Source organism: Paramisgurnus dabryanus, chromosome 10, assembly GCF_030506205.2.
Source record: "Paramisgurnus dabryanus chromosome 10, PD_genome_1.1, whole genome shotgun sequence".
In the NCBI taxonomy this organism is placed as follows: domain Eukaryota; kingdom Metazoa; phylum Chordata; class Actinopteri; order Cypriniformes; family Cobitidae; genus Paramisgurnus; species Paramisgurnus dabryanus.
Window position 1 is genome coordinate 5,326,217 of NC_133346.1, and position 63,277 is coordinate 5,389,493.

Genomic DNA, 63,277 nt, shown 5'->3' on the forward strand with positions numbered 1-63,277 from the left:
TCACAATGATTCCTAATGTCAGAGCGGCTTTGCTCTCAGATTTCCTCCTCACTGAACCTTCTGTTAGATGTTTTCCACTCCTCATCAGAGAGTTTATAACTTTCACTTGTTGATGTGCGACATAAAAGATTCTCAAATATAAAGTTATAATTAGGGAACAAGGAAGCAGGAAAAACAGGAACAGGTCAATGATTGTCCAGGCAAAAATAATAATAACTGTACATTCTCCATAACATTTGTATTTACTTTGTGAGGTAGTTATAATAACTGAAATGTTATAAGCTGAAGAGTAGAACCATGAAACACAGATAATAATTATTGTTCTAGTTGTTGTTATTTTCTGTGGGTACAGCAGAGGGTGACACACAGCCACATAACGGTCAACAGCTATTAAAACTAAATTACTCAGAGATGTATTGAGGAGCAATCCTACAATAAATAAAAACAATCTACAGATAGTGTCTCCAAAGTACCAACATGTTTCATTCAACCTAATTGTTTCCAAGGGCATGACAATAAGTCCAATTAGCAGGTCGGCCACAGCCAGAGAGAGAATGAGCATGTTGGTTGGAGTGTGAAGCTTCTTGAAGTGACAGATGGAGATGATCACCAGCAGATTCAGAAACACAGTCCATACTGACAGCAATGAAAAAAACACATACATGATATTGTATTCATGTGTGGAGCGTTTTGTCTTGATGCATGATGAGTTAATGGCAGGAAAGCAGTATTGAGTCTCATGATCTTCTGTCTCATAGGCCATGAGTAAAGTCTCCTCCTGTTAAGAGTTTGATCTGATCTCCTTACTGTTGTTTCATTTATACAGTATCTGAATCAGACTGACTCAACCCATTCACCACCCACTCTGATGTAACATTGTTTTTCAATGGATATTATTTTGACATTTTTTTAATTTCATTTTTACTATTTAGATATTTGTAATGAGCTCAGATGCAAAACCCTCAAAGGGGCAGATTACACAGAACACTTTTCTGCCAGTGACAGGTGTCATTTTTAATTTTTTTCTATGGGCAGTGAGCGTTTTGCTCAATTAACGCCTCACTTTTTTTGCCATTTGCAGAACCACACGTTTTTGCGAGAGCGCCTGATGTTGAAAAAGTAATTCCTGAATGTTAAAGTACCCAATGCCATTCACGTTATTCCATTGTCCAATTGAATGTGGGAAGAGATGGACCTTCCGTTGTTTGGACAGAAGTTTACTGTTGCTTGGAACAGCTGAAGATAGCACTCACTCATAATTTGAGGGTTTCAAGATGGCGCCTGTGTTTGGCTTTGCTGTCACTTATTTGTTTTCTCGCATATTTGTGATTGTACTCGTGCTATTTGTTGTTGTATCATCCCTGTCAGCTAACTATTGTGTGTCGGCTGCTATTAAGTATGATCGGCACACGTTGTTTCATATCAGAGACCTTATGGAGGACAATGGTAATTGGACCTGGTACAAACTTTTTCCAGCCCGTCTTTGAGTGCTCGTTGACGTAGCCAGAGTATTAACTGGTGTCTAAGGGACATGACCGGAGAAAAAGCGAGGATCTAGAGCGGGTGTCCAGATGAGGTTGAGGAGATATCGGGCATCTATGTTTACCCCAAGTGGGTCCGGATCGGAACAGGCAGAACAGTGCCTGCGGCAGGTTCCAATCAGCGTGTCTGGATATGGTCCAGTCGTATTCACACCACCTCTCTACGAAGTAAATTACAGCCAAGTTTTTCCAATTCGACAGACCCAGACACCAGGCTTACGGGAACGGGTTCTGCGCCCCGTGTCTTTATGTGGGAAAAGAAATGGAGCGAATCCTATTGCCCACGTGACCCAGTCAGCTGGATGTAACGTAAACCTGATTCGGGTTGCCTTGCTGAATGCTCGCTCTATAGCGAATAAAGCGTTTATATTGAATGATGTTTTTATCAAGGAACTCCAGGTTTTCGCAAAGCACACTCAACTGAGACAGCTCTTCTTAAAGTGTCAAGTGACATTCTGATGGCAGCAGATGTGGGCCAGTACACAGTGTTGGTTTTACTGGATCTTACCTCAGCGTTTGATACAGTTGACCATAAAATTTTGCTAAAGTGTTTGAAAATTGTTATTGGTTTATCTGGGTCTGTACTTCAGTGGTTTTCGTCTTATCTTACTGATCTAACTTTTTCTGTTGCGATAAACCAGATCATGTCCGACACTGTGCCTTTATCATGTGGAGTACCACAGGGATCAGTTTTAGGTCCTTTATTGTTTTTACTGTACATGACACCACTTGCTCAGAAAATTCAGTGTTTTAAGCATGTGTCTTATCACTTATATGCTGATGATATTCAGTTATACTGTTCTTTTAGGGAGTCTGAGTTTCACTTGCTGTCTAGTCTGTTGGAGTGTCTGTCTTGTATTAAAGAGTGGTTGGGCAGTAACTACCTTCAACTACATCCAAAAAAGACAGAAACTTTGATAATTGCCCCTGATAAGAAAATTCCACAGATCAGGCAACATCTTGGTTCCTTAGGCTCTTCTGTTCAGTCAAGCCTCAGGAACCTCGGTGTTGTATTTGATCAATCCATGTCTTTAGATCAACATTCAGGACAGATGGTTAAAAGCTGTTTTTATCACTTACGGAATGTTTCTAAAATGAGGAAAATGTTGACTAATGTAGATTTAGAGATGATTATACATGCTTTTATCTCTTCGCGTTTGGATTATTGTAATTCGCTTTTTACTTGTTTTAACAAACGTGTTTTAAATCGTCTTCAGATTGTTCAAAATTCAGCAGCGAGGCTTTTAACTGGAACTAGCAGGAGATCCCACATCACACCGGTATTATATTCTCTTCACTGGTTACCAATTAAATATAGAATTGATTTTAAAATTTTGGTCCTCACTTATAGAGCCCCTCATGGGAATGCTCCTGAGTATATTTTGGACCTGTTGACCCCCTATGCCTCTTCAAGAGCATTGAGGTCATCAGGTCAAAATTTGCTCATGGTCCCCAAAACTCATTTTAAAACTCGGGGGATCTTTCTTTTCAGTCAGTGGCCCCTAGACTGTGGAATGCGTTGCCCCTGTCTCTGCGTGTGGCTGATTCTGCTGATTCTTTTAAAGTGCAACTAAAGACACACTTATTTAGACAAGCATTTAGCTGACTGGGCTTTTATGTTGTCATCCCTGTTGTAGTGTGGTGTATTATTTTAGAGTTTAAGTTTTACTGTCTTTGAATTTTTTTCTCTTTTTACTTTGTAAGCAAGTTTTAGTCTACATTTTTAGCATTATTGTTATATTTTGTAAAGCACTTTGTGATTTTATCTGTGAAAGGTGCTATATAAATAAACTTTACTTACTTACTTACTTACTGTCTGCGTCCAAAATCACATACTGTGACAAGAGGTACTGAAGCAGAGAAGCAGAGACCAGCCGGCTTCACCCAACTGCGCGAAGCCCGAGCCCACTGCAGACAGAGAGCCAGAGCCTGCAGCGACTGAGCCTAGCATTGCCCCATAGCCTTACTGAGCGTATGACCAGGTGCGTGAGTCGTAGTAGTCTTGGTGGAGTACGAGGGCTTAGGAGAAAGCCCTACCAACACTCCCACCGCTGAGGGTAAGCTACATCTTGGCTTTGTATTTATTCACTGTGTGAATCAATTGCTCTGCTGTCTTCAACCTCACCTGGTCACACCCAGCTCTCCATTGCCTCCGCTAGTCCCGCCCAGCTTCCCTTTGTCTTAGCTGGTCCCACCCAGCCTCCCACTCAATCTTCCTCTGTTTACTCCAACCAAGTCATCCCGGGGTTTGCTGTCTACAGGAGATTCCTCAGCTCACCCTCAGCACGCCATTGCCGTTGGGTTGGGGGTGACACCAGCTGTCATCTCCCTCAGGGCTTGAACATCCCTTGTCTTCGCCTCCAGCCATCGATAGCACTCACCTGACTTAACCTCGGCCATTCGACCCAATGGCTCCACATTGGCTTTTGGCTCCCTCGTCTCCACCATGGCCCATCATCGCACTAGCTCCACCTGGCTCCCTTGGCTCTCCGGCTCCGTCTTGGTCAGCCTTCATCCTGCCCCTGCCTAGGGACTCCACTCCTCTGGCTGTGCCTCGTCTCTTTGTCCCAACGGCTCTGATTTCCCTACTCTTATGCCTCGCTAAAGCAACTTTAAGGCTGTTTACACTTGGTATTAAGATGTGTTTTCATCTATCGGATCACAAGTGGACGAGAGGAACACATCACGTTTACACCTGGTATTTAAATCCATCTCTTTTGTCCACTTTCGACCACTTCTGCTGCTTGTGTATAAGTAAACATGCTGCACAGTGTTTTGTAACTTTCATTAACACCATCAACTTGTGATCCAATCGATGAATATGCATGTTAATGCCAAGTGTAAACAGCCTCTTAGGGGCTTTTTACACCTGGTCACTTCATGCGTTTTCTTTGAAAGACCAGGTGTAAATGTCCTCTGAAACATTTTGAGACTGATTTAAATCCGATTGCTCAAACCACTTCAGGAGGGGGTCTGTGACGCATTTTAGATGAAACTGGACAAGTGTAAATACATCTGGCTGATGAAACCACATATGTCAGCGCAACTCCTCCTAAACGTAACCACGCCACCTGAAAGTTAGCCGGCAAAGAGGCAAACAAACAAAAACGATGCTCGTTGCTTTATGTAGCGATGACAGTGGGTAAAAAGCTTCGTAGAACCAATAAAAAAGTTCAATGACAAACTCAAATGAAGTTAAACAAAGAAATAAAACTTTGAGACAGAGTTTTGTGAACGCTTTTCCCCATCATGTACCGTACGTTAAATCACTGCGCCGTCACTCTCCTGCTGCTTTTTACTGCGTTCACCAGTTCATGCCGAGCAAGGAGAAGTGCGTCCTTTGCCCAACGTACAGTACAACATACAGTAAGTGCTGCCTTTTGTTGCATAAACATCATCTTAAGTTTTTTAAGGCGGAGTAATGAATAGTGTTTTTGCATTTTGGGCTGGATTAGAAGATCAGATTTATATCCCTTTTTTGCCAAGACGCATATATGTGGCCATATTGTAAATGGAACAGGTTTAAAAATCAGATAGCTATCCAATCAGAGAAAACACATGAAGTGACCAGGTGTAAAAAGGCCCTAACCCTCTCTCTCTCTCTCTTTGTGTTAAATACTTATTTGTTTATTTTGTTAGTTGTGTTTTGTATAATCCCAGTAGAGTAGTCAATAAATATACGTACATATTCATCCATGAATGATTTTGAGCTCTGATTATATGCATAAAGTCATGTAAGCTTTGATCATGCTGCCTTACACTCAGCGTTGTTTAGAATTAATGTACAATTGTGGGTAAACTTTATCCTTAATTGTGTAAAATTGCATCACAGTAACAAATATTTAATTTGCAGACCGTTATTTTGGGAATTATGAGTTTAACCGGGTTTTTTTATGCACATCTCAGTACTAGAATTGTCAGTAACAACTACAGGTAATGCACAGTATAAGAATTGGATTGGTCCTGTTATCAGTCCTGGATCCGATATTCGATCCAGCCAAAAATCCTGGATCGGCCCCGATACCGATCCAGAATATCGGATCAGAACATGCCTACTTTCATTTTTAAACTTAAAACATAAATTCACAAAGAAAGTCTTTTTTATCATTATATTGAACCATCTGTTTATTTTTCCTAAACCTCTGATGATAGAGTCCAGACATCAGAAAAATATCAGTCTATACTCATGTTTTCTATTTTAGATGAGGCATAAACCTGATGCAATAATACCCAGCAAATAAAGAAAGGGTGGCTCTTCAAACAACATGTAATATTTATTTTCTTTTTTTGTGTGTGCATTAATGAAGTTATAAAAAATGCTTTAAAAACTTTAGCAGAGACGTAGCATGTGTAATTAAACAACCAAATATTGACATCTCTGATTTCAATATGATTAAAAACTGTGGGTAAAATCTTTACTTTTCATAAAAAAGTTCACATTTGCATGAAAGTGCCCAACCTATGATTTTGTACATTGCTAATGTAATGCTCTACCACTGATATACATTTATTAGTAATATGGCAAACCACTCTTTTAAGACGTGCCAAATTTAAGCGTAATATCTTGTTTTAAACCGCACTGACCAATTTGAACAATGCTAGTAAATCCAGAAGCTTTATTATTATTATAATGAACAAGACCAAAAGCAGTTATGCTGGTTTAAATATTTTGGATAGATTTAGGATGTGTTTAACTGATGTTCTTAACCAGGGGTAAAATATAGCATAAATGAGAGGATTTAGACCTGAATTAATATACATCATCCATAATATAAAATAGGCTATAATAGAAGTCATGCTTATGTTTGGTGTTAGAGTTAAGCTGTAATAGGGAATCCAGCAAAACAGATAAACCGTCACAATGATTCCTAATGTCAGAGCGGCTTTGCTCTCAGATTTCCTCCTCACTGAACCTTCTGTTAGATGTTTTCCACTCCTCATCAGAGAGTTTATAACTTTCACTTGTTGATGTGCGACATAGAAGATTCTCAAATATAAAGTTATAATGATGGTACAAGGAAACAGAAAAGATAGGAACATGTCAATGATTGTCAAGGCAAAATTAGTCATAATTGTACATTCTCCATAACATGTGTATCTTTTTTGTGAGGTAGTTATAACAATTGAAATGTTATAAACTGTAGAGCAGAACCAGGAAACACAGATAATAATTATTGTTCTAGTTGTTGTTATTTTCTGTGGGTACAGCAGAGGGTGACACACAGCTACATAACGGTCAACAGCTATTAAAACTAAATTACTCAAAGATGTAGAGAGTAGCAATCCCAATATTAATAAAAGCAGTTTACAAATTGTGTTTCCAAAGTACCAACATGTTTCAATCAACTTAATCGCCTCAAATGGCATGACAATAAGTCCTATGAGCAGGTCTGCCACAGCCAGAGAGAGAATGAGCATGTTGGTTGGAGTGTGAAGCTTCTTGAAGTGACAGATGGAGATGATCACCAGCAGATTCAGAAACACAGTCCATACTGACAGCAATGAAAAAAACACATACATGATATTGTATTCATGTGTGGAGCGTTTTGTCTTGATGCATGATGAGTTAATGGCAGGAAAGCAGTATTGAGTCTCATGATCTTCTGTCTCATAGGCCATGAGTAAAGTCTCCTCCTGATAGGAGTTTGATCTGATCTCCTTACTGTTCTGTACTTTTATACAGTATCTTAATCAGACTGACTCAGCTCATTCACCACCCACTCTGATGCAACATTGTTTTTCAATGGATATTATTTTGCCTTTTTTACATTTTCCTTTTTAGATGTTTGTAAATGATGAGCTCAGATAAATTAGCTTTTTTAATATATGAATTCTGCCAACAAACTGGTATTTCTTAATGGCCTGATACCGGGATTACGCAAATTTGAAATGGAAATATAATCCGTGCTGAGAGCATCTGGTTATAAATATAATTTTCTAATTTTTGACCAGCTTGCCCACTGAAGCTAGGCAGGGCTAAGCCTGGTCAGTACTTGGATGGGAGAGGTTGCTGCTGGTAGAGGTGTTAGTGAGAACTGGCTTTACTGATAAGATGTGCATGACAATCACATGTGATTTATCGTGGAGCCCTAGCGTCAGCTTTCAATGTCTCATTCACTCACAAGGCCAAAATCAAGACACGTTTGGACTGTCATGCCAATAGTGCGTCAGTGCCTCATTAAACCCTGCCCTACATGGATCTAACGTCACACAATCCCGCCATTTTAGCGCGTAAACATACTTACACATTATAAGATGTGTGATATTCGATCTTTATTCATGAAAACGTAAATAGTTGAACATAACATGAAATAAAAGGTAATCGTCAAATAGCTATTTAAATAATGTGCTAATCAATAAATACTTTTGTCTATAAAGAAAAACTGCCCGATAGCTGAATAGGCCTGAAAATAACTTAATTTGCATCTGAAAATCAAAATATGTTAGAAATCATTAGAGAATGTGTTCAAGTCTGAATCCAAAAAGTCTTTAAAAAACTGTTACAGTGGTTACTTTAATTATGATTATATTTACCCTTTTGTTGTATTTTAGCATTTCTGTATGTTTCATTAAAGGATGTGATCCTCTGATAAAACTTTAATGATGGGTCATTTTCAATATAGTAAGCTGACAAGCACCCTTAGTCATAATAGTGGGGTACTACTTTATTTACATATGAAGTCTATATCAGTGCACAAACAGGTGTATTTTAAGACATCTTTTCTGTTTAGGTCCAAATCCGTAATTTTTGAAAGGGTAAAGCCCCAGTGACACTGGGCTACATATTTAAAAAAAAAAATTCTGACAGTGTAGTGTCAGCTTTGGTTATACAGCATTGATTGATACTGTATATACAGGTATGGTGAATTTTATTTACTTAAGGCCAATGAAAATATAGGTTCGGTGTATTTTCTGCACATTAATGCATGAATGTTATCGAACTGTTCACAAAAAGGTCGATAGCTCATTCAATTTAAATTTTAGACAGAAACCATAGATTTTAATCTTTTATGCCAGGGATAAAATTTGGCAAACCTTTCTGAGTTTGGAACAAAATGGCTCATATTCTATGTCTTATCTTAATTTTTTACATTTTGTCAATATGATATGATATAAAAAATGTATTTATAAAATCAACGAGGAATAATAAAAATATGCCTAGGTAACATGGGCTGATTCGTCCTTGACACAGTAACAGTATTTTTGCTTATTTTACATCTTGGTTATTTTCTCCTATACTGACAGGATCAAGACAGAAAATAACCATCTGAGAAATCAATTACAGTAAACTCTAAAGGCCAATTATATTTGTTATGCTTTGCTATTCAAAATGTCTGCATGGTCTTGAGGGTCCTGTTAACACCTATATGCTGCATCAAATTCTCCAAAGCTTCATTAAAAGTGTGAAACAAACTCACATGTAAGTAGATTGACAGACTGATGCAATAGTTGCTCTTCAATGCAGGTCAGTGTCATGTCTTTCACGTTCATGTGAGAAATGTTCAGTTAGCCAACAGTAAATTATGCATATAAAACAATCCACTTAGTTACTAATAAAGCCAAATAAGACATTTTTATAGCATGTTTGCTTGTTTCATCTATAACGGCAATGTTGATCCTGATGTATTTAAGACTAAACATGGTATTTTTTTATTAGAATACACCTTTACACATGTAGCCTTTAATTGATATATTTGGCCTGCATTTCCCATAAACATTTACACAGATGGCAGAGGCTTTCATTCAAAGCGACTTACAGTGCATTACAAGGTACATTATTCTCAGTATGTGTGTTCCCTTCATTTGAACCAAGCAATCCCAGCATTATGAATGTGACATTTGTAGTTAAAACTTGAAATTAAAAGCATTTATGCTAGTTTAAATATTTTGGATAGATTTAGGATGTGTTTAACTGACGTTCTAAACCAGGGGTAAAATATAGCATAGATGAGAGGATTCAGAGCTGAATTAATATACAACATCCATACATAAAATAGACTATAACAGAAGTCATGGTTGTGTTTGGTGTTAGAGATAAACTAAAATAGGGAATCCAGCAAAACAGATAAACCGTCACAATGATTCCTAATGTCAGAGCGGCTTTGCTCTCAGATTTCCTCCTCACTGAACCTTCTGTTAGATGTTTTCCGCTCCTCATCAGAGAGTTTATAACTTTTACTTGATGATGTGCAACATAAAATATTCTCAAATATAACATTATAATGATGGTACAGGGAAACACGAAAGACACAAACATATCAGCGATTGACCAGGCAAAAGTAGTGATAACTGTACAGTCTCCATAACATCTGTATTTTGTTTGTGAGGTAGTTATAAGAACTGAAAGGTTATAAGCCGAAGAGTAGAACCAGGAAACAAAGATCATAATTATTGTTCTAGTCATTGTTATTTTCTGTGGGTACAGCAGAGGGTTACACACAGCCACATAACGGTCAACAGCTATTAACACTAAATTACTCAGAGATGTAGTGATGAGCAATCCTACAATTAATAAAAATAGTCTACAGATAGTGTTTCCAAAGTACCAACATGTTTCAATCAACCGAATCGCCTCCAAAGGCATGACAATAAGTCCTACGAGCAGGTCGGTCACAGCCAGAGAGAGAATGAGCATGTTAGTTGGAGTGTGAAGCTTCTTGAAGTGAGAGATGGAGATGATCACAAGCAGATTCAGAAACACAGTCCATACTGACAGCAATGAAAAAAACACATACATGATATTGTATTCATGTGTGGAGCGTTTTGTCTTAATGCATGATGAGTTAATGGCAGAAAAGCAGTATTGAGTCTCATGATCTTCTGTCTCATTGGCCATGTGTAAAGTCTCCTCCTGATAGAAGTTTGATCTGATCTCTTAACTGTTCTGTCATTTATACAGTATCTGAATCAGACTGACTCAACCCATTCACCACCCACTATGATGCAACACTTTTTCAAAGGATATTATTTAGACTTTTTTACATTTTTCTTTTTAGATGTTTTTAAATAATTAGCTTAGATGCACCTCAGTAAGGGACAGATAACAGACAACGCCTTTATTGCAATGGGATGCGCCTTTTGGAACACCTTGTGTTTTTGCTGCCTACTGCACCATGCGTTTTTGTTGTAGCACTTGGAGTGCCTGAAGTTGAAAAAAGTCAACTCTGAGTGGAAAAGCACCTAACATAATTAGCGGTTTTGTCCAATTGAATGCAGGGAGAGACGGGCCTTCCATTGTGGTAATAAGTTTACAGTTGCTTGGAACGAATTGGGAATACCTACCAAACTGCTGCCCTTTCCAGTGGCCTGCATGCAGAGAAGGCTGGCTACTGCTGTACCAAAATAACACACTTAGGGCCCTATCTTGCACCCAACGCATTTGACTTTGTCAGTGACGCAAGTGTCACCAGGTGACTATGGTAGGGCAGGAACAAAAAGTGGCGGAGAAGGGTTCCGCTTGCATATGGTTTCCGCCCGGACCCGATTTTAAAACACCATTTTACTTCCTGGTCTCCCTGGCAACGAAAATTATGAGGAATGAGCAACAGGTGTGCCGAATCAATGGAGCAACTCATGATTGGAAGAGGGAGTGAAGACAAGCCATATAAAAAGGTCCAAAGAAGCACAAAGGAGGAGAGTCGTTCGGGCACGAGCTGTTTCACTGCCTAGGGCAAACCCGATCACACGCTCCGTCCTTGGAGGAGCCGGAGGGCGCCGTTGATCCACGGAAGCGCTTATAGCGCATGGAAAGAGTGCGGCAGCCAAGAAAGGCGAAAAGGACGGAGCGGTGGATGTTAAAGGAGCACTGCACCGGAACGTGCTTTTGGTGTACTTTGTGTGCGCTGTGTTGCTGCTGTGCAGACCCGCTCTATCAACCTACATTGATCCCTTGGGGAAGAAAGAGGTAAAAGACGATCGGGTGAAGAGACTATTGGGCGATCACGTGCATGGACTACTACTGAGTCATCGAGTGCATTGTTAGAGGACGGTGTTGACAACGAAGAGTGAGTAACAGTGGATGTGTGTTTGATGAAGTATTTAAAAGAAGAGCTGCTTGGTGTACTTTCTGAGTGTGTTAAAGGTCTCTGGCCCCACTGAAGAGAGAAGCGTGGGCGAGCCGCTGAACAACTGGAAACACGGGCAGGAAAAACCCAACCGGGGAACCGTGTGCTGTTTGTCATCTGGCCCTGCGGATAAAAGAAGCGTGGGTGAGCCGAAGAGGTAACGATAACTCCGGCCTGTGACACAAGTATCATTCGTATTTTGCGCCGGCGCACAGCGGGTTTTTCCCTCCACCGATGCACGTCGGCAAACTAGGGAATAAACTTGCGCTCCCTGGGCGGTTCAGTGCAAAAAAGGAGGCGTGTTGCGGTGCAAACCATCCCTGGTGCTATTTAGCAGTTTCAAAAAACAACTGCGCCACTGACCAAAAAAAGCTAGTCTAAAGTCAGTGGCGCGTTGCGCGTGGTTCATTATGCTATTTTAAAGGGCGCATGCTTGACAATAATGTATAGCAGGCACAACGCGCACACACTTATCTAATTTACACAGATGCAACAGTTATTTTTGCAAATCATAAATTGTTACAATAGAAAATATTAACACATGAGATAAGGGGAATCATAGTGGTGAGCATTGTGGTGATAGTTTTTATTTATTGTGTGGCTGCGTTAAAAAATTCTCATGCAAATAACGATTAAAATATTTTCATATGAAACCTTAATGTATATGAACTTGATTTGTAAGTGTACTTTGGGGTTGGACCTTGCTTGCGTTTCTTGGGTCCGATTTCAAAGCCCCCAAACCCTTTCAGGAGTGAGGGTGGACGCAGCGATGTCCTCTGCTGGCGTCATGTCCTGAGGCAGATCCACCTCCCGTTACACGGCATGCCGGATTTATGCTGGCAAGTTTGGGATTCCCCCGTCTCCTGACATCATTGTAGCGCTTGGCGCAACGATGGGGATGCCAGCTGATGAGACAATTGTGGCTATTTCCTCTCACGCCTGTTTAACCTACGCTGATTTGGGCGGGTTTCTCTTATCCCCATAGAAAACAACTTCTCTGTCTTTGACTGCTCTTACAAGAACGTCGGTCTTCTCGGCTGTGAACCGCTCCTGGCGTGCGCCTGGTAATTCCGTTCTAATAATAGCAATCCGCCATGGAACTTGCGCCCTTGCGTTGGATAGTGTTCTGATTGGTTTATTTGACGTTACGCCCAAACCACACCTATGAATAATGAACCTACTTCAGACCAACCCCTTATTGATTTGCACCTGGCGCAAGAGTTATTTCTCCCACTGGGAAAATAGCAACAGCGCCCAAGATCCGCCCACAAAGTCACTTGCGCATTGCGCTTCGCACTTGCGTTTCAGATCATTAAAATAGGGCCCTTAGTAACCTTAGACAACACTGGGAAGCGGGGACACTGCAAAGCCACATCCTCTTCTTGCAGGTTCCTGGTGGCAGTAAATGATATGGACTAACCAATGAAATGGAGGGTTTTGCTGCATATTGAGGTCTATGGAGTGGCTTTAATAGGCTACACCGGTATAGAGACCACAGAGTTCTGCTCTGGTGGAGTGGACAACGTAGACTTAGGTAACTCAGCAGACTTTACACATATGGGATCCTGTAGCCGAATGCGTTGGAGGAAGAACCAAATTCTACATTACAAGATTTTTGGCACTAATTTAGTGCCATACTGGCGCTGCAAGCCGACACATGAGCCGGGGCTCTCAGTGCTTCTAACTGTTAGAGGTAAAAACATTGGAGGAAACTGGCTCAACAAGAACATTATAGAACCTAATAAATGTGTTAGGTGTTGCCCAGCCTCCAGCTCTACAAATGTCTGTCAGCAAGGCGCCTCAAGCCAATGCCCAGGAGGTCGCTATACTTCTGGTATAATGTACCCGTAAACTGAGCAGTCACGGCATGCCCTGTAGTTGATATGCCAAGGCAATGGTGTCCAATATCCAGGGTGACATCATCTGCTTGGTGACAGCTTTTGACTTTTGCTTGTGTAACAGACGAAAAGCTGTTCTGAGGTTCTGAAGCTTTGTGTTCGGTCCATGTACAGCCACAGAGCATAAACGGGACACAACAAAGCTTTGGCTGGGTCTGGAAATATAATATAATAATAATTATCCCAAGAGGGTATAGAGAGAGGACGAGGTGAATTTAACCTCCTTTCCCCCTATGGAACCTGATGACCAGGTCGTGCTATCTTCTATAGGGTCATGGTGGGCAGAGATAGCAGCAACATACACTTTAATGGTGGAGGGGGACAGCCAGAGGGACAGCCTTAGTCAGAGGTTCTTCCAGACACAAGAAGCTCTTCTATTCAGCAGACAACTGCTTGGCTCCGAAGTGGAAAAATGGTTGTACAACGCACGTGCTGCTCTTTTATACTCGCATACTCGCCGTCAGCAGGGGTAGTTATTAGCAGGTTTTGCATCTGAGCTTCTCAAATCTACCCAGAGCCGATCCTCCCTATTTGCAGGGTACAGAAGCTGCGTAGGGCCCCGAACCACTAGGGGCGCTGCACAGACTGATTGGGGTATGACATCTTTGTGCTGCAAGTGCCATTGAAAGCATAACAAGCTGTCTGATCTCACGATACCTTAATTTAATTTGTTAGTCAAACACACTGTATGACATGCGTCTTGATACATGGATATGGTTTTCGAACAAAGCTATCTGTCTGGACCAGAAAAGAAAAAAGCACGATAAAGGTGAAGTAAAAAGATTAAGAAAACTTTACTGTTTTAACTAACGACTTCATGCGTGGCTGCATAGACTTATCAGTAAATTAACTGTGCGCATGGTAACATAAAACGATTGAAATGTCATGCAAATAAGTGGTCAAAAATAGGTCATAGATTCTGTTTTTTATCCCATTGATGTTTACATTTAATATATATTACAAAAAGTATTTTAAAAGAATATTGTAATTTTGAATATAAAAGTTGTTTGTATATGCAGACATTTGAAAATAACACATTTTAGTGTTGCAACGGCAATACCGCAACACAGTGAAACCGTGGTATTTTTGCTTGTGGTTATTATACGCCAAAATCTCATACCGGCCCGTGCTTAAGTGTATTTTCTGCACATAAATGCATGCGTCATAACTGTTTACACAAAGGTCGACACTCATTCTAAATGTGACATGTAGACAGAAACTACAGCTTTTTTGGGTCTTTTATACATGTTTAAAGCTTATTTCCTTATGCATGTTGTCAGCCTGATCTAAAATTAATTTCTTAATTTCATGAGAGCAGTGAGGCTGGATTTTGGTCTCAATACTAAAAATTGGCCTCCTAGAAAAAAAGGTAATGTGGACTGATTTGTCTTGTAACTATGTTTGATCATTTAACCTCTTGGTTATTTACTCAAATAAGTAGATTAACAGACTGATGCAATAGTTGCTCTTCATGCAGGTGGTCTTGTTTTGCACGTTTATGTGGGAAATGTTCACTTTGGCCAACAGTCAATTATGTACATAAAATAATGAATCAACTTATTTACTAATCAAGCATGCTTTTTTGCTTGTTTCATATATAACTGTAATGTTGATTCTGATGGATTTAAGACAAAAAAATCTGAGTACTTATGTTTTTTTTTAAGTATACACTTTTACACATGCAGCTTATAATTTATATATTTGGCCTGCAGTTTTAATAAACATTTACACAGTTGGCAGACGCTTTTATCCAAATGACATTATTATCAGTATGTTTGTTCCCTCATTTCAACCTGAGCAATCCCAGCATTATGAATGTGACATTTGTAATTAAAATTTGAAATATACATTTATAGGGAATGTATAAATATTGAAAAATATAAATCTGAGATTTATAGATAACAAATGATAACCAGTATTGGTTATCATATGACGACATTTGCATGAAAGTGTCTAACTGATAATGCAATTTCTTACAATTGAACTATACATTTATTAATAATATGGCAAACAACTCTTTTTAAGCATGAACAAGAACAGTAAAAGTTATGCTTGTATAAATATTTTGGATAGATTTAGGATGTGTTTAACTGATGTTCTAAACCAGGGGTAAAATATAGCATAGATGAGAGGATTCAGACCTGAATTAATATACACCATCCATAATATAAAATAGGCTATAACTGAAGTCATTCTTGTGTTTGGTGTTAGAGTTAAACTATAATAGGGAATCCAGCAAAACAGATAAACCGTCATAATGATTCCTAATGTCAGAGCGGCTTTACTCTCAGATTTCCTTTTCACTGAACCTTCTGTTAGATGTTTTCCACTCCTCATCAGAGAGTTTATAACTTTTACTTGCTGATGTGCCACGTAGAAGATTCTCAAATATAAAGTTATAATGACGGTACAAGGAAACAGGAAAGACATGAACAGGTCATTGATTGTCATGGCAAAAGTAGTCATAATTGTACATTCTCCATAACATGTGTATCTACTTTGTGAGGTAGTAATAACAGCTGAAATGGTATAAACTGAAGAACAGAACCAGGAAACACAGATGGTAAATATTGTTCTAGTTGTTGTTATTTTCTGTGGGTACAGTAAAGGTTGACACACAGCCACATAACGGTCAACAGCTATTAAAATTAAATTACACAGAGAGGCAGAGAGGAGCAATCCCATGATTATTAAAAACAGTCTACAGATAGTGTCTCCAAAGTACCAACATGTTTCAATCAACCTAATCGCCTCCAAGGGCATGATAATAAGTCCTACGAGCAGGTCGGTCACAGCCAGAGAGAGAATGAGCATGTTGGTTGGAGTGTGAAGCTTCTTGAAGTGAGAGATGGAGATGATCACCAGCAGATTCAGAAACACAGTCCATACTGACAGCACTGAAAAAAACACATACATGATATTGTATTCATGTGTGGAGCGTTTTGTCTTGATGCATGATGAGTTAATGGCAGGAAAGCAGTATTGAGTCTCATGATCTTCTGTCTCATAGGCCATGAGTGAAGTCTCATCCTGTTAAGAGTTTGATCTCCTTACTGTTCTCTCATTTATAAAGTATCTGAATCAGACTGACTCAACCCATTCACCACCCACTCTGATGCAACATTGTTTTTAATGGATATTATTTTGCCACTTTCCTTTTTAGACGTTTGTAAATTATGAGCTCAGATGCAAAACCCTCTAAGTGATTTTTTTGCAGACTTTAAAAACATTTTGCCAACAAACTGTTATTTCTGAATGGTCTGAGGCTGGGTTTAAGCAAAATTGCAACAACATTTTTTTGATAAAGGTATAATGCTGAAAGCTGTCTTTTAATTTTATTAATTTGCGTTTAGGAGGTTTTGCATCTAAGCTCCACAATCCACATGTCATGTTAAGTATAATAAACATTATGTTTAAATGGGGTTGTGTGCACCCCGACTGGTATGCAGCATGCCCTAGACTGAACTATGTCTCTATGTAGGAAATATAGCTCCATCTAAAGGCATGTGATGGCAATTTACTACTAATCACAGAACGTCTCTGTTACGAACGTAACCCTCGTTCCCTGAAGGTGGGAATGGAGACGTCACGTTGATGACCAACGAATAGGGGAACTCGCTAGGGAGTCCAATCTGCTTCGAGTGTAACTAGCAAGAGCCAATGTATATTGGCATGCAATATTTGCATCTGCTCCGTTGGAAGAGTATAAAGAGCGAAAACCTGAATATGCAGCGCACCTGCAGAGGAGCCGAGCATAATCGGCCTGGCTGCCTAAGCAGTGGTACAGTACCTCCCTTTCAGTCGGGCACTTTGACGTCACGACAATGAGAGTACACCATAGGGGGCTGTGCCCAGAAAAACGTGGGCTAGAGGCTATACTGCGGAAAAATACACGCATGGGAACCCAAGGGGTTGCTACATATAGACGCTAGGCCTTTCAAAGGGTTTCAAAAATTCCACAATGAAAGGCTGGCAACGGTGCCTAACTCAGGACTCTCCATAGATGCCTGAGGTGGAGGGTAAGTGTGTGTAATGGCACTTACCTAACTCCGTATTTTTACAGATGGAGTTTTTGCCAAGCCACCTTATACACACAGATGAGTAGGGGTGGGACAATATATTGATATGGCAATGTATCGTTCGTCTGTCTCTGGCGATACGTGAATCTATACGCTGGCTTCAGATATCAATAGATTAATTAATAATCAAGAAGCCCTAAATAGATTTCCCAGCGCCATTACTTTATGGCTCCTTGGGGTGGAGGTAAACACATGAATGATTGGAATGAGAGAAAACAAAAGCTGAAAAAGATTAGTATAGGATGCACATAAAATAATATATGCCTCAGCCACGTTTAACTCCAAATGCTTTTGTACCATTAATGGGTGTAAAAATAAATGTTTATACAAAACACATTTATATGTTGTTAAATGTGTCAGTTTACAAAGAAAAGCTATTAAATAGCATAAAATGTTTAATGTACTTGAAATGTTACATATGGCTAATATGTTGTTTATTTACCTCAGGACTTCAGACTGCTTCCAAATGAGACAGCGCAAGCATTTGTACTCAAACATTGGTGACCTGCACATTATTATTTTTTTAGTTGTTAATTCAGTTTGAAAGACGAGTCTATTTTTTGTCACCATGCGCTCAGTAAAATACCGATATTCTGCGCAGCCCGCATGAACTTGAAATTAAACACAAATTCAACCATGAAAAGATTGGGTCATTAGACATTGCATAGATGAGAAATATGGAGAGTGAGATAACTTATTTTGAGAAAGGTATTTGTCTTCCTATTAAAGTTTGATCAATTGTAATGACATATGCAACAAATGCATATAGAGATAAGTCTATTTATTATCAAAATATTTTGTCAGTAATGCAGATATTATGGAGAAAAGTAAATAATTGCATTCATTGATATAAGATGCATAACTTTTCTGCTTGTAAATTTTCAGTCAGGGCCAGAGTACTCCTAGTAAAAAAGGTAGTCTGGATCCCTGAACCTAAAAAACTTTGCACTTACATTTTGGACATTTGTTTTTATAGTTTGGCAGATATCGCTATGTATCGTCATAGGATCAGTAAGAAATACTATGATTATCACAGAATCAGTGCACCGTGGTACAATCGTTACCGTGAGTCATGTATCGTGTATCGAATCATATCATGAGGTACCCTGAGGTTCCCACCCCTACAGATGAGAAAAGAATAATCAAAGTCCCAAAACAGAATTTTTTAGATCAGGTTCTCGTGATCTAAAGGGACCGGGATTGTTAACCATCTATAAATAACATTTCTTTAGGAGGACACACCTCTAGCATGACTGCAGATTATGCCTTAAATTCTAAACTTTGGTAGACTTAGAATAAAAAAAATTATTAGACCATTTAACCCATCGCAACAAGACCTTTAAAATGACACTTTATTGGGCCTTCAATTGGAAGTGAACCAGCTGTTATTATTTGCACTGATGAGGAAATATGATGAGGGTTTTGGCAAACCTTTCGTTTTCTAATCTTAATGTTTAATGCTTATGTCTTATACGTGCAGTCAGTCTGAGAGCAATGAGGCAGTATTTTGATCTCAATAAGAAAAATTGTTCTCATAGAAAGAAAGATAATGTTAAAAATAAGTATATATTTGCTTTTTTGATCTTTTGGTTATTTTCTCCTATACTGACAGGATCGAGACGAACCATCAAAATGTGTGCAGGAACTTCAGAGTCATGTTAACACCTATATGCTGCATCCAAACATAATTCACCAAAGCATCATTAAAAGTGTTAAAAGTAGATTTACAGACTGATGCAATAGTTGCTTTTCATGCAGGTCAATATCATGTCTTGCATGTTTATGTGAGAAATGTTCAGTTAGCCCAACAGTCATTTATGCACATAAAATAATTAATCAACTAAGTTACTAATCAAGCTAAATAAGACATTTATAGAATGGTATCATTATGCCTGAGTAGTATGTGTGCATGTTTGCTTGTTTCATATATAACTGATATGTTGATTCTGATGGATTTGGACTAAAATGGACTAAAAATGTACATCACGTACTTATGTTGTTTGTTTTATTGGTACATGTATACACCTTTACACATGAAGCCTATAATTTATATATTTGGCCTGCAATTTCCATAAATATTTACACAGTTTATCCAAAGTAACTTACAGCGCATTACAATTTACCTTATACATTATTATCAGCATGTGTGTTGCAATCGCAAAATTATGGATATGAGATTTAGAAGACCAGTAGAAGTTATGCTGGTTTAAATATTTTGGATAGATTTAAGATGTGTTTCACTGACATTTTAAACCAGGGGTAAAATATAGCATAGATGAGAGGATTCAGAGCTGAATTAATATACAACATCCATAACATAACATAGGCTATAACAGATGTCATGCTTGTGATTGGTGTTAGAGATAAAATAAAATAGGGAATCCAGCAAAACAGATAAACCGTCACAATGATTCCTAATGTCAGAGCGGCTTTGCTCTCAGATTTCCTCCTCACTGAACCTTCTGTTAGATGTTTTCCACTCCTCATCAGAGAGTTTATAACTTTCACTTGCTGATGTGCGACATAGAAGATTCTCAAATATAAAGTTATAATGACGGTACAAGGAAGCAGGAAAGACAGAAAAAGGTCAGTAATTTTCCAGACAAAAGTAACCATAAATGTACATTCTCCATAACATGTGTATCTACTTTGTGAGGTAGTTAAAGCTGAAATGTTATAAGGTGAAGAGCAGAACCAGGAAACACAGATCATAAATATTGTTCTAGGCTGCGTTCTCCGATAACGTTGTCTCTTAGCGCGCTACGAAGACTCTTACGGTAAACCTTAACTACAGGTATACCTCTCCTACGTATGTTCTCCGAACTATATCTTAGGATGTTGCTTAAGGTAAACCTTCTTAAGTTCGACCTTAGCGGGTGCTGTCCATGGTGGAGGTGCTGAATAGGTTGATATCGATCGCTCGACAATCAATTATTCACTTCATGTAATAGGTTTCGCTGCGTTGTGAGATAGCGGTGTTATTTTTTAAAGAAACATTTTAGAAATAGTTCAAGTTAAATTTATTAGGAATATCTGGTAAAAAATATTTCAAATTGCAAACAACTAAATTCAACCTTCTATATTTTATATCAAACCCGTGCAAAACCCGCAACTTCCAAACGTATCATGTTTAAACTGCTCCAATTGATCCGCTATGCCTTGAAAGGATCATTTATTTTAGGGGTTCCCAATAAGTGCGTTGCACAGGGGAAGGTGGGCCGTGCAAGTACTTTAAAATATAAAGTACAAACTGCTGTTGTTCATTAGTTCACGCGTTTATTGTGTTTGGACACTGGATGCGCAAGCAGCGTGGTTACAATGCGGATAAAGCTTAATGGACGCATTTCTGGAGCTTGTCTGTCTAAATATAACATATAAAATATTATATAATAGCCTATATAAATATATAGTACGATTGCTGTAGATTTTAGCTTTGATTAGTTTTAATGTGGAAATTTTGTTGACCTTAGGAGACTATACAAGCAGTAATCAAGTGCGCAGTTTATTTTGAATGTTTATAAAGAATATGGCATGCAGTTGCCTCAAAGTTATAAAACATTAAAAAACTTTGATGCAAAGTCGAATTAACATTAATAATCATAATTAGTTTTTTTGTAATTTTTCCCGATTTATTTATGCAGCTAAAATACTAGCCGGTAGACTAAGATTTAACGGATATGAAATGCACAAATGAAATAGTATGATTCGCTGTATAGCTGCCAGTATCACCAACTCCATCACCCAAAATATATATTTTAAATAGTTTCTTAATCCTGTAGCATTTAATAGTTCGCAGCTGATGACGTCCCTTTGGAAAACATAATAAAAAATCTAACAACCATCAATGTAATGATGTCTAATTATGTAAATGTTTTATTCTTTAAATATAAAAATATTTGCCTAATTAAACACGGAGTGTATTGCAACTTTTTTTTTTTTTACAAATATTTAGTCGTATTACATAGACTGCAATGTAAGCTTTTATGAAAGTGATGGCCCCTAGTGGAGTCATGTGGGATAAGGTATAGCTAAGAGTGCTCCAGACCAACCTTACGAACGTATGACTTACAGAAGGTATACGTAACTAGGAACGTTTCGGCAAACACGTATTAGCGATAAGGTACAGCTTAAGGTACAACTTAAGAACGACGTAGCGTTAAGGTAGTTTCGGAGAACGCAGCCCTTGTCATTGTTATTTTCTGTGGGTACAGCAGAGGGTGACACACAGCAACATAACAGTCAACAGCTATAAAAACTAAATTACTCAGAGATGTACAGACGAGCAATCCCATGATTATTAAAAACAGTGTACAGATAGTGTCTCCAAAGTACCAACATGTTTCAATAAACCTAATTGCCTCCAATGGCATGACAATAAGTCCTACGAACAGATCGGCCAAAGCCAGAGAGAGAATGAGCATGTTGGTTGGAGTATGAAGCTTCTTGAAGTGAGAGATGGAGATGATCACCAGCACATTCAGAAACACAGTCCATACTGACAGCAATGAAAAAAACACATACATGATATTGTATTCATGTGTGGAGCGTTTTGTCTTGATGCATGATGAGTTAATGGCAGGAAATATCTTATAATCTTCTGTCTCATAGGCCATGAGTAAAGTCTCCTCCTGTTAAGAGTTTGATCTGATCTCCTTACTCGTTCTCTTATTTATACATTGTCAGGAGGATCAGACTGACTCAACCCATTTACCACCCACTCTGATGCAACATTGTTTTTCAGTGGATATTGTTTTGCCTTTTTAGATGTTTGTAAAGGATGCAAAACCCTCTAAGTAGGACTTCATACTGTTATACATATATCATGTACCTAGTCACGTTGGTGCAAATGCATAATTTTGTTGGTGCGAATGTTGTTTTTTTTATTACCTGCCTGGTACATGAGTCCGTTTCTGGGTATACTTTAATGTTTGCAGTGCTTTCAGTATATCCAAGTGTGCATACGCACAGGTGGATGTGTTTGTTACATACCTGTATACTGTACCAGGCAACCAGGGCACCACTCTTTCTGTCATTTACAAGACATTTACAAATTTATAAAATATGAGGAAAAGTTGTGGTTCCGCCATTGCAAACACAGTTTAGCACAAACAACAAGAAAACAATTATCAGATTTGCAAGGGTCTCTGAGAACAAAATCCGAGGGTCTGTGGGAGCTCCTTTTAATAACAGATATTGCCATTTTTGTTTTATACTATAAACAAATGTTTGCAACACTTGCCCAGTCTTTGGGGACTTCTGATTGATCCACCGCTGTAAAATGCCATTGATAAGCCACACGCAAAAGTTAATATTCTTTAATGTTCAGGACACTACAAAAGACGCAGACGTATGGTCAAACACATCTATCTAGAGAGTGTTGCAACCCATTCTCACTCCCCAGGACATCAAAATCTGAAGTATGTTCAAACGCCTTCAGCGGCAGTATGAAGACGCGAAGGGTGCCCCTATGTGTCACTATATTGACGAAATGGGAACTCCGTTGCTTTAATCCCTCAGCGTCGGATATAGACGAAAGGGCATCTCGGAAGGTTATGTGGTCATGTTATGCGACGTCAACGTATACGACGATCGGCAGGATCATACCGCTTCTGGACGTTAACTACTCAGTTTTTTCCTATTTTTAAACCATTGTCGCTTGGGGTTGGGGTTAGAATTCGGGTTTTATATGTCAGTTTAAGTATTGGTTTAAACTTTTTGTCTTTTGATTTTTAAACCATTGTCGATTAGGGTTAGAGTTGGGTTTTGGTTAGGATGTACATTTATGTAACAGAAAGTCATTCTAACCCCAACCCTAGCGACAATTGATTAGTTAACGTCCAGAAGCGGCATGATCCTGTCGATCGTCGCGTAACGTGACGTCGCATAACGTGACGTCATCGCCTTCCGGGATGCCCTTTCATCTATATCCGACGCTAAGGGATTAGAATGAAAGCAACGGAGTTCCCATTTCGTCGATATAGTGACGCATAGGGGCACCCTTCGCATCTTCATACTGACACTAAAAGCGTTTGAACATGCTTTAGATTTTGACGCCTGGGGAGTGAGAATGGGTTGAGTGTTTACATAGAAAATGATTTTTTATAATATTTTCATATATATCAAGCTTTAAATCATTGTCAATTCCAGTCAAGAATTTGATCTCTTAGTGTAGTCACTATGAACTCACAAGTGGCTGAAATGTCAGCATTTAATTGCAAATAATATCCAGCTAATAAAAGAAAAACTGCAAGAGACGTGATTGTTTCTGCGTTTAACCATCTACTGAGTAGAAAACTCATCCACTGCAAGTCATGAACACACACAAACTACACACACCCACGCAGGGCAACTATCACCAACAACACTTTAATCACTTCAGTCCAGCTGTGGGAATCAAACCAACAACCTCTGGGTTACACATAAGTCTGACTCTCTAACCACTAGGCCATGATGCTTAAACAACACAAATCGGTGAATCTCAGTTTACCTCCGGTCAGTGTGAGCTTTCAATAGCCTTTATTTAGGCTTCTTGATGTCATAACCTTGTCTTGACATTTTATATTGTATATATTGTATAGGGCTGAAAAAAATGCTCTGTAGAAAGTCTCCTAAATTTGATCCTATGATCATTCTTATAATATTTCTTAGACATAAGTAAGAAGGGTGACATTCTTGGGCCAACGTTTTCCAGACATGTGTGCTGTCCTGCTGTGACAGAGTGACTATAGTCATGATGTGAGGTCACGACACACTCACAGTGCGCTCATATAATGGTCACGATGTGAGGTTATAGAACACTCACAGTGCACTAATACAGTACTATGATCACATGTGAGGTCATGGCACACTTATTGTGCACTTATACCATGAACTCAAGATTTTTTAATTAACAATGAGCTAGGGCTGAGCAATATATTGGATGAGATTGTTATGCACATCTCGTCAGTAAAGCCAGTTCAGTGATTAGTAGTAAATCACCTGTTTTTAGATGGAGTGGCATTTACTACACAGAACCATAGTTCACTGGCAAGCTGGGCAATATTGCATTCATTATCGCAGGTGATCAATGTATTGTTTCATGTGAATGAGTATGTAAAATGTTTTTACATCTTTTGGTAGCAAATTCACAGCTAGACAAGATCCAATACTTTTTCACAAATGTTTAGTATGTGTTCCTCTGCCTTATTTCAGCAAATTAATTGTTTTTGTACATAAATGTTAGTCACATAATATTTAAGCACAGTTTGTGCTGAATACAGTGTTATGTGATATTGAAAATACAGGTTTAGTTTATTTTTTGCACATGAATGCATGTGCCATAACTGTTCATTCAAATGTCAATAACTCATTCAATTTAAAATTTAGACAGAAATTATAGATTTTTTTTAATCTTTTTTTGCCAGGGATAAAAATTTGTTGACACAAAATTGCTGCCAAACCTTACGGAGTCTGAAACATAATGGCTAATTTTCTATGTATGATCTTAATTTTGAATGCTTATTGTTTAGAAAGAAAGGTACCGTGGGCTGATTAGTCCTAGACACAAAAACAGTATCTTTGCTCATTTGACCTCTTGGTTATTTACTCCTATACTGACAGGATCATGACAGAAATGAACCATCTGAGAAATTAATTACAGTAAACTCTGAAGGCCAATTATATTTGTTATGCTTTGTTATTCAAAATGTGTGCAGGGTCTTAAAGTCCTGTTAACACCTATATGCTGCATCTTATCCACCAAAGATTCATTAAAAGTATTAAAAGTAGATTGACAGACTGATGCAATAGTTGCTCCACATGCAGGTCAGTGTTATGTCTTGCACGTTCATGTGAGAAATGTTCAGTTAGCCAACAGTCAATTATGCACATACACATCATTAAAATAATTTAATTTAGTTATTAATCAAGCTTAATGAGACATTTTATAGAATGTTATGAATAATGCCTGAGTAGTGAGTGTGCATGTTTGCTTGTTACATCTATACATTCAACTGCAATGTTGATTCTGATAGATTTAAGACTAAACATTATATGTTTTTTTATTAGTATACAGCTTTTCACATGTAGCCTATAAATTATATATTTGGCCTGCAGTTTCTATGAACATTTACATAGTTGGCAGATGCTTTTATCCAAAGTAACTTACAGTGCAGAACAAGGTACATTATACATTATTATCATTATGTGTGTTACCTTAGTTCGACCTGAGCAATCCCAGCGTTATGGATGTGACATTTGTAGTGAAAACTTGAAATATAAATTCACTGAGAATGCCTTTATTAACAATATGTTAAACTAGCAAAACACTCTTTTATGCCCTGCCAACTGTAAGTGTAATATTTTGTATTAAACCCCCATCATTAAGTGATTCGATCAATGCTAGTAAATCCAAAACCGTAATTATTACTATAATGAACAAGACCATTAAGTTATGCTGGCTTAAATATTTTGGATAGATTTAGGATGTGTTTAACTGACGTTCTAAACCAGGGGTAAAATATAGCATAGATGAGAGGATTCAGACCTGAATTAATATACAACATCCATAATATAAAATATGCTATAATAGAAGTCATGCTTTTGTTTGGTGTTAGAGATAAAATAAAATAGGGAATCCAGCAAAACAGATAAACCGTCACAATGATTCCTAATGTCAGAGCGGCTTTACTTTCAGATTTCCTCCTCACTGAACCTTCTGTTAGATGTTTTCCACTCCTCATCAGAGAGTTTATAACTTTTACTTGATGATGTGCGACATAAAAGATTCTCAAATATAAACTTATAATGATGGAACAAGGAAACAGGAAAGACAGAAACAAATCAGCGATTGACCAGAAAAAAGTAATGATAACTGTACATTCTCCATAACATGTGTATTTACTTTGTGAGGTAGTTATAAGAACTGAAATGTTATAAGCTGAAGAGTAGAACCAGGAAACACAGATAATAATTATTGTTCTAGTCGTTGTTATTTTCTGTGGGTACAGCAGAGGGTGACACACAGCCACATAACGGTCAACAGCTATTAAAACTAAATTACTCAGAGATGTAATGAGGATTAATCCCATGGTTATTATAAAGAGTCTACAGATAGTCTCTCCAAAGTACCAACATGTTTCAATAAACCTAATCGCCTCCAAGGGCATGACAATAAGTCCCACGAGCAGGTCGGCCACAGCCAGAGAGAGAATGAGCATGTTGGTTGGAGTGTGAAGCTTCTTGAAGTGAGAGATGGAGATGATCACCAGCAGATTCATAAACACAGTCCATACTGACAGCAATGAAAAAAACACATACATGATATTGTATTCATTTGTGGAGCGTTTTGTCTTAATGCATGATGAGTTAATAGCAGGAAAGCAGTATTGAGTCTCATGATCTTCTTTCTCATAGTCCATAAGTAAAGTCTCCCTGTTAAGAGTTTGATCTGATCTTCTTACTGTTGTTTCATTTATACATTGTCAGGATCAGACTGGCTCAACCCAATCACCACCCACTCTGATGCAAGATTGTTTTTCAGTAGATATTATTTTGTCCTTTATTAAATATTTTTCTTTTTAGATGTTTTCAAATGATGAGCTCAGATTCAAACCCCTCTAAGTAGAAATCTACACTGCGACCAAAATGGTCGCAAATGCATTCATTTTTCTATAATGTGCAAGTTAAAATTTTACACTGTCGCATTGGTGTGAGTACATAATGTTCAGGTTGTTTTGGTACCTGGCTGTCACTTGAGTCCATATTCTGGTATACTTTCTTCCTGCTTCCATATGGCACATGCACATTTCAGCACTGTTTTTACATATACAGTATTCAAGCATGTATACCTATGGACGTGTTCGACACATACCTGTACGCTATACAAGTGATTACCTGACAGCCTGGACACCACTGCTTTGTGTCATTTACAGGACATTCACAAATTTAGGATAGATGAGGAAAGGTTGCTGATTCACCATCCAAAACAAAGTTTAGAACAAACAATAAGAAAACAAAAAACAAATTTCCGACAGTCTCTGGGAGCTCCTTTTAATAACAGATATTGCCATGTCAGTTTTCAACTATAAAATCAAAGCATGCAAAACTTGCTCTGACTTTGGGGAATCCTGATTGGTCCACTGCTGTAAAATGCCGTTGATGAGCCGCACGTAAAAGTTAACATTCTTTTAATATGCAAGACGCTGCAAAAGACGCGAGACGCAGGCGTATGGTAGTACCCAGCGGAGTAAATTGGAGTCGTGGTTCCTTCACTCAGGCCGCCAAGCTGCTGCTCCAAGCTCTCTTCACTAGGTGGGACGGCTTTGCTGCCCTCTAAAGCCATGCTGTACTACGGTTTACTTAGTTGTTAAAGTTTATGCCCTGTCTGCGCTGTACACCATGCCAATGCTGCAGAATTTCCAGGCAACGATGCACCATGCACCCAAACTGCAGAAGCCCTTGGCGCGAATCGTCCAGGAAACGTTGCAAGAAACCCGATCAGAACATGGAACCAGCTGGTGCTAAGCAGTATCCCTGATGGGAATGCTGCGAGAAGAAGGAAACCTGCTGCAAGCGACACAGGCTTTCTCCAGATGTCCCCTCGACTGTTGCAGGCAACATCAAGAAGGCTTTAAATTCTCATTGTATTGCAATGTCAATAAAGTTTGTAACACCCTCACAAAAAGAGCGATTTTCTCCTCAATGCCCATTGCACATTGTAAAAGTATACTTTCCATAACACACATCCATTTTGTGTATGTCAGAATATCTACTGCTATTGTTTGTGGCACATATATCGCTTGGAGCTCAAAACAGTTTTTCTAGCGCTATTGAGCTTTCTCTCTCAGATCGAGGGGCACCATTTTCTTATTTGTACAGACAATATCACTGTTGTCTTGTACATAAATCGCCAGGGCGATGTGCGCTCAAGATTCTGTTTGGGCAGGCAGAAGTGACTATTCAATTAGAAGAACGCCATCTAGTCGCCCCGTACTGCCCCCTCATGTCAAAAGGCTTGATATGGTGTCCCAACCTTGAGTTATGGAACCCTAAAGTGTGTAGGATGTGCGAGAATCATTAATGGGGTGCCCTGCCACAGCATTTTTTCAACACTCACACAGTCGCATTCCCCCTCTACCAGACACATTTATGCCCTTAAAGGGATAGTTCTGCCAAAAATGATATTCTGTCATAATTTTCTCACTCTCATGTTGATTACAAACTGTCTTTGTTTTGATGAATGTGTAGGAAGATGTTTTGAGGAACGTTTGTTACCAAAATGTTCATGAGCCCCATTCACCCTAGACCTGGTAAATTGTCCTGTGCGTGATGTGATGGCACACCAGTTAGACTTAGGGTGAAATTTCTAAGAAAAGCTAGACGCATCAGACCTTCCCCCCAAGGTGCCAACATGGGATTTGGCTTTAGTCCTCAGAGCGCTGACCCTCCCCGTTCAAGCCGTTACTTTCTACGGGCTTGAGAGAGTTTTCCTAAAAATGTGTTTCTCTTTTAGCCTTGACATTAGCCAAGCGAATAGGGGACTTACTTGATTCATGCTGGTTGCATGCTGTTTGGACGAGATGATTGTAATGTTTAGCTAAAGCCAAAACGGGGTTATTTACCAAAGTCTATTTTCACAACTTTTAAAGTGCAAAAATGGTAAATGGACTGCATTTATATAGCGCTTTTAACAGACCTATGGCCATCCAAAGCGCTTTACAAGTTGCCTCACATTTACCCATTCACTTACAACGACGGCAGTGTCAGCCATGCAAGGCGCCAGTCAGCTCGTCGGGAGCAGCTGGGGTTAGGTGTCTTGCTAAAGGACACGTCACTTGTTCCGGTGGAGCCGGGGATTGAACCACCAACCTTCCGGTTTGTAGACAACGTACATGAACCACTGCCACCCCAGTCCCCAGTCTCTCTTCCTGTGTTTTCAACTGAGCAGGCAGTCTCAACTATTCAACGTGAACTGTGCCTAGTAAGGGCACTGCACATTTATGTTGAGCGCCCTGTGCCTTTCCGATCAACAACTCAGCTTTTTATCTTTTATGGTGGCGAAGGGACAGCCGGTATCCAAACAGACATTCTGAAAGACTGAATACATGAAATCTGCATATTTAATGCCGGAAAAGTTTGTTGGCTAATGATGATTTTCTACAAGACAATGCAGTGATTATGAGGTGATGTTATTTCTTAGGCTAATCTAAGGTGCTCTGATTAATAAGTACAAGAGCACACAATGGATTTATTTAACTGATTCGGCAAAAGAGAATTCAGTATTAATGAGATATTAGTCGATATAGTGGTAATAGGTAAAGTTGTTTATTGTTTCATGTATGTAGGCTTCCTTCTCTTGCGCAAACTCGGTCTGTTTTGCGCACACACATTTTGTCTCTCTCTCTCGTGCACACAGACTCTGTTTCTTTTGCGAATTTTGTCTCTGTCTCTCTTGCACGCAGAGGCTTCGACTCTTTAGCGCATTTTGTCCCACTCTTTCTCTCTTGCGCGCACAGACTCGTTCTCTTTCGCGTATTTTGTCTCTCTCTCTCTCTCTCTCTCTTGCACTCACGGACTTGGACTCTTTAGCGCATTTTGTCCCACTCTTTCTCTCTTGCGCGCACAGACTCGTTCTCTTTCGCGTATTTTGTCTCTCTCTCTCTCTCTCTCTTGCACTCACGGACTTGGACTCTTTAGCGCATTTTGTCCCACTCTTTCTCTCTTGCGCGCACAGACTCGTTCTCTTTCGCGTATTTTGTCTCTCTCTCTCTCTCTCTCTCTTGCACTCACAGACTTGGACTCTTTCGCACATTTTGTCTCTCTCTCTCTCTTGCGCGCACACAGCTCGGACTCTTTCGTGCATTTTGACTATTTCACGGTCACAGACTCTGTCTCTTTTGTGCAATTTTGCTCTCTCGCGGCATTCACATTTGTCCACAACTGCGGCTCATAGTTATGAGGGAGAGGGAGGTGTCCACCTTTCACTATTTGATTTGTTTAGACCACTATGTGTGTATGTGTGTGTGTGTGTGTGTGTGTGTGTGTGTGTGTGTGTGTGTGTGTGTGTGTGTAATGTATATCTGTTGTTGAACCAGAAGAAGACTTTGGAGTTGCGGAAACTTTTTTCACTTGAACAGCTAGTTGCACTGATGCAACCTCAGATTTTTTTAGTCGCACCATTGAAAAATTAGGTCGCATGTGCGATCATATTGGTTGCAGTCTCAAACCCTGAATATGAACCTATGAGATACTAATACAGTATATATCTTTATCTTTAATGTACTTATATGAACTATTTAGGTCCAAATCTGTACTTTTTGTATAGTTACATCCCCAGTGACAGCTAGGGTACATATTTTGACCATTTATTTCTGACAGTGTAGTGTCACCTTTGGTTATACAGCATTGATTGATTTATATATATATATATATATATATATATATATATATATATATATATATATATATATATTAACACACCTGATTTAACTCAGTAGCATGTTAGGGAGACATTCTGGAAGGAGCCTGATGAGTTGGTTCAGGTGTTTTAAATAAGGAGACATCTAAAACTTTCTGGAAGGGGGTCCAGGACCAGGGTTAAAGAACACTGAATTTCAGTAATTGGTGAAGACCAAATATATTTGTTATGCTTTGGTATTCAAAATGTGTGCAGGGTCTTGAGGGTCCTGTTAACACATAAATGCTGCATTTATAGAATGGTGTCATTGTGCCCGAGTAGTGGGTGTGCATGTGTGCTTTTTTCATCTATAACTGCAATGCTGATTCTGATGTATTTAAGACTTTACATTTACACAGGTAGCCTTTAATGTATATATTTGGCCTGCAGTTTCAATAAACATTAACATAGTTTACAGATGCTTTTATCCAAAGCGACTTGCAGTGCATTACAACTTACATTATTATTAGTATGTGTGTTCCCTCAGTTTAAAACAAGCAATCCCAGCATTAAGGCTGTGAACTTTGTAGTTAAGACTTGAAATATAAAATAACAGAGAAATAGAAGACCAATAGCAGTTATGCTGGCTTAAATATTTTGGATAGATTTAGGATGTGTTTAACTGACGTTCTAAACCAGGGGTAAAATATAGCATAGATGAGAGGATTTAGACCTGAATTAATATACAACATCCATAATATACAATAGGTTATAAGAGAAGTCATGCTTGTTTTTGGTGTTAGAGATAAAATAAAATAGGGAATCCAGCAAAACAGATAAGCAGTCACGATGATTCCTAATGTCAGAGCGGCTTTGCTCTCAGATTTCCTCCTCACTGAACCTTCTGTTAGATGTTTTCCACTCCTCATCAGAGAGTTTATAACTTTCACTTGTTGATATGCTACATAAAAGATTCTCAAATATAAAGTTATAATGACGGTACAAGGAAACAGGAAAAACAGGAACAGGTCAATGATTGTCAAGGCGAAAGTAATGATAATTGTACATTCTCCATAACATGTGTATTTTCTTTGTGAGGTAGTTATAAGAAATGAAATGTTAAAAGCTGAAGAGCAAAACCAACAAACACAGATAATAATTATTGTTCTAGTTGTTGTTATTTTCTGTGGGTACAGTAAAGGGTGACACACGGCCACATAACGGTCAACAGCTATTAAAACTAAATTACTCAGAGATGTAGAGGTGAGCAATCCTTCAATTAATAAACCCAGTCTACAGAAAGTGTCTCCATAGTACCAACATGTTTCAATCAACTTAATCGCCTCCAAGGGCATGACAATAAGTCCTACGAGCAGGTCAGACACAGCCAGAGAGAGAATGAGCATGTTGGTTGAAGTGTGAAGCTTCTTGAAGTGAGAGATGGAGATGATCACCAGCAAATTCAGAAACACAGTCCATACTGACAGCAATGAAAAAAACACATACATGATATTGTATTTATGTGTGGAGTGTTTTGTCTTGATGCATGATGAGTTAATGGCAGGAAAGCAGTATTGAGTCTCTTGGTCTTCTGTCTCATAGGCCATGAGTATCCTCCGGTTAGCGTTTGATCTGATCTCCTTACTGTTCTGACATTTATACAGTATCTGAATCAAACTGACTCAACCCATTCACCACCCATTCTGATGCAACTTTGTTTATCAGTAGATATTATTTTGTCCTTTTTTAAATATTTTTCTTTTTAGATGTTTTCAAATGATGAGCTCAGATTCAAACCCCTCTATGCAGGACTCTAGACTGCGACCAAAATGGTTGTAAATATAATTTTTTGATCATGTCGACTCAAATTTTACACCAAATTTTACATTTGTGCGAGTACATAATGTTCAGGTTGTTTTGGTACCTGGCTGTCACATGAGTCTATATTCAGGTATACTTTATTCCTGTTTCCATCTCGCACATGCACATATCCACATGATATTACGTATACATTATTCAAGCGTGCATAAAAACAGATGGACGTGTTCGACACATACCTGTTCACTGTACAAATGATTACCAGGCAGCCTGGACACCACTACTTTGGGTCATTTACAGGAAATTTACAAAATTAGATGAGGAAAGGTTGTTGATTCACCATTCCAAACAAAATTTAGCACAAACAACAAGAAAACAAATAACAGATTTGCAAGGGTTCTCGAGGAGCTCCTTTAATAACAGATATTGCCATGTCAGTTTTCTAATTCTGATTGGTCCACTGCTGTAAAGTGCCATTGATAAGCCACACGTAAAAGTTAAAGGGCCCATGTCACAGGACTTTTTTAAGATGTCAAATACATCTTTGGTGTCCCCAGAGCACATGTGTAAAGTTTTAGCTCAAAATACCATATAAATAATTTATTATAGCATGTTAAAATTGCCACTTTGTAGGTGTGTGCAAAAATGTGCCGTTTTGGGTGTGTCCTCTAAAATGCACATGTGCAGATCAAGTGCAAACACTGATCACAATGATGGTAGTTTGTTGAAATTGAAACTCAATTGTTCTGTGAATTATTTTCTCTCTGCACTAAATGGCAGTGCTGTGGTTGGATTAAGGGGTTGGATTATTATAATAAGAGCTCCTTATGACGTCATAAGGAGAGCCAAATTTCAACGACCTATTTTTTCATGTGCTTGTAGAGAATGGTTTACCATAACTAAGTTACTGGGTTGATCTTTTTCAAATTTTCTAAGTTGATAGCATCACTAGGGACCCAATCATAGCACTTAAACATGGAAAAAGTCAGATTTTCATGTCATGGCCCCTTTAACATTCTTTAATGTGCAAGATGCAGACACAGGCGTATGTTCAAACATGTTCATTAAAAATGATCAGATTATAATAATTTGATTTATATATCAAGCTTTAAGTCACTGTCAATCTTTGTCGATGCAAAACCAGCATATATTTTAAACATGCAAGGTCACTATGATGATTAAGGTAAGATTATCTTTAAAAAAGTTAATTTATAAGAATAATCTACTTTTCACAATCATTTATGTAGTATTTATTCGGAGATTGAGAACTTCAACGTCATTCTACAACAAACTTATTCGTTCCCTTTCAGTCGGTCACTACGACGTCACGTCGTGACCGATGAATTGGGAACTAGCTAGAGAGACCAATCTACTTCGAGAACTACTAAAACGCCAATGAACTTGGCATGGTGCCTCCCCGCCAGGTGCGTATATAAGCCGCAGGTGAAGAATACCAAATTAGTTTTTTCGATTCGAAAGCTGGCAATATCTGCTACTGAGAAGCTACCTGCTATGACAGAGTACACCATTGCTGAAGTTGGTTGGACAAGCAGTACCACAGCGGACGCTCGCGATTTCCACTTCTTTCTTTTCTTTAAGTTAAGTGTGTGAGTTGCCTCTCCCTTGCTTGTGCGGGGGATTCATCCTCCGGCTCTCAGTGCCCCGATCCACCGCAGGTAGAGGTTCCAATGGAGACGGCAGGCTCGTGTTCTGTGATGTCTACCAAATCTATAGGTCCTCCTTTAGGTCCCTCATCTAACGCTGTATCAGAGGGGGGGCCCTCTCCCTCCGAAGTCAATTCAGACATCCTTCCTCCTTCTGGTCGGGTTCAACCCGGAGATGGCGGCTGTGCTCTCTCGGGTGGCGGAGGTGGTAGGGCTGGAGTGGACTGTACCTCCCCCTCCCGAACCCCCCCCCTCGAGGACTGGTACTTTGGAACTGCTCGGGCGTCTCAACTCACACCTCCGGTACCTTTCTTTCCTGAGGTCCACGATGAGCTGACTCGAACTTGGAGAGCCCTGTTTTCCAACTGCCTGCGGCCGTTTCAGCCATCACCCCTCACCTCTCTCATGGCCTCCACCCTACATGCCATGGCACTGCTGCAGGTTCACCAAGCGAAAGCTTTGAGGGATCTGCATGAGGGAGGCCACGACTCACCTGCCTTCTCGGAGCTCAGAGCGGCCACTGACTTGGCGCTCATGGCGACCAAGGTTACCACCCAGGCAGTCGGTCCACCATGATTGTCCAAGAGCGCCATCTCTGGCTGTGTCTGGCCGACATGACGGAAGTCGACAAGAAGAAATTCCTGAACGCTCACATCTCCCAGATCAGCCTCTTCGGCGAGTCCATGGAGAGCTTCGCCCAACAGTTCTCCGCCGCTCAAAAGCAGACCGAGGCGATCGCTAAGATCATGCAGCGGAGGAAGAGAGCTGCCCCTGGTCCATCAACATCGGCTCCTCAGTCTGCCTCTCGCCGAGGGCGTCCTGTGGCGGCCGCCTCCGTTCTCCATCCTCGGACCTCATCTCGGAACTGGTCGTCAGCAGCCCGCCCCGCCTGATCAGCCGCAGCTCGTGGAGGTAAAACCTTTCGAAGCGAACTGCTTGTCATATCATCTGAACCAAAGATTCAGCACAACCTTTCCATTCAACTAGGTTCCTCAACCATCACGCCTTCCAGGACACCCAGAAACCTGGGAGTGGTCATTGATAATCAGCTTAGCTTCTCAGAGCATGTTACCAGCACCGCTTGCTCTTGTAGATTCATCCTCTACAATATTAGGAAAATAAGACCTTTCCTAAATGAGCACGCTATGCAGGTCCTAGTCCAAGCTCTTGTCCTGTCCAGGCTGGACTACTGCAATGCGCTACTGGCTGGACTTCCAGCCTGCACAACCAAACCCCTACAGATGATTCAGAATGCAGTGGCAAGAGTGGTCTTCAATTAGCCAAAGAGGGCTAATGTCACTCCTCTCTTTGTCAAGTTACACTGCCTTCTTATTGCAGCTCGCATCAAATTTAAAGCTCTGCTCCTGGCCTTTAAAACCACCCCTGGGTTAGTACCCTCTTACCTTTGCTTGCTTATACAGCCTTATGTACCCTCTCGATCCCTGCGCTCTGTCACCGAGCGATGGCTTGTGGTGCCATCTCAAAAAGGGAAAAAAAATATTGCGTACCTTCTTTGGAGCTGTTCCACAACTGTGGAATGATCTGCCGTTCGCGTCACAATCTGCTGACTCTGTAGCCGTCTTTAAGAATCGTCTAAAACCCATCTCTTCCGTCATTACCTCACTTCCTAATATATGACTTACTATCTTTCTCTATTTTTCCTTTATCTTTATTTGTAAACTCTTAAAAAAAATGACTAACCAACCCATGTTTACTGTGTTGGACTTGATGACACTATTTTCAGTGCACTTATATATTGCTATCCTTGTGTTGCTATAATTGCTTCTATTGTTTACCTCATTTGTAAGTCGCTTTGGACAAAAGCCTCTCTTAAATGACTAAATGTAACGTCAATGTAAATGTTCGGCATACAACAGTGTGGAATGCCCTAATAATATTAGAGCCCACTCGATGAGGGCTATCACCTCCTCTTGGGCTCTATCTAAGGGTGTGTCTATTCAGGATATTTGTTTCGCCAGTTGGCTGGTCTTCTAAGAACAAGTTTGCTTGGTTTTACAGCCTAGATGTGTCTTCTCTGGTTTCCTAAGTGCTTTCGGTAAGTGCGCCTTCTACTTCCCTTCTACTTCTATCTCTCATGTCTAGCATCTCCCTGGCTGGGTTCCACCAGGTCGTATAGACAAGAGGGAGGCAGAGTCTGCGCGATGACGTGATTTTACTCTTCTCGCCGTCTGGATTTTCTCTGTTGCTTAGATATGCTGCAGTGCTGGATATCTCAGCCCACTGGGTGTATGTATTATATTCTTATTAAACATTTATGCTTGCTCAATACCCTTGCTAGCATGGCTGTGAGCTCTGAGCATTCTATTTCAGTTGTATGTATTCTGAGGTAATGCTGCTCAAACGGTGCTTTTTATAGTGGAGGCGACACCACCCCTTTCTAATGTCTTAAGGGTCATTGGACAGTGCGAGTTTCAACTGCACTGGCATTATGCATTAAGGCTTTAGAGAAGATGAGATAAAAGGAAGGGTCCCATAGCATCAGCTTCTGACGCAATGTCTCGTTCTCGTCTCTCAGTGAACCAAGGTTAAGATAGTAACTGAAGACGTTTTAGCAGGAGTTAAGCAGTAGTTTTCTGTTGGTAATGTAAAGGGTTACACACAGCCACATAGCAATCATCAGCAATAAAAACTAAATGATTAAAACTTTTTAAAGGTTCCTATGAGTTACTAATACAGTATCTATCTTTGATGTACTAATATGAACTCTTTAGCTCCAAATCTGTACTTTTTGAAAGGCTACAGCCCCAGTGACTGCTGGGGTACATCCTTTGACCAATTTTGTCTAACAGTGTAGTGTCAGCCAGGTTACAGTATACAGCATTGATTGATATGAAGAGGTATTGTGAATTTTATTTACTTTAGGCCAATAAAAATACAGGCTCAGTGTATTTTCCGCACATGAATGCATGTGTCATAACTGTTCACACAAAGGTTAATAACTCATTTAATTCAACATTTAGACAGAAAAAAATAGATTTTTCATATTTTTATGCCAGCGATAACATTTGCTGATTTACACACAATTTGTTTTTTTAATGGTTTTTTTTCCGCATCTGCTTTAGGCTGGCAATCGATTCTAAGTTTGAAACATGACTCATTTTCTACTTCTAATCTTATTTTTTAATGCATATTGTTTTATACATGTTGTCAATCGACGTTATATGTTGTCAATGATTTTAATGATTTTCTTAATTTTGTGAGAGCAATGAGGCAGGATTTTTATCATAATAATAAAAATTGGCCTCCTAGAAAGAAGGGTAACATGGGCTAGTAACAATATCTTTGCTAGTTTTGACCTCTTGGTTACTGACAGGATCAAGACAGAAATGAACCATCTGAGAATCAATTACAGCTAAACTCTGAAGGACAATTATATTTGTTATGCTTTGCTGTTCAAAATTTGTGCAGGGTCACCTATGCGCTGCATGTATAGAATGGTATCATTGTGCCTGAGTGTGTGCATTTGTGCTTGTTTCATCTATAACTGCAATTCTAATTATGATGTATTTAAGATTAAACATTTACACAGTCTTTAATTTATATATTTGGTCTGCAGTTTCCATAAACATTTACGCAGTTGGCAGATGCTTTTATCCAAAGCGACTTACAGTGCGGTACAAGGTACATTAAAATCAGTATGTGTGTTCCCTTAGTTCGAACCGAGCACTCCCAGCATTATGGATGTGACATTTGTAGTTAAAACTTGAAATATAAAATGACAGAGAAATAGTAGACAAATAGCAGTTATGCTGGCTTTAATATTTTGGATAGATTTAGGATGTGTTTAACTGACGTTCTAAACCAGGGGTAAAATATAGCATAGATGAGAGGATTCAGAGCTGAATTAATATACAACATCCATAACATAAAATAGGCTATAACAGAAGTCATGCTTGTGTTTGGTGTTAGAGATAAACTAAAATAGGGAATCCAGCAAAACAGATAAACCATCACAATGATTCCTAATGTCAGAGCGGCTTTGCTCTCAGATTTCCTTCTCACTGAACCTTCTGTTAGATGTTTTCCACTCCTCATCAGAGAGTTTATAACTTTCACTTGATGATGTGCGACATAGAAGATTCTCAAATATAAAGTTATAATGAAGGTACAAGGAAACAGGAAAGACACAAACAGGTCAATGATTGTCCAGGCAAAAGTAATGATAATTGTACATTCTCCATAACATGCGTATTTACTTTGTGAGGTAGTTATAAGAACTGAAATGTTATAAGCTGAAGAGTAGAACCAGCAAACACAGATAATAATTATTGTTCTAGTCGTTGTTATTTTCTGTGGGTACAGCAGAGGGTGACACACAGCCACATAACGGTCAGCAGCTATTAAAACTAAATTACTCAGAGATGTAGAGGTGAGCAATCCTACAGTTAATATAAACAGTCTACAGATAGTGTCTCCAAAGTACCAACATGTTTCAATCAACTTAATCGCCTCCAAGGGCATGACAATAAGTCCTACAAGCAGGTCGGCCACAGCCAGAGAGAGAATGAGCATGTTGGTTGGAGTGTGAAGCTTCTTGAAGTGAGAGATGGAGATGATCACCAGCAGATTCAGAAACACAGTCCATACTGACAGCAATGAAAAAAACACATACATGATATTGTATTCATATGTGGGGCGTTTTGTCTTGATGCATGATGAGTTAATGGCAGGAAAGCAGTATTGAGTCTCATGAACTTCTGTCTCATAGGCCATGAGTAAAGTCTCCTCCTGTTAAGAGTTTGATCTGATCTCCTTACTGTTCTCTCATTTATACATTGTCTGAATCAGACTGACTCAACCCATTCACCACCCACTCTGATGCAACATTGTTTTTCAATGGATATTATTTTGACATTTTTTTTATGTTTTCTTTTTAGATGTTTGTTAATGATGAGCCCAGATGCAAAACCCTCTAAGAGGCGGATCACACAGATCATATTTCTTGTGACAGTCGCCTTCTTTAAATTGTTCTCTATGGGCAGTGAGCATTATGCTTGCCGTTCGCCTTGCGTTTTTGCCACCTGCCGCACCATGTATTTTTGCAGGAGTGCTTTTAGAACCTGAAGTTGAAAAAAGTCAAAACTGAGAGGAAAAGCACCCAACGTCATTCACGTTTATTCCAATTGAATGTGGGGAGAGACAGGCTTTCCATTGTGGTGACAGAAGTTTACAGTTGCTTGGAACAACCCAGAGATGTCTCTCAATTGCAAGCTGCGTCCAAAATCGCATACTGTGACAGTAAGTACTGAATTAGATGAAGTAACTTCTCATTGACCGTTAAAACAGTAAGTACTAAAAAGTATAAATATTTATAGTATGAATGAGTACGGACGTAATACATTCGCCATGTTGATACATCATGTAACAAACGTCATCATAACAACAAGTTAGTCGTTAACTAGAATGAGGTTAAACGAGCGCAATTTAACCACAAGATCTAGGTCAGAGCAAGCTTCTTCTATTTGAAGTTTCTGCTAATATGACAGTTAACAGCAATCCAAAGGGCAGGACAGGACAGCTGACTCGGTGATTGCCTAGCAACATAAAAAAACCACAGCACACTGCTCTTTTCTGAATTCGTTCAAATGAAGGCAATGCTACCTGCCTAATGTTTGAACCGTTAAAGACATGTTTTGTGTGATTGGCTGCTATGTGTGTCTGGCATATTATATTATAATTTTTGACGGAGGTGGCGGTTAGTAGATTTTTCATCTTAGCTCCTCAAACCTGCCCAGAGCCGATCCTCCCTATACGCAAGGTACCCAACCTGCGTAGGCCCCCGAACCACTAATGAGTTATCAATCGCAACATCGGAGGGTGGGCTTTCACCTTTGGAGGCTAATGACTCTCTGGTGCTCTCTGAGAAGTATGCAGAGATGGCGGCGTGCTTTCCCGGGTGGCCAGGAGTACTGGGCTGGAGTGGCACCCTTACCAGAATGCTTGAGGCTTCAACTTTGGTTTTCTGGGTTCAGGTCACAAAACTTAGCCACATCCGCCCCCAGTGCCTTTCTTTCCAGAGGTGCACGACAAGCTTGCACATCCTCACCAAACTTTTAATAAGTTCTTTATTGTGTCTTTGTTAATATTTAGTAGGCCTTATTGTATGATATAAAATAATTTATTGATGCGGTCTCTCACTCAGCCAAGCATGAAAGCACACTGATTGCGTATCATGCGCATTAGACGTGCCAATGCCTCGTCAAATTTCATTATTTGTATTTCTGCCATAGAAACAGTTCAAGACCTTTATACTTACGCCTACCCTTGACTAGACATAAGATTTAGTCTAAGATTAGTCTTACAACCAGGTGTACGCCCAGCTGCTGCAACTGGCCCCTGGAGCCAAATCTCTCCTTGAAAGCATGTAAGCGTTTGTCATTTTTGATCTTAAAGTCTAACACTATCGCAACACAAGCTACGCCTGCTCCTTGCCAAGCTGCTTTTCCTTTGGTTAAGTCCCTGTCTACCCTTGTTGCCCCAGCTACCTCCAAACCAGAGCCACACCAGAGGTCGAACCGAAGGAAGTTGCCTCGCCTGCCCGGTAAAACCCCCCTGGGCTTCGAAGCAGTCCTAGTAAGACGGACCCGGGAGACAAGACTGCTGTTGTTGTCTTCCCTCACCCAGGGCAGGGTGGGAGCATTACATCTGACCTGCACTTTGATGTGGGCCTGAACAGAATGAAGACAGCTTAGCTGGCATTTTCCCAGCTGTGGCTGAGCCCCCTATACGAGGTAGCTCTATGCCCTTAAATGGCGTCTTCTCTCATCCTGGTGTTCTTCACTTGTGGAAGACCTGCAAAGGTTGTGCCATCTGTTCAATGTCCTTTTTTTGGAAGGGTTTGGAGAAACATCTCTTTCTGTCTATCATCGAGCTGCCACTGCAGCCCATAACCAATATGTTGAGAGTAGATCACTGGGACAGCATGATCTGATTAGTAGGTTTCTTAGAGGCGCGAGGAGGTTTAATCCAAATTCGCTGCACCTATAGCCAGGTGTCCCATTTGCCTTAGTTCCTTCTCCCCTTTTTAGGGGACTATGTTTTCTGACAGTGTGGTGTCAGCTTTGGTTAAATACTATTGATCTACAGTCTATATACAGGTATTGTGAATTTTATGTATTTAGGCCAGTGAAAATACAGGTTCAGTGTATTTTCTGCACATAAATGCATGTGTCATAACTGTTCACACAAAGATCAATAACTCTTTCAAATTAACATTTAGACAAAAATAATAGAATTTTTAAAGGGATAAAAATTTGCTGACTTACAGAAAATGTGTTTTACTTTAGGCTGGCCAACCTTTTTGAGTCTGGTACATAATGGCTCATTTTCTATGTTTAATCTTAATTTTTAATTAATATTAATACATGTTGTCAATCTGATTTTGAATTTCTTAGTTTCATGAGAGCAATGTGGCTGAATTTTGATCCTCATAATAAAAATGTGCCACCTAGAAAGAAAGGTAACGTGGGCTGATTTGTTAGATGCAGTAACAATATTTTTACTTGTTTAACCTCTTAGTTATTTTCTCCTATTCGGACAGGATCAAGACAGAAAGAACCATCTGAGAAATCAATTACAGTAAACTCTGAAGGCCAATTATATTTGTTATGCTTTGCTATTCAAAGTGTGTGCAGGGTCTTGAGGGTCCTGTTAACACATATATGCTGCATTGAAAGTTGATCCACCAAATCGTCATTAAAAGTGTGAAACAAACTCACACGCAAGTAGATTGACAGACTGATGCAATAGTTGCTCTTCATGCAGGCCAGTGTCATGTCTTGCACGTTTATGTGGGAAATGTTCAGTTTGCCAACAGTCAATTATGCGCATAGAAATAATGTTGATTTTTTTTAGTAGTATACACCTTTAAACATGTGGCCTATATTCATATATTTGGCTTGCAGTTTCCATAAACATTTACACAGTTGGCAGATGCTTTTATCCAAGTAAATTACAGTGCATTACAAAGTACATTACAGTAGTATCAGTATATGTGTTCCCTTAGTTCAACCCGAGCAATCACAGCATTATGTATGTGACATTTGTAGTCAAAACTTGAAATATACAGAAAATGTAAATTTACAGAGAATGCATTTATTATATATTAAACCATCTGTTTATGTTTTCCTAAATCTTTATGGATGTTTAAAAAATGGACATAAGCTTTTGGGATACAACATACTTTGTGCGAATTCTGTGAATTAAAAGGCAAAAACCAGATGCAATTATACCCAGCAAATGAAGAAAGTGTTGCTATTTATTAATTAATTAGAAGCAAAGTAATTGACATGACAGTTTTGAAATGTACACTTACTTAACTGGAAAATATATAAAAAAAATTATTTAAAAAAAAACAGAGACTTTGCATGGGTAATTAAACCAACAAATATTGACATCTGAGATCACTTAGGATACTCTAACACTGAACTATACTGTAATGTATAAGTTATATGGCAAACCAGTCTTTAAAGCTCTGCCAAATTTAAGCGTAAAATCTTCTTTTGAAACCCAGTGACCAATTTGAACAATGCTAGTAAATCCAGAAGCTTAATTATTATTTTAATGAACAAGACCAGTAGAAGTTATGCTGGCTTAAATATTTTGGATATATTTAGGATGTGTTTAACTGACGTTCTAAACCAGGGGTAAAATATAGCATAAATGAGAGGATTCAGAGCTGAATTAATATACACCATCCATAATATAAAATAGGCTATAGCAGCAGTCAGTCTTGTGTTTTGTGTTAGAGATAAACTATAATATGGAATCCAGCAAAACAGATAAACCGTCACAATGATTCCTAATGTCAGAGCGGCTTTACTCTCAGATTTCCTCCTCGCTGAACCTTCTGTTAGATGTTTTCCACTCCTCATCAGAGAGTTTATAACTTTCACTTGATGATGTGCGACATAGAAGATTCTCAAATAAAAAGTTATAATAATGGTACAAGGAAACAGGAATGACAGGAACAGGTCAATGATTGTCCAGGTGAAAGTAGTCATAATTGTACATTCTCCATAACATTTGTATTTACTTTGTGAGGTAGTTATAACGACTGAAATGTTATAAGCAGAAGACCAGAACCAGGAAACACAGATAATAGTTATTGTTCTAGTCATTGTTATTTTCTGAGGGTACAGCAGAGGGTGACACACAGCCACATAACGGTCAACAGCTATTAAAACTAAATTACTCAGAGATGTAGAGAAAAGTAATCCCATGATTATTAAAAACAGTCTACAGAAAATGTCTCCAAAGTACCAACATGTTTCAATCAACCTAATTGCCTCTAAGGGCATGCCAATAAGTCCTACGAGCAGGTCGGCCACAGCCAGAGAGAGAATGAGCATGTTGGTTGGAGTGTGAAGCTTCTTGAAGTGAGAGATGGAGATGATCACCAGCAGATTCAGAAACACAGTCCATACTGACAGCAATGAAAAAAACACATACATGATATTGTATTCATGTGTGGAGCGTTTTGTCTTGATGCATGATGAGTTAATGGCAGGAAAGCAGTATTGAGTCTCATGATCTTCTGTACCATAGTCCATGAGTAAAGTCTTCTCCTGATAGGAGTTTGATCTGATCTCCCATCTGTTCTGTCATTTATACATTGTCAGGATCAGACTGACTCAACCCATTCACCACCCCCTCTGATGCAACATTGTTTTTCAAAGGATATTATTTAGCCTTTTTACCTTTTCCTTTGCAGATGTTTGTAATTGATGAGGTCAGATGCAAAACCATGTTAGTTTAGACTTTTAATGAATTCTGCAAACAAACTCGTATTTCTAAATGGCTTAAGGCCGGGATTAAGCGATTTTGAAACTAATATATAATGCATGCCACAAGCATCCGGTTAATATCATTATCAAATTTTTTATGTAGGTGGTGTTTAGCAGGTTTTGTATCTCACCAGCCATTACCCTCATAAGCTCCACTATATATGCTGTCTGTTTTTTCAATTGTTTTCCAGTCTTGCTTATGCTACGTTGTTTAATGTGTTATTCCTAGCCTGTATGTTTTTTTAGGTTTACTGTTTATTACAGTTTATGATTTTTGGATATACCTCATCTTATTCATCTCCTTCATCCTCCACCACACATAACAAAACAGAAGACGAGGTGCACACTTGCTCTCCTGAGCTCCACGAGGTGCAAGTCATAACATGCATTTGGGCTGCTAACACCTCCCCTATCCCTTTCCAGAAAATTTTTGCAGGGCTATCCTCTCATTGCCACTGTGGCCTTCTGCCTCTTTTACTCTCCTGTCACCTGTTTGATGGACAAGGATGCTGTCTGTCTCTCTGTGTGAGGTGCACCTCCCTGGCATCCTGCTCTGCTGGCACCTTCATGTCATCCTGCTTTGTCGCTCTCCTGAGGTGCACACTTGCTCTCCTGAACTTTACTTTGGCCCAGTTATAGTTATTTTATTGTTATTATATGTTTGCTCAGTCTCTTTCTTAAGGTACGTTCACATTATAAGCTACTTTGTCGCTGTGTGTCGCTCGTCTCTTTCAAAGAGGTTGTTAGGAGGCGTGTCTAAATCTGGTTGTCATAAACAAATGAGTAACGTCCACTCCAGTAACTGTCAAGAGACGGATGATGTGAACTCCACTGCTTTGTTCTCATTGGCAGTCGCTCCAGGAAGTCGCTCATCATTTGCATGAAATTAAACTTTCCCAACTTTGTTGTGCGGCTGGACATGCCCCATCCAGTTGCCAACAGTCACTGTCGCTTATGTCGCCGGATGCCACAGAGCTTCCATTGAAATCAATGAGATTGCGTCACTCTGCTACTGCTAGTTGCTGCTAATGTGAATGCAGCTTAATGGTGGAGTCATGAGCATGTCACAGGCCGGGGCGGACCCAAAGATAACTAAACAAGGTCACGCCCCTTCCTAGTTTCCACCTCGAGGAGGTTCCCAAGACCACCCCAATGACCAGACAGACAAGTATACTACTATTAAAATGACACTTTATTAAATATTTAAAAGGAAAGGGGAAAGGGGGAAGGGCAATTTAAAAGCAACTCTTCTTCTGGTCTCCAGGACCACTTCAAGTGCAGCGGGGGCTAGAACTCCTTTTCCCAGAGGGACCCTGCTATCCGTGGCGCCCTCCGCTTCTCCTGGAGGCAAGACAGGAAAGTCTAATTAGTGCTGCGTTTGAAGTTTTCGTTGATACCTGTTCCTGTCACCGGTCTGAGGTATTTGTGTCCTTCTCTGCCCCTTAAGGTTCCTGGCGTCCTCTTCGGGCCGTGCCGGAGGAACCAGATAGATGAAGTCCACAGGCAAGGTGATCCAGACAGGGGTAAAGAGGTTTGTCTCACTGGGACCTTTGTGCTCCTCTTCGTAGCGTGCTGGGGATACAATGGGTCTTGGACTTTCCTCTTCACAGCGGGCTGGAAGACACGGGTAAGCTGCACCACACGGGTAAGGTATTCCACACACAGGTAAGAGGCTTAATACACTGGGTCTTGTATGTTCCTCTTCACAGCGGGCTGGAAGACAGGAGTAAGCTGCACAACACAGGTAAGGTATTGCACACAATGGTAAGAGGGTTAATACACTGGGTCTTGTACGTTCCTCTTCACAGCGGCCTAAAAGGCAGAGGTAAATTGCACCACACAGGTAAGGTTTTGCACACAAAGGTAAGAAGCTTACTACACTGGGTCTTGTATGTTCCTCTTCACAGCGGGCTGGAAGACAGGAGTAAGCTGCACCACACAGGTAAGGTATTGCACACAACGGTAAGAGGGTTAATACACTGGGTCTTGTACGTTTCTCTTCATGGCGGCCTAAAAGGCAGAGGTAAGTTGCACCACACAGGTAAGGTTTTGCACACAAAGGTAAGAAGCTTACTACACTGGGTCTTGTATGTTCCTCCTAACAGCGGGCTGGAAGACAGGAGTAAGCTGCACCACACAGGTAAGGTGTTTCACACAAAGGTAAGAGAGTTAATACACTGGGTCTTGTACGTTCCTTTTCACAACGGCCTAAGAGGCAGAGGTAAGCTGCATCACACACAGGTAAGGTAATAAATGGTCGTCTTACCCAACACGTGTCCCGGGGGCAGCGGATCCACAAGGCGCCGGCTAAACACAAGGGGGCGCCGGGTATGATGCGTACGGCCTGAACGCTTCCCTAGTTCCTTCCCCTCCACTCTGGTCCTGGGGGTACTGACTGGGGCGAACTCTCAACGAGGCTCCGTACGGAGATAATGGATGCGTGTGCACTTGCACTACGGGATGACCCCCAGCGCCACACAGCAGGTGTCGTGCGTTTCTTTTAATCACACGGCCGCCCGCTATGTTGGAGCGGGGGGCAAGACTTTGTCACACCATTGTATACTCTATAGGTGCAAATCTGTACTGTTTGAAAGGTTACAGCCCCAGTGGCAGCTGGGGTATATATATTTTGATATTTTTTTCTGACTAAGTAATGTCAGGTTGGGCCACAATAATATTGATGGGTACAGGTATTGTGAATTTTATTTACTTTAGGCCATGGGACTCCAATGTTGGTCCTGGAGGGCACATCTCCTGCATAATTTAGTTCCAACCCCACTCCAACACACCTGCCTCTAATTTGATTAGCAGGTTCAGGTGTGGGAGCTGATATCTGCAAGACAAGCGCCATTCAGGAACAGGGTTGGAGACCCATGCTTTAGGCCAGGGCTATTCAAATCTTACCCTGGAGGGCCGGGGCACTGCATAGTTTAGCTCCAACCCTAATCAAACTTAACCACCTGTGATTGTCTAGTGATCATGAAGACCTTGATTATCTTGCTCCGGTGTGTTTGATTAGGGTTGGAGCTAAACTATGCAGTGCTCCGGCCCTCCAGGGTAAGATTTGAATAGCCCTGCTTTAGGCCAACGATATACAGCAGTGGTCACCAATCCTGGTCCTGGAGGGCCGGTGTCCCTGCAGAGTTTAGCTCCAACCCTAATCAACCACACCTGAAGCACCTTAATTAGCTGCTTCAGGTGTGTTTAATTAGGGTTGAAGCTAAACTCTGCAGGGACACCGGCCCTCCAGGACCAGGATTAGTGACCACTGATATACAGGTTCAGTGTATTTTCTGCACATGAAAGCATGCGTCATAACTTTTCGTACAAAGGTCAACAACTTTCTAAATTTAGACAGAAACAATAGATTTTTTTCTTGTTTCGTTGTTTTGCTTAATGTGTTTTTTCTGCATCAAGGCAGGGAAATCCAGTCTGGAACATAATGGTTCGTTTAATGTCTTATCTTAATGTTTAATGCTTATTTTCTTATACATGTAGTCAATCTGATAGAGCAATGATGCAGGATTTTGATTTCCGTAAGAAAAATTGGCCTCCTAGATAAAAAGGTAACATGGGCTGATTCGTCCTAGACGCAGTAGCAATATCTTTACTTATTTGACCTCTTGGTTATTTACTCCTATACTGTATATATATATATATATATATATATATGTATGTATATATATATATAAATATATATATGTGTGTGTGTGTGTGTGTGTGTATTTATTTTTTTCTTTCATGAACATTTAAACAGTTGCCAAATCCTTTTATCCAAGGCGACTTAGAGTGCAGTACAGGGTACACAATACATTATTATCAGTATAAGTGTTCCTTCAGTTCAAACCGAGCAATCCCACCATTATGGATGTGACATTTGTAGTTAAAACTTGAAATATAAATTCACAGAGAATGCCTTTATTACCAATTTATTAACCCTCTGGGGTCTAAGGGGTTTTTAGGGCCCTTGGGAAGTTTTGACATGCACTGACATTTGTGCTTTTTTCAGTTGCTTAAAAACATATTAATGGCAAAAGTCTCATAACACTGTGTTCATCACAAACTGGGCTACAATATCATATAATCAACATGTATGTACATGTTTGTATTTTTGAGAGAAAAATGTTTATGCGTGGTTTTTGAAAAAGCAAAATTTTTAAGTCACTGATATAACTCCACAAAACTCATTCTAAACATGTTTTCCCAAGACTTTCCAAACAGGATCTAGTAGTCTAGAGTTTTTTCTTCAAAATGATGTGAAAATCATATGGCCTACTCAATCACATAAAGCAAGATATTGATTTACAATTTCTAAGACACTTTTGCTTGGGAAAGGCTGTATGCATGGAGGCGGGAAAGCTCCTGAATAATCAGTGATTGACACCTGAGAGACAAAAGAGTTGAATAATGAGCCACTAATGAGCCTTGTGTGGATGTTCAACAGGAATAACTTTCTCTGTAGTAAAACCATGATAAGGTTTACTTTTCAATATAATGTAAATACACACACACACACACACACACACACATTATATATATATTTATATATATTTCTATTGAAATATTTTCTATTAATTTCACAAGTATAAGTTACCTTTTAAAAACCATAGTAGCTTAATCATGGTAAAGATACTGTTTGGCCATCTTAACATGAACACACTTCAACCCAGGGTTAGTGTTTGGTTGGCCAGCGAGAGGTTTACTTTTGTGCAGTAAAAAGCTCAAAAGAACAACTGCCTATCGTTGTCTGGACTCTTATTTGTGTATTTGTAATCATTATAGTAGAAACACAACAAGGGACACGCGTGGTAAACGTATCAATGTTTGTTTACAACCGCCGCCATTACTCACGTGTTGATCATGAAAGCAGTGAATGTGTGCACACGCGAGTGATCCTGTGTTTAATAAACTTGCTGTGCGGAGATATGCGCTTAGACGCAACTAAATAAGGATTGTACTGTTTGGAATCGCGCATTATATAAGAATACCAAAAAGCGCGTCGAGTTTCCTGACTCGCGTGTTTGTGTATGTGTGTTCCAATCGCGTGAACTGTTTGACGGAAGAACAAAGAAAACACTCGCGTCTGGAGATACTGACACACATACGCGAGGAAATAAGGATTTATGTCATGTTTGGTGCAATCGGATGGAACAACAAGGAATGGAGAGACTGGATTGTGGATTGCATATCCATTGACTGCAGGAGGCACGAGTCATGCATATGGATGTTTCTGCTCATTCACTTCAATGGCGCGGGGGTGTGGCGATCCGATCTCATTACAGATAATGAGGTAACTGGCGAAATACGGTACTTCTCCTCCTTCTCATACAGTTTACACCGAATGACAATATCTGTTTTCAATTTCACTTATATCATTTAAAAGGAGACATTCCAAGCATTATGTAGACATTTATCTTTTGTTTCTACACCAAGAATTCGTTAAGTTACAGTTTATTTTTCTGACGCGTTTCTGAAAGGACTTCACTGAGGGAGAGAGAACAGAACGTGCATAATGTTTATTTTCTTAATTTTGCGAAAAGCACAACATTCTGTTTTTATTGGGAGTGGACAGAAAAAAACTAGACACTTTAACGTTTGAAATGATGTATAAATCATATCTGTATGTCAAAAATCAGCAGAATAATTTAAGTCTCTTTGCGGAGTGATTGAAAAATAAAGAGTTTGCGGCGCCCGCGCCACCGTCGACCCCAGAGTGTTAAACAAGCAAACCAGTCTTTTAAGCCCTACCAAATGTATGCGTAATATCTTGTGTTGAACCCCATCAATGTCTGATTTGATCAATGCTAGTAAATCCAGCAGCTTAATTATTATTATAATGAACAAGACCAGTGGAAGTTATGCTGGTTTAAATATTTTGGATAGATTTAGGATGTGTTTAACTGATGTTCTAAACCAGGGGTAAAATATAGCATAGATGAGAGGATTCAGACCTGAATTAATATACATCATCCATAACATAAAATAGGCTATAACAGAAGTCATGCTTGTGTTTTGTGTTAGAGTTAAGCTGTAATAGGGAATCCAGCAAAACAGATAAACCGTCATAATGATTCCTAATGTCAGAGCGGCTTTGCTCTCAGATTTCCTCTTCACTGAACCTTCTGTTAGATGTTTTCCACTCCTCATCAGAGAGTTTATAACTTTCACTTGATGATGTGCGACATAGAAGATTCTCAAATATAAAGTTATAATGATGGTACAAGGAAACAGGAAAGACAAGAAAACGTCAGTGATTTTCCAGACAAAAGTAACGCTAACTGGACATTCTCCATAACATGTGTATTTACTTTGTGAGGTGGTTAAAGCTGAAATGGTATAAAATAAAGAGCAAAACCAGGAAACACAGATAATAATTATTGTTCTAGTCATTGTTATTTTCTGAGGGTACAGCAGAGGGTGACACACAGCCACATAACGGTCAACAGCTATAAAAACTAAATTACTCAGAGATGTAGCGAGGAGCAGCCCCATGATTATTAAAAACAGTCTACAGATAGTCTCTCCAAAGTACCAACATGTTTCAATCAACCTAATAGCCTCCAAGGGCATGACAATAAGTCCTACGAGCAGGTCGGCCACAGCCAGAGAGAGAATGAGCATGTTGGTTGGAGTGTGAAGCTTCTTGAAGTGAGAGATGGAGATGATCACCAACAGATTCAGAAACACAGTCCATACTGACAGCAATGAAAAAAACACATACATGATATTGTATTCATGTGTTAAGCGTTTTGTCTTGATGCATGATGAGTTAATGGCAGGAAAGCAGTATTGAGTCTCATGATCTTCTGTCTCATGGTCCATGAGTAAAGTCTCCTTCTGTTAAGAGTTTGATCTGATCTTCTTACTGTTCTCTCATTTATAAAGTATCGGAATCAGACTGACTCAACCCATTCACCACCCACTCTGATGTAACATTGTTTTTCAATGGATATTATTTTGCCTTTTTTACCTTTTCCTTTGTAAATGTTTGTAAATGATGAGCTCAAATGCAAAACCATGTTAGTGCATCTGACATTTTCTTGTAAATTAGCTTTTTTCTTAGACTTTTAATGAATTCTGCCAACAAACCCGTATTTCTGAATGGCCTGAGGCCGTGATTAAGCGAATTTGAAATTAAAATATAATACGTGCCAAGAGCATCCGGTTAACATCACTTTCTAATTTTTTATGGAGGTGGCATTTAGCAGGTTTTGTATCTACCTGCCATGTTTCAGTTTAAGAACATTATGCCTACTAGTTCTAAAACTAGTTCCAGTCTGTTTGCCTGTTTCTGTTTCCATGTATTTCCCATTTTCTCAATTTCCCATTATCCTCCACATTCCCTCACCTACAGGACCTAAACCAGCCATTCCCAAACTGTGGTCCGCGGACCACTAGTGGTCCGTGAGGGTACTGCAGGTGGTCCGTGAAAAGGCAAAATAAGAATATGTATATTTTAATATACAAACTCGTTCATATTTTGGGCGAACGTGTACTGCTGCCAAATAAACGTTACTGTGAACTCATTCATTCTGGTGCCTGTGAACGGCACGCTCTCTCAGTTTAACGTCGTTCAATAGGGTGCCAGATTTGTATATTCTTCCAGGCGAAAACCCGACTAAAACACACTGTAAACAGGCCTTAATGTGTAGCGGAAAAAACACCCAATCTGGCAACACCGCCACCACTCGGTGTTCACCAGACACGCTGCATGCGTCATCAAAACAAAACAGACGCTGGTGGAATTCCTGCCGCGCAACTCAAATAGTTTAACATTAAATAACATCATATTTGTCCTAAATCGTTAACGATTAACATAGGCTGCTAACGCATATTCCGGATCTTGAAATAGACTTTGACTAAGCTCACGCTATCTAACGTGCACGTGTGGTGTGCAATACCTGCGAGTTGTCATACACGCAATGCCTCGCAGCGCTTCTCGCCCGGGGTGCGACCCCCACCTAGCTAGCCTTTCAAGGTATGTGTAAGCAAATACAAAAATTAAAAGACAGTCAATGCTAATGTAAACCCTGGTTGGATAAGGATTTAAAGTTGGACATGAAGATGAAATCTGACGCATTAAGCTTCAGTGTTAAAACTGATCAAATAATTGCTGTCTGTGGTTCTATATGGGCTATAATGGCAATCATTTAAAAATAATAATATGGGGAAAAATAACTATAAATTAGTTCATTTTTGGAACTGTGACCTAGTTTAACATTTTCAAATATGAACTATGAACTGAACTAGTTCATTTTAAAATTTGTGAACTGTGAACTAAACTAGTTCATGTAGAAAGTGAACTTTCCCAACACTGAGAATATGTATATAAATAATTATGATATAAGGTTAAGAAACCTGTTGTACTGATGTGATGACCAGTTATAGTTTTAGTGCTAGTAAGCCTATTTTGATGTGCAGATTAATTCAGGACTTTGTGTAGACATATTTTATAATAAGTATTATGAGGTGGTCCGCGAAAATTCTTGATTACAAATAGTGGTCCACACACACAAAAAGTTTGAAAACCCCTGACCTAAACTATGGAATGCTCTGCCCCTCCTAGTTCGAACTGCTCCTACAGTTGAATGTTTTAAGTCTCGTCTAAAGACTCACTTTTATTCCTTAGCTTTTAACTGCGCTTGAGTTGTGTGGTCCTTTTGTGGTATTTATTATTTTTATCTTGTGTATTTTATATTTATTAATTGTTTCGTTTTTTGTGCAGCACTTTGGAAACTTTGTGTTTGTAAAATGTGCTATAGAAATAAAGTGGATTTGGATTACTTAATGTCTGCAATCCTCCTCACTTGCCAACCATTACCCTCATCAGCTCCACAATATCTGCTGTCTGTTTTCCCCATTGTTTTCCAGTCTTGTTTATGTTATGTTGTTTATGGTATTATTCCTAGCCTGTATGTTTTTTTTTAAGTTAATTGTTTATTACAGTTTATGATTTTTAGATATGCCTCATCTTCTTCATCCTCCACCACACATAACATAACAGAAATCGAGGTGCACGCATGCTCTCCTGAACTCCACGGGGTGCATGCTCGTTCATTTAACTGCCACAAGGTGCAAGCCATGGCATGCATTTGGGCTGCTAACACCTCCCTGATCTCTTTCAAGAAAATATTGGGGAGCTATCCTCTCACTGCCACTGTGGCCTTCTGCCTCTCCGTCTCTCCCTTCACCTGTGTTATGTCCACAGCGGCTGTCTGCCTCTCCAATTCTCTAGTCTCCTGTGTGATGGACAAGGATGCTGTCTGTCTCTCCTCTGTGCAGGGTGCACCTCCCTGGCCTCCTGATCTTCCGTTATCTTCCTGGCCTCCTGTTCTGTGGCTGTCCTGAACGCTTGCTCTCCTGAACTTTACTTTGGCCCAGCTATAGTTATTTTATAGTTATTATATGTTTGTCCAGTCTCTTTCCTATGTTGGAGTCATGAACACTTACCTTAATTGAGGCATGCAGTCCTTTGGATGTTGTTGTGGGGCTTTTGTGACTTTTTGGATGAATAGTTGGTGCGCTCTAAGGGTAATTTTGGTCAGCCGGCCACACTTGCGAAGGTTCTTCACTGTTCCATGTTTTTGCTATTTGTGGCATAAATGTAATATAATGGCACTTACTGTGGTTCGGTGAAGTCCCAAATCTTTAGAAATGGTTTTATAACCTTACCAGACTGATTGATCTCAATTACGTTCTTTCTCATTTGTTTCTGAATATCTTTGGATCTCGGCATGATGGCTAGCATGTTTAACGGGGGGGCAAACACTTTTTCACACAGGGCCATGTAGTTTTAAAATTTTGTTTTGTCTTAATAATAAAAACCTTCATTTAAAAACTTAAAAATCTTAAACATTAAAGTGTGACAAATAGCAATAACAAAAGAAATCTGGAGCGGGGGGCAAGACTTTGTCACACCATTGTGTACTCTATAGGTGCCAATCTGTACTTTTTGAAAGGTTACAGCCCCAGTGGTAGCTGGGGTATATATATTTTGATATTTTTTTCTGACTAAGTAATGTCAGCTTTGGCCACAATAACATTGATGGGTACAGGTATTGTGAATTTTATTTACTTTAGGCCATAGGTCTCCAATGTTGGTCCTGGAGGCCATTTGTCCTGCATAATTTAGTTCCAATTTGATTAGCAGGTTCAGATGTGGGGTTGGAGCTGATATCTGCAAGACGAGCGCCATTCAGGAACAGGGTTGGAGACCCATGTTTTAGGCCAGGGTTCCCCAAATCTTACCCTGGAGGGCCGGAGCACTGCAGAGTTTACACACCTGAGCAAACTAATTAAGGTCTTCATGATCACTAGAAAATCACAGGTGGGTAAGTTTCATTAGGGTTGGACCTTAACTCTGTAGTGCTCCGGCCCTCCGGGGTAACATTTGGGGAACCCTGCTTTAGGCCAATGACATACAAGTTCAGTGTATTTTCTGCACATGAAAGCATGCGTCATAACTGTTCGTACAAAGGTCAACAACTTGCAATAAATTTAGACAGAAACAATAGATTTGTTTTTTCTTGTTGTTTGTTTTGCTTAAAGTGTTTTTATGCATCAAGGCAGGGAAACCTTTTTAAGGTCCAGTCTGGAACATAATGGTTCATTAAATGTCTTATCTTAATGTTTAATGCTTATTTTCTTATACATGTAGTCAATCTGATAGAGCAATGAGGCAGGATTTTGATTTCCGTAAGAAAAATTGGCCTCCTAGATAAAAAGGTAACATGGGCTGATTCGTTCTAGACGCAGTAGCAATATCTTTACTTATTTGACCTCTTGGTTATTTACTCCTATACTGACAGGATCAAGACAGAAATCAAATATCTGAGAAATCAATTACAGTAATTTGTGAAGGCCAATTATATTTGTTATGCTTTGCTATTCAAAATGTGTACAGGGTCTTGATGGATACTTTCAACTGCATTGTTTATTCTCATGGATTTAAGACTAAACAGTGTATGTTGTTTATTTGTACACACCTTTGCACATGTAGATTTTACTACACACACACACACACAAACACACGCACACGCACACGCACACACACACACACACACACACACACACACACACACACACACACACACACACACACACACACACATATCACCTTTTTTGGTACTATATAGAACCCTTTTTTAGATGGTTCTATATAGAACCTTGCCATATAAAGTGCTACATAGAACCACAGTGGTGCTATAAAGAACCCTTTCATTTATCAGCAGTCAGGAGGATTATTTTTGTTTATATTTTTGTTTTGTTTTTTATTTATAGCACTTTATAAGGTTTAACAGTTTAAAAACAAAACTTCAAGACATCAGAAAAATACTTTTATTTTAACTTTTTCATTACATGAGGTGTCATACAATAATAAATATGTGTATTTAAATCACAATCAAAATAAATATATGAATTATTATGCAAATATAACAAATCACTACTCTTATGATATATGGATGTTAAATAACTGCTTTAAAATTAAATACATTAACAATAAAATCTGGCAATGACAATAACTCTAAATAGACAACAATTACATGAAATCATTAAAATCATGACATATGCCACATCAAAACATGCAAATGATAAATACTGAACATTAGCATATTATTACATTCCATTCAGATGTAAACACTTTAGCACAAACAGATAGACGTCATAGAATACAAATGAATGGGATGTTAATAATACATTGTCAATGTTTGTAAAAGCTAACAAAAAAGTCCATATTTTTTGCTGGATCATTGTACAGTACATGGTCCATTCAATGTTCTTTGTTTTGTGGCAGTGACGTTGAACATTTAGTCAGATAAGAGTAAGATAAGAGATGGTCTGCTATTGTCATGTTGATCTTGAGATGCAGGCTGTGATAACCACAGATTCCCATCACTTTGCAGTGGTCATCATTTGGTGGACTGTACAAAGTTGAGCATCAGGCCGAACAAGATTTGGGTCTGTCGGTTATGGGTGAAAGGATAAGACATTGAGACAAAACAAAGATAATATTAGCCTGGAGTTGTGTAGTTAATCATGACTTGACAGAAGTTTATTCATAAAGCACTGTTATCAAGCCAATGGCCGGCCTGCAGCTATCCAACTTTTTAGAGCTATGATCCACCAACATAACAAAAATTATAATAAGTAATTCTGCTATTACAAGTAATTGTGCGACAAGAACACACACACAATCTCAAAAATGTTTAAACAGTAAATAACTATTATTTTAATATCAGCATTAAAAGAAACATGCATACATCTCCTTTAAAAACAGAATGTGTCTCTCATATCAAGCGGTCATACCCACTGCCTTCACTCCCAGTATAAGAAAGATTACCTCACATACGAAAACTTTGAAATATCAATAAAATAACCTAAACACATGTTGTACCACATCTTTTGATATTTAATTTAATAAACTTAATGTAAAATATACATGTATTACCTTTTAACACTTTAACAAATCATTACCTTAGTCTTAAAGCAGAGTCTCTTAAATATACTGTATCATTTAAAACAGTATGAAGCTTACCTGCTTTAAAGGGAATGAAGCTTACAGTATTACCTGTTATAAAAGGAATAAATTACAATAAAAACACACAAAACTTCAATTTTCAAAATGTTTTTAACAACAAATGATGATTATTTTCCTCTCTTACCTGTTTGTGTTGTTAGTCTGCAGGCGAACCGCAGGTCTGATGATTCAGGGCTTTTACAGGTGAAAATAATCAGGAGGCAGCTTGAAAATAACTGACTAAATTTAAAATAAAACAAGGCGGAAACTGAGGAACCATTTTGCGAAGACAAAGAACCAATTCAGCAAAATAAGGGTTCTTCAGTAAGCTATAGTTCTATATAGAACCTTTACCATCGTTTCAGAACCTTTGAAGAATCATTTTTCTTAAGAGTGTATATATTATCCCACCATTATTGATGTGACATTTGTAGTTAAAACTTGAAATATAAATTCACAGAGAATGCCTTTATTACCAATTTATTAAACAAGCAAACCAGTCTTTTAAGCCCTATCAAATTTATGCATAATATCTTGTGTTGAACCCCATCAATGTCTGATTTGATTCATGTTAGTAAGCTCAGAACCTTAATTATTATTATAATGAACAAGACCAGTGGAAGTTATGCTGTGTTAAATATTTTGGATAGATTTAGGATGTGTTTAACTCAGGGGCGTAGCCAGTAATGGGCCAGGGCGGCACTGGCCCGCCCACATAACTCCCTGGCCCGCCCAGGCAAGTTTAACCAAAATACATTTTTAGTTTATTTTTATTATTCAAATGTATTTAATAAAATATATTAACATAAACCGGATTTATTATTGACTGGTGTGTGTTTAATTTGCTTTCTAAATAAAATGGAATTGTTGAAGCAAGTTGTAGGAAGCTTCCGAAACGTAATTGGTTGCTTGGTTGCTAGGAGTTCTGATAGATAGACTCTGTGGGGGGCGGCGGCCGGCGGGCTCTGGCAGTCTGCCAGCTAACTTTGCTAACTGCTTTTTTAGCTAATATTAACATTGCCACAATAATGGCTAAAGTTTCTTTAATATGTTATTTAAAAAAGCAAGATTTGACGAAGAAGATACGCCACTGCCTCCATCTACCGAGTATTACCAGCCCAGTTCTTCAGACGCTGGTGGCGCCGGCTGCCGCTTGCTCCCTGGCGGCAGTTTCAGTGCTCTCTCCCGGTCAGTCTGACACAGGTTACCCGCCGATCTAACTGCAATTGATGAACCACCTTCACAACCCAATTTGCATCCATGAGTTACTACCCGCCTCAACAACCTTTTGTTTTTTGAAAAAGAACTCTGTGACTCTTTGGACTATAATGAGATCATTTCTGTTTTCAACATCAAACCCAGGCGTTTGCGTCTTGTTTTGTAGAATTAAAACAACAAAGGTAGGCATGCTGTTTAACTAATTTCCTTATTTTTGCTCGTGAAGTGATTTAACTAAGTGGTGTGTTGTGTATAGATGTATGCCAGCCTTATAGGTTAAACTTACATTGTTTAATTTAAATGAGTGGCTATTTTTGGCACAAAAGCTTAATTTCCAACAGGCTGATTGCACTGTATATGGTTGATTTAACATAACTTAGGCAGTGTGTTGTTATTTATTTCAAACCGTGCTCTGCTGAGAGTTTTCGTCATTTCAATTTATTTTTAGCCTACTTTATTTCAACTGTTTTTGCACTGCTGACTAGCCTGAATAAGCCTGGTTTGCCCAGCCTTTATTGAGCTCTGTTGGTTTAACATGTTTAGACAGTGTTTTATTATTGACTTCGCCAAAAATTGAAAAGTAAAGATGTCACTGTTTTTGCAGTTTGTCTATTGTTTTTTTCCACTCTAAGGTTTATTTATTATTTAAGTAATTTTATTATGATAAACTATAGGCCCACTCACTTTTGCTCCGGCCCGCCCAAAATACAATTTCTGCCTACGCCCCTGGTTTAACTGACGTTCTAAACCAGGGGTAAAATATAGCATAGATGAGAGGATTCAGACCTGAATTAATATACATCATCCATAACATAAAATAGGCTATAACAGAAGTCATGCTTGTGTTTTGTGTTAAAGTTAAGCTGTAATAGGGAATCCAGCAAAACAGATAAACCGTCATAATGATTCCTAATGTCAGAGCGGCTTTGCTCTCAGATTTCCTCCTCACTGAACCTTCTGTTAGATGTTTTCCACTCCTCATCAGAGAGTTTATAACTTTCACTTGATGATGTGCGACATAGAAGATTCTCAGATATAAAGTTATAATGATGGTACAGGGAAACAGGAAAGACAGAAACACGTCAGTGATTTTCCAGACAAAAGTAACGATAACTGTACATTCTCCATAACATGTGTATTTACTTCGTGAAGTAGTTAAAGCTGAAATGGTATAAAATAAAGAGCAAAACCAGGAAACACAGATTATAATTATTGTTCTAGTTGTTGTTATTTTCTGAGGGTACAGCAGAGGGTGACACACAGCCACATAACGGTCAACAGCTATAAAAACTAAATTACTCAGAGATGTACCAAGGAGCAGCCCCATGATTATTATAAACAGTCTACAGATAGTGTTTCCAAAGTACCAACAAGTTTCAATCAACCTAATCGCCTCCAAGGGCATAATTATAAGTCCTACGAGCAGGTCGGCCACAGCCAGAGAGAGAATGAGCATGTTGGTTGGAGTGTGAAGCTTCTTGAAGTGAGAGATGGAGAAGATCACCAGCAGATTTAGAAACACAGTCCATACTGACAGCAATGAAAAAAACACATACATGATATTGTATTCATGTGTGGAGCGTTTTATCTTGATGCATGATGAGTTAATGGCAGGAAAGCAGTATTGAGTCTCCTGATCTTCTGTCTCATAGGCCATGAGTAAAGTCTCCTCCTGATAAGAGTTTGATCTGATCTTCTTACTGTTCTCTCATTTATAAAGTATCTGAATCAGACTGACTCAACCCATTCACCACCCACTCTGATGCAACATTGTTTTTCAATGGATACTATTTTGCCTTTTTACCTTTTCCTTTGTAGATGTTGTAAATGATGAGATTAGATGCAAAACCATGTTAGTGCTTCTGACTTTTCTTGTAAATTAGCTTTTTTTTTTACTTTTTAATGAATTCTGCCAACAAACCCGTATTTCTGCATGGCCTGAGGCTGTGATTAAGCGAATTTGAAACTAAAATATAATACGTGCCAAGAGCATCCGGATAATATCATCTAATTTTTGGTTACGTTTGGTGACGTTTAGCAGGTTTTGTATCTACCTGCCATGTTTCAATTTAAGAAACATTATGCCTACTAGTTCTAAAACTAGTTCCAGTCTGTCTGCCTGTTTCTGTTTCCATGTTTTTCCCATTTTCTCCATTTCCCATTATCCTCCACATTTCCTCACCTACTTAATATCTGCAATCCTCCTAACTTGCCAGCCATTACCCTCATCAGCTCCACTATATACTCTGTCTGTTTTCCTTATTGTTTTCCAGTCTTGTTTATGTTACATTGTTTTGTGTTACTTCTAGCCTGTATGTTTTTATGTTTATTGTTTGTTAAAGTTGATGATTTTTGGATATTCCTCATCTTCTTCATCTACTTCATCCTCTACCACACATAACATGACAGAAGACCGTACCTGAACATGTTATCTCCATAGGATCACCTTCTCTTCCACCTCCACCAAGATGGTCAGTTTTTGAAGATGTATGTGGAGGAAATTTTGGACTTTGCCCATCAAGTAAGTTGGAGCGACGGCATGCTCAGTCTTTGTTTTTGGATAGACTTTATGATTATTTGTTTTTTTTTCTCCTGTCACCTGCTAATGATATATTAACCCTAATCAATTTAATAATGTCATCCAATTAAATGGCTCTAATTTCGAGGTTGATATTGCTGATGAGGACAAATTAATAAATCAATCATCCAGCCCTATCCCAAAACCAGAGCAGTGCTCCAGCTTACTCAAAACCTGTTCAAAATACCTCCACAAATCCTGATATCTAGATTTTCCCACCAGCAATTCTTACGCACTCCATGAGGTGCAAACGCACTTTCCTGAAGTCTGCGAGGTTCCTGCTCACTCTCTTGAAGTCGCAAGGTGCCTGCTCGCTCTCCTGAAGCCCGTAAGATGCACGTTCGCTCTCTTGAAGTCCCCGAGGTGCACTCTTGCTCTCCTGAGCACCACAAGGTGCACGCTCGCACTCTTAACTGCCACAAAGTGTACGCTTGCTCTCCTAACTGCCACAAGGGGCAAGCCATGGGATGCATTTGGTCTGTTAACACCTCCCTGAACTCTTTGAGGAAAATTTTGGGGGCCTATCCTCTCACTGCCACTTTGCCCTTCTGCCTCTCCTACTATCCCCTCACCTGTGTTATGGCCACAGCGGCTGTCTGACTCTCCAATTCTCCAGTCTACTATGTTATGGACAAGGATGCAGTCTGTCTCTCCTGTGTGTGGGGTGCACCTCAAAGCTCTTGGTGCAGGCTGTGCCTCCCTGGCCTCCTGCTCTGCCAGTATTTTCCTGTCATCCTGCTCTGCTGGCACCTCCCTGTCATCCTGCTAGGCCAGCGCATCCCTGGCCGCCTTCTCTGCCGCCACCTCCCTGTTATCCTGCTCTGCTGGCACCTCCCTGTCATCCTGCTCTGTCACTCTCCTATACACCGGGAGGTGCAAGCTCACTTTCCTGAACAATGCAAGGTGCATGCTTGCTCTCCTGAACTTTACTTGGGCCCAATTATAGTTAGTTTATAGTTATTATACACTCACCTAAAGGATTATTAGGAACACCATACTAATACTGTGTTTGACCCCCTTTCGCCTTCAGTACTGCTTTAATTCTTTGTGGCATTGATTAACAAGGTGCTAAAAGAGTTCTTTAGAAATGTTGGCCCATATTGATAGGATAACATCTTGCATTTGATGGAGATTTTTGGGATGCACATCCAGGACACGAAGCTCCCGTTCCACCACATCTCAAAGATGCTCTATTGGGTCAAGATCTGGTGACTGTGGGGGCCATTTTAGTACAATGAGCTCATTGTCATGTTCAAGAAACAAATTTGAAATGATTCGAGCTTTGTGACATGGTGCATTAACCTGCTGGAAGTAGCCATCAGAAGATGGGTTCATGGTGGTCATAAAGGGATGGACATGGTCAGAAACAATGCTCAGGTAGGCCGTGGCATTAAAACGATGCCCAATTGGCACTAAGGGGCCTAAAGTGTAACAAAAAACATCCCCCACACTATTGCACCACCAACACCAGCCTGCACAGTGTAACAAGGCATGATGGATCCATGTTCTCATTCTGTTTACGCCAAATTCTGACTCTACCATCTGAATTTCTCAACAGAAATCGAGACTCATCAGACCAGGCAACATTTTTCCAGTCTTCAACTGTTTAACTTTGGTGAGCTCCTGCAAACTGTAGCCTCTTTTTCCTATTTGTAGTGGAGATGAGTGGTACCCGGTGGGGTCTTCTGCCCATCCGCCTAAAGGTTGTGCGTGTTGTGGCTTCACAAATGCTTTGCTGCATACCTCGGTTGTAACGAGTGGTTATTTCTGTCAAAGTTGCTCTTCTATCAGTTTGAATCAGTCGGTCCATTCTCCTCTGACCTCTAGCATCAACAAAGCATTTTCGCCCACATGAGTGCAGTGTACTGGATGTTTTCCCTTTGAACACCATTCTTTGTAAACCCTAGAAATGGTTGTGCATGAAAATCCCAGTAACTGAGCAGATTGTGAAATACTCATACCGGCCCGTCTGGCACAAACAACCATGCCACGCTCAAAATTGCTTAAATCACCTTTCTTTCCCATTCTCACATTCAGTTTGGAGTTCAGGCGATTGTCTTGACCAGGACCACACCCCTAAATGCATTGAAGCAACTGCCATGTAATTGGTTGATTAAATAATTGCATTTATGAGAAATTGAACAGATGTTCCTAATAATCCTTTAGGTGAGTGTATGTGTGCACGAGGACACTGTTGATATCTTTGCTTTTTTTGAAAGGGATGAAATTAGCAAGTATTTTATCCCATAATGGAATTTGACCTCTGCATTTAACCTATCCAGTGAGTCTTGGTTGTGAGCATGTTAGTAATTTCCTGCCTGCATTGAGAATCAAATCTGCAACATTTGGGTTACAAGTCAGACTTTATAATTAAGAGACCACAACTGAATTGATAAACCTCCACTGAACTGTTTGTTTAAGGATGTAAATCTTGCCATTAAATACATTCAGGACTGACTTTCAATGTGGTTCTAAGAGTACAGGATATAAGTATATTAATATGTACTGCTCTCATAGATTGGAGACAGCTGAATCTGACCTTTGAATGAAAAAAGGTGGGCTTATGTAAATGGTTTCCTTTAAAATATATATGATATGTTAACAAACGCATGCATTTTTCATATACGAAAAAAAATACTGAAAATTGTAGATATTAAATAAAATTGCACTAAATTAAAAATTCTTTTTTTGCTTATTTGACCTCTTGGTTATTTGTTTC

At 39.4% G+C, this 63,277-nt stretch overlaps 8 protein-coding genes and 2 pseudogenes across 8 annotated transcripts in view; all 10 read right to left on the reverse strand.

Annotated features, from left to right (window-relative positions):
- LOC135739205 (trace amine-associated receptor 13c-like) overlaps window positions 1–763 on the reverse strand; it is a 969-nt gene extending 206 nt beyond the window's left edge. The window contains exons 1-2 of the mRNA XM_073815976.1: window positions 701–763; window positions 1–589 (exon numbers count right to left, since the gene is read on the reverse strand). The exon at window positions 1–589 is cut by the window's left edge and continues 206 nt beyond it. Coding sequence (XP_073672077.1) covers window positions 1–589; window positions 701–763 — 652 coding nt within the window. The remainder of the gene's footprint in view (window positions 590–700) is intronic.
- Window positions 764–6,191: 5,428 nt separating this feature from the next.
- Window positions 6,192–7,160, reverse strand: LOC135739194 (trace amine-associated receptor 13c-like). The gene has a single exon (XM_065257450.1). It carries the CDS (start codon window positions 7,158–7,160, stop codon window positions 6,192–6,194), a length of 969 nt encoding a protein of 322 aa, XP_065113522.1.
- Window positions 7,161–9,409: 2,249 nt separating this feature from the next.
- On the reverse strand, window positions 9,410–10,377 carry LOC135746867 (trace amine-associated receptor 13c-like; annotated as a pseudogene).
- Window positions 10,378–15,549: 5,172 nt separating this feature from the next.
- LOC135739182 (trace amine-associated receptor 13c-like) lies at window positions 15,550–16,540 on the reverse strand. The gene has a single exon (XM_065257445.2). The coding sequence runs from the start codon at window positions 16,516–16,518 to the stop codon at window positions 15,550–15,552; it is 969 nt and encodes a 322-aa protein (XP_065113517.1). The 5' UTR covers window positions 16,519–16,540.
- A 9,471-nt stretch (window positions 16,541–26,011) lies between these two features.
- LOC135739169 (trace amine-associated receptor 13c-like) lies at window positions 26,012–26,973 on the reverse strand (annotated as a pseudogene).
- Window positions 26,974–31,595: 4,622 nt separating this feature from the next.
- Window positions 31,596–32,564, reverse strand: LOC135739152 (trace amine-associated receptor 13c-like). Its single transcript, XM_065257442.1, has one exon. It carries the CDS (start codon window positions 32,562–32,564, stop codon window positions 31,596–31,598), a length of 969 nt encoding a protein of 322 aa, XP_065113514.1.
- A 5,640-nt stretch (window positions 32,565–38,204) lies between these two features.
- LOC135739144 (trace amine-associated receptor 13c-like) lies at window positions 38,205–39,173 on the reverse strand. The gene has a single exon (XM_065257436.1). It carries the CDS (start codon window positions 39,171–39,173, stop codon window positions 38,205–38,207), a length of 969 nt encoding a protein of 322 aa, XP_065113508.1.
- Window positions 39,174–43,042: 3,869 nt separating this feature from the next.
- LOC135739139 (trace amine-associated receptor 13c-like) lies at window positions 43,043–44,011 on the reverse strand. Its single transcript, XM_065257423.1, has one exon. The coding sequence runs from the start codon at window positions 44,009–44,011 to the stop codon at window positions 43,043–43,045; it is 969 nt and encodes a 322-aa protein (XP_065113495.1).
- A 6,090-nt stretch (window positions 44,012–50,101) lies between these two features.
- On the reverse strand, window positions 50,102–51,067 carry LOC135746851 (trace amine-associated receptor 13c-like). Its single transcript, XM_065265561.1, has 2 exons — window positions 51,005–51,067; window positions 50,102–50,893 (listed from the first exon to the last, which is right to left on the reverse strand). The coding sequence occupies exons 1-2, from the start codon at window positions 51,065–51,067 to the stop codon at window positions 50,102–50,104; spliced, it is 855 nt and encodes a 284-aa protein (XP_065121633.1).
- Window positions 51,068–58,716: 7,649 nt separating this feature from the next.
- Window positions 58,717–59,637, reverse strand: LOC135746836 (trace amine-associated receptor 13c-like; the record flags this gene model as incomplete). Its single annotated transcript, XM_065265559.1, has 1 exon — window positions 58,717–59,637. A coding segment is annotated over exon 1 (921 nt), but the record flags the coding sequence as incomplete, so codon positions are not given.
- Window positions 59,638–63,277: the final 3,640 nt, after the last annotated feature.

Bases quoted from the DNA above. Each gene is read 5' to 3' on its own strand.
- LOC135739194 (XM_065257450.1), bottom strand. From the start codon at position 7,160: ATGGCCTATGAGACAGAAGATCATGAGACTCAATACTGCTTTCCTGCC.
- LOC135739182 (XM_065257445.2), bottom strand. From the start codon at position 16,518: ATGGCCTATGAGACAGAAGATCATGAGACTCAATACTGCTTTCCTGCC.
- LOC135739152 (XM_065257442.1), bottom strand. From the start codon at position 32,564: ATGGCCTATGAGACAGAAGACCAAGAGACTCAATACTGCTTTCCTGCC.
- LOC135739144 (XM_065257436.1), bottom strand. From the start codon at position 39,173: ATGGCCTATGAGACAGAAGTTCATGAGACTCAATACTGCTTTCCTGCC.
- LOC135739139 (XM_065257423.1), bottom strand. From the start codon at position 44,011: ATGGACTATGGTACAGAAGATCATGAGACTCAATACTGCTTTCCTGCC.
- LOC135746851 (XM_065265561.1), bottom strand. From the start codon at position 51,067: ATGGACCATGAGACAGAAGATCATGAGACTCAATACTGCTTTCCTGCC. The intron at 50,894-51,004 runs ATCAAGACAAAA...TCCATCTCTCAC, and splicing joins CTGCCATTAACTCATCATGC to TTCAAGAAGCTTCACACTCC.